Source organism: Monodelphis domestica, chromosome 2 (assembly GCF_027887165.1).
Source record: "Monodelphis domestica isolate mMonDom1 chromosome 2, mMonDom1.pri, whole genome shotgun sequence".
Taxonomy (NCBI): domain Eukaryota; kingdom Metazoa; phylum Chordata; class Mammalia; order Didelphimorphia; family Didelphidae; genus Monodelphis; species Monodelphis domestica.
The window spans coordinates 521,365,254-521,436,190 of record NC_077228.1 but is presented as its reverse complement, the minus strand read 5'-3'; the positions used below and the strand labels follow the sequence as shown (position 1 = coordinate 521,436,190).

The window sequence follows — 70,937 nt, the reverse complement described above, 5'->3', positions numbered from 1 at the left end:
TACAGGTTTGCTCAACACTCTTTCCACCTTTCTCTCTCCTCCCTATCTTTACCTGAGGCCTGGCCTTTGGCCAGGTGTCTCTCTTTCTTTTCCAATGCTAATACCTCTCTATTAGTCTCTATTCATTCTCCCAGCTTAACTATATCATCCCCTGACCAGTGCAGTGTTAAATTGGGATCTCTGGATGGAATATAGCCTTTCAGTGGCGTCCATTGATCGGAGCATGGCTGCAGCTCCAAAATATTAATAATAACTGATTACTGACTCATTATTGACATCTCAAAGGTTGGCTCTGTCACGCCCTTTGTGGGATCCAAAACTTCGATCCCTTTTCTATTTTCCTACCATAAGGCTTCCCGCTGGCCGGGAGGCTTTAAATAGCTTGGAATTCTTCCTCTGGAAAATGACTTTTTGATCATTTAGCCATTGAAGAATTATCCTTATAAATTTGAATCAGTTCCCTTTATATCTTAGAAATTAGACTTCTGGGCTATCTAGGTGGCTCAGTGGATAGATAGATAGCCAGGCCTAGAGACCAGGGGTCCTGGTTTCAAGTCCAGCCTCAGGCACTTCCTAGTTGTGTGACCCTGGGCAAATCACTTAATCCTAATTGCCTAACCCATCTCACTCTTCTCTATATATATATGGAATAAAGAAAGAGAATATATGAAAGATAATTTTTCCTGGGAACTATAAGAAATTATCTTTCATGTATTATTATTCATTCCTATATACTAGGAAGAATTACTGTGTATTCCTGTGTCTGGGATCCAGGTCAGAGATACCGAGATACCATCTGATCTGCTACTTTTTTTTTTTCTTAAAATTTTTTATTTAATTAATAGTCTGCTACTTTTTGCATTTTCTTTGTCCTTGGGAATCCTAAGGACTGTCTTCTTTTTTAACATAATTTGGTTAATAAATGAAGGAACAAGCATTTTGTTTGGGGAAGGGCTGAGGGTCTGATGGATCACCTCTTACTTAGTATCACCAATGATCTCCAGATGAATTTTGTTATTTTGTTTTAGCCCCATAAGGTAATTCTTTACTGGGTTGATTGCTATGGCACTAAATGAGTAAACTTATTTAGCTAACACTGTCATTTTCATTAGATTGGCTTGGCCTACCGAAGAAAAAAAATTTTTCTCCAGTTATTTAAATCTGCCTTTATTTGTGTAAAGATTGGATTATAATAGTGTTCATATGGTTCCTCTGTGTGTGACCCGGCAGATAAACTCCCAATGATTTGTTTATATCTGTAAGTATTCAAAATGAGATTTCTTTTTTCTATCCTTTTCTGCTAGATTTCTTTTGTAATATACAAAGATAATGACCATCTATGTGGTTTATTTTCTATCCTGCAACATTATTGACATTATTGTTTCAATTTGTTTTTCAACTGACTCTCTAGGATTCTTTAAATAAACCATCCTATTATCTGCAAAAAGTGATACTTTGTTCCTTCTTAGGCTAGGTCTATTTCAATTTCTTTTACTTGTTTTATTGTGATAGTTCATCTTTCTAGCAATAAGTTGAATAGGAATAGCAATAATTAACATTTTTATTATGTTATACTTATTTATATACATTTATTATATATTTATATTTATTTGTAATTATATATTTTTTATTCTTTTTACTCTTAATTTTATTAGAAAGGCTTCCTTTTTATATCCACAACAGAGAGTCTATATCATGGTTTTAGATAGATTATTGTTGATACCACATGATCCCAAATGCTTTTTGTCCATGGGATTTTCTTGGCAAAGATATTGGAGTGCTTTGCCATTTCTTTATCCAATGTGTTCCTGTTTTCCAGATGTGAAACTGAAGCAAATAACAGTCAAATGATTTGGACAGGGTCAGAAAGCTAGTAAGTGTCTGACACCAAATTTAAACTCAAATCTTCCTGACTCCAAGTCTGGTGCTCATTCCACTGCACCAACTAGCTGCTCTTTTGGATATATATTGCTTATCACATTAGGAAAAGTCCATTTATTACTATTCTTTCTGGTATGTTTCAACAGAAAAAGATATTATATCTTATCAAAAGCTTTCTCTGCCCTTTTTGATATGATATGTTTTTGTTGGGGGAGTTTTAAGTGGGTTATTAATATGGTCAATTATGTTTATAATTTCCCTGAATGTTTCTAACTCTGAATTCCTGGTAAATATGACCTCATCAGAGCATATAATCTTAGTGATATATTTCTATATTCTCATTTAGATGCTATCCCATCTGATGCATATATTAAATATTTATATTAATTCATTGTCTATAGTACTTTTCAACAAAATGTAATTTCCCTGTTTATCTCTTTTAGTTAGGTCTCTTTGTGTTTTTACTTTGTCTAAGATCATGATTGTCACCACTATCTTTTTAAAATTTTAACTGAAATATAATATATACTATTTCAGGTCCTTATTATTGCTCTATGTGTATCTTTTTCAAATATATTTCTTAAAGCAACATATTATTAGATTCTGATTTTGAATCTGTTCTGCTATGCTCTTTTGTTTTATGGGTGAGTTCATACCCTTCACATTCAGAGTTGTGATTGTATGTATTTCTCCTTGTCCTATTATCTTATACTGTTCTTCTCTTTGTTTCTCATTCCATTAGACTTTGTTTTTGACTAATCCTTCCCTTGCTTTTCCTGGTTTAGGTAACAGTACTATATTTGTTTCATAAAAGGAGTCTGGTAAAACTGCTTCTCGCCCTGTTATTTCAAATAATTTGTCTAATATTTGAATTAGTTGATTCTCAAATGTTTGGTAGTATTCACTTGTAAATCCATCTGGTCCTGGTGCTTCTTCCATCAAATATTCATTCATGGTTTGTTCACTTTCTTTTTCTAAAGTAGGCTTATTTAGTTATTTTATTTCTTGCATTGATAGTCTAAGCAGTTTGGGGTTTTTTTGGTGAGTATTCTTTTTTTTTTCTTTTTAAATTTTTTTTCATATAATTGAACAAAATAACTTCTAATAATTGCTTTCATTGCATCTTAGTTGGTGGTATATGAACCCTTTTCCTCTTTATTGATAACAATTTGGTTTTCTTCTCTCTTTTTAAATTAAATTAACTAATGGTTTATCAACTTTGTTTTTTTTTTTTCAAAAAACCATTTCCTAGACTTATTTATTAATTCAATGGTTTTCTTAGTTTTGTTGATCTCACCTTTAGCTTTCAGGATTTTTAATATGGGGTTTAGTTGGGGGCTTTTAATTTGTTCTTTTTCTAGTTTTTTTAAAAATTGCATTCCCGATCCAGCCATAGCACTGCTGGGTCTGTACCCCAAAGAGATAATGGACAAAAAGACTTGTACAAAAATATTCATAGCTGCGCTCTTTGTGGTGGCCAAAAACTGGAAAACGAGGGGATGCCCATCAATTGGGGAATGGCTGAGCAAAATGTGGTATATGTTGGTGATGGAATACTATTGTGCTAAAAGGAATAATAAAGTGGAGGAGTTCCATGGAGACTGGAACAACCTCCAGGAAGTGATGCAGAGCGAGAGGAGCAGAACCAGGAGAACATCGTACACAGAGACTAATACACTGTGGTATAATCGAACGTAATGGACGTCTCCATTAATGGCGGTGTAATGTCCCTGAACAATTTGCAGGGATCCAGGAGAAAAAAACACTATTCATAAGCAAAGGATAAACTATGGGAGTGGAAACACCGAGGAAAAGCAACTGCCTGAATACAGCGGTTGAGGGGACATGACAGAGGAGAGACTCTAAATGAACACTCTAATGCAAATATTATCAACAAAGCAATGGGTTCAAATCAAGAAAACATGTAATGCCCAGTGGATTTACGCGTCGGCTATGGAGGGGGGAGGAAAAGAAAATGATCTATATCTTTAACGAATAATGCTTGGAAATGATCAAATAAAATATATTAAAAAATAAAAAAATTGCATTCCCATTTCAATGGTCTTTTCTTTCTCTATTTTATCTAAGTATTTAGAAATACAAATTTTCATCAAATTACTGCTTTTGCTTTATTCATAGGTTTTACTCAGTTATCTCATATTATCATTTCTTTGGTGAATTATTGTTTCAATAATTTATTATTTTACCCACTCATTCTTTAAGACTGTTACTTAGTCTCCAATTCGTTTTTACTTTTTGTTTCCATAGTCCATTATTACATGAAATTTTTATTGCACTATGGTATGAGAAGGTTGCCTTTAATATTTCTGCTTTTCTACATTTAGCTATAATTTTGTTGTTGTTGTTGTTGTTCTGATACATGGTCAGTTTTTATGAAAGTGCCATGGAGAAGAAAGTACACTCTTCTGTTCCTTTCAGTTCTCTCCAGATATCTATCATGTCTAATCTATCTATGATTCCATTCATCTGCTTGACTTCTTTCTTATTCATTTTTTAAATTAAATTTATATAATTTCAAGAGGGAAAGATTAAAGTACTCTCCTATTGTATTGCTATCTATTTCCATCTGTAACTCATTTAATTTTTCTCTTAAAAATCTATATGCTTAACATTTGTTGAATATATATTTTAAATTGATAGTAGTAGTCTCTCGGTAACCGAGGATGACTATTGTCTTTGTGTGTTTTTGTGCACAAAGACATTTGTGCATGAAGATTTAAGTGGAAAAGTCGATGCACAGAGGCAGTCCCACTCTCTTGGCATTCAAAGCCTGGGTCCAGTGGCACGAAAAGTCGTTACATCTGGAGACTTCTTCAGCTGCATTGGATGGCCGTGTTGTCTTTTGTGCTCCAACATGCCCTAAGCACTCCACAGTGCTTTGCTGCGTCGCCATCTCAGCCGTTGAATCTTCTTATTGGTTTCTTCCATCTGTTCAGCCGAAGCAGTCTTCACATGCTGGGTGAGCAAAGCCCTAGTTCACCAGGGGTCCACGATGACCCGATGGCTACCCTCACAAGGTTTAGCCACCCTGTCGAAGCCATTGCCCAGGGTGTGGCCACTGCCGCATGCTAGCAGCTACTGGGAGCCACAAGTGAGAGCTGGGTGTCAGGTGAGGGTTAGAGGCTGGAGAGCTGCCCTAAGAGGGCACAACAAGCCCTCCATACCAAAGATATTACCCCTCCCTGAGCACCCCATACACCCCATTTAAATTTTAAATTGATAATGCTTTATTATCTATGATAATTTTTAACATAATATAGTTTTTCTATTTATCTCTTTTGATTATATTTATTTTACCTTTAACTTTCTCAAAGATCATGATTGCTACCCTTGCTTTCTTTGTATCAGCTGGGCCATAATATATTCTGCTCCAGTCTTTTAATTAATTAATTTAGAATATTTTCCATGGTTACATGATTCATATTCTTTCCCTCCCCTCCTTCTACCCCACCTCTCATAGCCAACAAACAATTCAACTGGGTTTTACATGTATTGCTGATCAGGACCTATTTCTATATTATTAATATTAGTAATAGAGTGATTGTTTAGAGTCTATATCCCTAATCATAGCCCCATCAAACCATGTGATCAAGCAGTTGTTTTTCTTCTGTGTTTCTACTGCCACAGTTCTTTCTCTGGATGTGGATAGAATCCCTTCTCATAAGTCCCTCAGAATTGTCCTGGATCATTGCACTGCTGCTGGTAGAAAAGTCTATTATATTCAATTGTGTCATAATGTATCCGTCTCTGTGTACAATGTTCTCCTGGTTCTGCTCCTTTTGCTCTGCATCAATTCCTGGAGGTCTCTCTAGTTCACATGGAATCCCTTCAATTCATTTATTCCTTTAAGCACAATAGTATTCCATAACCAACAGACACCACAATTTGTTTAGCCACTCCCCAATTGAAGGGCATCCCCTCATTTTCCAATTTTTTTGCCACTACAAAGAGAGCAGCTATAAATATTTTTGTACAAGTCTTTTTCCTTATTATTTCTTTGGGGTACAAACCCAGCAGTGGTATGGCTGGATCAAAGGGCAGGCAGTCTTTTAAATCCCTTTAGCTCCATAGCATTTAAATTATATATATTTTTCTTGTTTGTAGTATTTTTTTTTCCTTAACCTAGGAGCTGCAGAACTTGGCAATGATGTTCCTGTGCATTTTCATCTTTGGGTCTCTTTAAGATGGTGATTGACAGATTCTTTCAATTTCTATTTTATCCTCTGATTCTAGAATTTCTGAGCAGTTTTCCTTGATGATTTCTTGGAGTGTGGTATCTAAACTCTCTTGTTCGTAACTTTCCAGGAGTCTAACTATTCTTATATTGTCTCTCCTTGATCTATTTTCCAAGTCAGTTCAAGGTCAGTCTTTTATTATTTCATTCTTTGATTTTTGTTTCATTATTTTTTGTTGTCTTCACTAGCTTCCCTTTGTCCAATTCTAGTTCTTAATAGATTATTTTCTTCCAGGAGTTTCTGGATCTCATTTCCCATTTAGGTGATCTTTCTTTTATAATTTTCTTAATTATCTTGCATTGTTCTTTTTTTTCCTAGTTTTTCCTTACCCTCTATCATTTATTTTTTGATGTCTTTTTTTAAGGCTCTTCCAAAAGCTCTTTTTGAGCTTGTGGTCATTTATTGTATTTCTTTTGCTGTTTTCAAAGTAAGTATTTTTACTTCATTGCCCTCTGAGTTTGAACCCACACTTTCTTTGTCTCCTTGGTAACTATTGACAGTTGGGTTCTTTCTCTCCGATCCATTAGCACCCATACTCACCATTACATGCTCTTTCCTCATTCTTCCTCGTCCAATGCAACACCCTGGTATAGAGCAAGCATCCTGTCCATGTTCCTTTGGCCTCCAAAGTCCCTTGCCTGTTAGTAGTGAGACTTGAGGTCTTGCCTTTAGATTCTGGCTCCTGTGGACTCTGTAGTATTCACTCCCTCAAGCTCTGGGCCACTGGAGATCTCCCAAGCTGAGGCTGTCACCAAGAAAGTTATTCTCTGGACTGTCCACCTGAAGATACCAGTGGTATCCTCCAGGATATAAGCTTAGAAAACCAGGTAAGGTTGCCAATCTTGCCCTCAGGAGCTGTTTTGTTTATTCTGTCTTATCAGTTGTTCTTTCTTGCCCCTAGAAGCTCTGGTGGTAGGATGGAGGCCAGGGAAGTCAGAAGCCTTTCTCCCTAGTTGTCCCTAGCTGTTCAACTTCACTCCTGACTCCTGACAATTTTCTCTGCTTTTAGCATTAAATTCTATGGTGTTCTTTTTGGTTGTTATGTGGAGAGTATTAGAAGGGCAAGGAAGCAGCATGCCCTACTCCACCATCATCCCACAATGCATATTTCTCATTTTGTTTTTTGTTGTTGTTTTTTTTTAATCCTTACCTTCCGTCTTAGAATACTAGAATCAATGTGTATTGGTTCTAAGACAGAAAAGCAGTAAGAGCTATGCAATGGGGGCTAAATGACTTGCCCAGGTTCACATGGCCAAGAAGTGTCTGAGGTCAAATTTGAACCCAGGACCTCCCATCTCTAGGCCTGGCTCTCAAACCACTGAGCCACTTAGCTGCCCCCTGGAAACTCATTTTAAAGTTCAAATGGCATGTGCCAGGTGCTGATGCTCCAAAGAGGCAAGTGAAGAATGTGGTGTATGTTTTTTTTCACCTAGAAAGGTAATTAAAAAGTCAATCAAAAGTGACCATGGGACTTTTATCTTATGCCTTTCTTTCTGGCATCTCTATTGGAGCCACCCTTGCAAATCTGGCCATAAGGTGCTGCCTATGTTCTAAATGGCATGGCCTGATCTTCAAGGACAATCTGAACATGTGCTGCCAGTGCTTCCAACAATATGCAAAAGACATCGGCTTCATCAAGTTGGACTAAATTATCTTTATGAATCTTGCTTCAATGATTTCCATGACCGTCAGCAGTGATCATTTTACTGGACTCTGGACAACTATTTGAACCATCGAAAGATTGATCAGGTTCATACGATGCTAATTTGTACATATAATTTAACAAGATCACCCTCAGTGTTGATTTTTAAAAAGTGGCCAGGGGGACTGAGGGAATATAGGAAAGTCTTTGGAAATGTAGAATAAAAGTCGAGTTTGTAAAGCCTTGAAGAGAAAAAGGAAGTAAGTTTATGAAACCTTGAAGAGGGGAGGAATGCTGATTTTCCAAAGGCCTAAGAGGGTTTCTTACTTAGCCTATCATCCAATAGAGAGGCAGGCCACTAAGAAAATAAAGCAAGAAAACTGAGAGGGACCACGAAGAAGGTATAGTGTGGCCTATCTGACTCACCATTATATGTGCTGATCAGTGAGACCAAAACACTAATTAGGTTTATACATCATAGTCATGCGATCACATTTTTATCAATCAAAGCAGGCAGATGATATCTTCTAAAAACATAACACTACCACCCCAATGTTTTAGAGATTCAAGAGTCTTCTTTTTTACTGGACTAGATCTAGTTCCCTCAGTCCAGCTAAAAGCCAAGTGAGGCCAAATTCCTCTGGCGTAGTCTTCTGGCAAGTCTTCAATCCCTGCCAACCAATCAACACTGTTCCTGATCCATCCAGACTTGTGCTAGTCTCAATTTCTGGGAATATAAGAGCCAGCCCTACTTAAGAACAGGCTAATGACTAGGAGCTCAGGTGGGTGTTTATAATTTTCACTGAAGTCATTTACCACATAATTTGATTGACAATTCCCTAGAAAGTTACTGATTAAGTTGTTTATGGGTATTTCCTCATTGATTGTCTTGTCGGAAGCTCTGCATATGTTTATCAGTTGCTTTTAAGAAAAGTGTATGTTGTTTACTACATCAAATATCACACAGTTGTTTACGCTATTGCTGAAAAACATCACTCCATCTAAAGGTCTAAAACAAACTAGAACCCGTTATGCTAAATTGACAAACTGTATTATCTAATAATAGAATTTATTCTCACTATTTTATCAGTTGAGGACTTTCTTTAGCCATGTGTGTGTACCTCACTACCATATTACAGCATGACATTCCCCATTGCAGTTTTGATATATCATGGGTTGGCATAAGAAATTAAATGGGAATTTGGGGGGAGTTCTGCAGAAGCCACAGACAACACAGGAAGGCCAGCGGATGACATAGAAAAAAAGTTTAGAAATGCACAGATGCATACTTACCCCAAAATTTAAAATAAGGCACTGGAAAAAATAAAAGAAGATAAAAGAATAAAATATAAATAATATTAATTAATTAATTAAAATATAAAAGAAAAAGGTAAAAAGAAAAGATAAAAGAAAAAATTCGGACTTCTTCTCCAGTATTTTCCATCTTAATAACAACTCTAAGACAAAAAGTCAAGGATTCGGCAATAGGGGTTCATTGATTCGTCCATGGCCTCACACAGCTAGAAGTAACTGAGGCCAAACTTGAACCCAGGGCCTCTTGACTCCAGGACTGGGGCTCTATCTACTGTGTCATCTACCTGCCCCATTTGGATTTCAATATAATTGGTTTCCTCTGTGATCCAATATATTTTGTTTATGATGCAAATAAGGGGTCAGTACACTTCACCAGACACCGTCCAAGCGGCCCAGGACACAAGAAAGGTTCAGAACCCCTGGTTGAGGATAAAATACAAAGTCAAACTCTTGTTTGACCCTTTCAAAATCTGTCTCAAGACTATCTTTCCCAGTTCTTTATAATGTCTTACTTGCATACTTTGCATTCTAGCCAAATGGGTCCACTCTGTCCTTTTTACAATATTCCATGTTCTATATCTGTTGCCTTGCCCCGTGTTTGCAATTTTGCCCTCCCCCTATTATTAATAGTAATAATAATTAATCAAAATATTAACATTAACTCACTAATATTAATAATTAGTACTTATGTAGTGCTTTAAGGTTGCAAAGTACTTTAACATGTTAACTCAGCAACCCTTTGAGATAAGTATTCGTATTATTCCCATATTACAGATGAGGAAACCAAAGCAAAGAGAGGTAAAGTGACTTGTTTAGGGACATATATAGCTTCTATCTGAATGTGTCTGAGGCAGGATTTGAACTCAAGTTCTGGACTCCAAATCCCAACCTCTATCCACCACACTCCTAGTTCACTTTTGGGCTGAATTCAAGTGTCCCATGCTAGAAGAGGCCTTTTCTGATTTCCCCAATTTTGGGTGCTCCAAATCACTTCATATTTCTTGTGTCTATAATATACACTCTTTGCAATGTCAATAGTGTTAGCCCTTATTTTAATGTAAGCCTGGAAGGAACCAACATGGCAGGCACTAAATATATACTTATTTGATTAAATTCAATGGAATTAAAGTGGCCATTGTAAGAGAGAATCTCATTCATACTGAGCCTCCTCTGCACTTTAAGAGTTTTAGACATTTGCCTGGGACCCTTAGAGGTCAAATGACTTCTCTAGGGTCACCCAGATAGGATAGATCAGAAATACCCAGGTTTTCCTCATTCAGTGAGGCTGCTCTTTCTGCTTCCTCTCTTGTTCTGTTGAACACCTTTACTAATTCATTAGATTAAGGGTGTAAGTAGCATGCTTTGGGAGCTAGCAGAAGACTGAGAGGGAGCTGTCCAAAAGCAGAGAGGTCTGCCTTAGGAGGTATGGGCTTTCCCTCCCTGGAGGTCTTGAAGTCAAGGTTGCCCCATCACTTTTTGTGACACGTACAGGCTATTTATTCCTCCTGCCAGATGTGGGCTGGACGACGTGGCCTCCGAAGTCCCTTCTCTAAGTCTAAGATTCTCTGACCAAAGATCTTTCCAACACACCCCATGCCACACAGGACTGTCCTCACATGGTGATCATGATGTGGTCATGACCATTGTCATCGCCTACACAAGCACCAGCATCATCAGCAGCCTCATCAGCATCAGCATCATCAGCACCATCAGCTCTGGCATCATCAGCAGCACCATCACCAACAGCCTTTATTAAGCACCTGATTATGCAGAAGCTAGTGCTAAGCTACAGAGGGAACTTTATAGGTCAGACCCTTCGCCCTTCCGGAGCTCACATTCCCAGTTAGACAACATCGAGACAGATACATACAGCCAGGACATACAAACAGTAGAATAAAATCCTTAAGCCAATACAAGAATGGGCAGTAAGGTATTTCCATCATACATAAACCATGGGTAAGTGTATTTTATTGCGTTTTAGGTGTGGGGGCCAGAGCAGAGACATAACTGGAATGGAGGTCAATGAGAGAAGCTGGGGTGAGGGAGAGGGTGGGAGGACTCCAAGCCCAGTTGGACTGGGAAGTGAATAAACCATTGATTCATCCGAGAAGGTTTCATGGAAGAGGCCATAGAACTTCAGAATCTGTATCTTTCAGGATTCATTTTCTGTTCCCTATTTTTGGCTCTTCCTAGGATCTGCCTCCTACATGAAGCCTTCCTTGATCTTCCCAGCACTCACTCTTTCCTCAAATTATCCTCTTTACTTTTCATTTTTCTGTTTGTGCTACACACCCCCAGTTGAATGGAAGAGCAGGAACTATTTTGTATAAAAAGTATGAGCAAAAGGTGCTTATGGTAAATTTAGAGTTAATCTGGATTGAATTCAATGGGTTGGTGTAGTAGGTGAGGAGAAAGGCCAGACTGGCTCATGGCTCTGGTTTGTGCAGGTCCTGAAACGGCATCAGCTGGTCTGGAACAAGTCCAGGGCAAGAGATGATGAGTGTTCTGTGTTTGTATATAGTTTGTGTAGACTTGTATATGTACTTACCCTCTTTCTGGAGAGAATGAAGGCTCTTTGAAGACAGAAACTATTTCACTTAGGGTTTGGTATCACTAGTGCCAGGGTGGTAGAGTGGATAGAACACTGAGCCTAAAGTCAGAAGGATCTGAATTCAAATCCAACCTCAGACATTTGGCAGCTAGGTGACCATGGGCAAATCATTTTACCCTAAAATGCCTCAGTTTTTCCTCCTCTGTGAAATGAGCTAATAGGATATGATACCTAATTAGACTCCTAATAAAAACTTGTTTATTGATTATTGATTCCTTCCAGGACACACAAAGGAAATGGAGTCTACCAACAAGGACTGAATCTTCTCTGAAGTTTATAACCTTTTGGAGGGCACTAAGTGATTAAATAATGGACCCCCATTCTCTCTCTGTCTCTTTCTCTGTCTCTCTCTGTCTCTCTCTGTCTCTGTTTCTGTCTCTCATACACACACATACACACAGAGCCAATATGTGTCAGAGGCCAGACTTGAACCCAGCCAGGTCTTTTTGCTTTAGAGGCCAGAGTTCTCTCTCATGCCAAGCTGCCCCACCTCTGGTGATTACTATTTTTATAAATCACTTAGATGAAGGAATAGGTGACCTGTTTCCCCAATTAGCAGATGATGCAAATTTGGGAGGAGGTGTCCAAAAGTGGAAGGGGCTCCCTTAGGAGGCAATGGATCTCCTTCAGTAAAGGTCTGAAGGCAAAAGCTGGGTGACCACCTCCAGGGAAGGTTGTGTTGATTCTGAGTAGGAGAAAGAATCCATTCAAGGTGCTTCTGTATTTTCATTGTTATGATGGTGGTGGTTGTTATTGAAATAAAAAAAAAATTCTGCCAAAATATATCTGTTCAGTTCTGTTATCTATAAAATCAGCACTGACCTGGAAGTCTGGAGACTTGGACTCCAGCCTCACCTCCCCTGTTAACCCCTGGGCAAATGAATTCATTTCTCTAGGTCTGAATTTTCTTTAGTGTAAGACAGGGATTGACTTGCCCTATCCATATGCAAGGGTTGTTGTGTTCTCCAAGGTCCTTTCTAGCTACTAAATTCTAGAAGGATCAAATGTGATCCATTATCAATGATCAGTCATTCATTCTAGCAGTAAGAGGGTACAGTTATGATTTTTTGATTCCTTATCTTCTGTCCTCGAATTGATACTAAATATTACTCCCAAGGCAGAAGAATGGTAAGGGCTGAGCAATGGGAGTTAAGTGAACTTGCCCAGAGTCACACAGCTAGGAAGTGTCCAGATCTAGATCTGAACCCAGGACCTCCCACCTCCAGACCTGCCTTTCTATCCATTGAACTCCCTAGCTGCCCTGGGCATAGTTACTATTTACCATTTTATGCTATATTACAAGTCTTCTATTAGGAGGGATTTAGAAATCCAGCCTGGCCCCAAGTGGACCTTGCCATTATGCATGAAATAATACAGAAGCACCCTATTGTCTGCAAAGCTAATACATAAATAACCCAAATTTAGGAAACAGATCAAGCTGTCAGGATGGTTATTTGCATTCCTCCAGGATTCTTCACTTCAAGGTTCCTTCAAAGAATGCACTGATTTCCAGCTCCTCTGCTAGCTGGCCCACACATCTCTTGCCAGGCACATGGTTACTGGGTGAACAATGCACCTTCTGCATTGTTAGTTCAATAATAAAACGATGATGGTGCCTGTTCCCCATTCACAAAACGCCCTGACTCCATCGCTTTGCTTTCCCCTTCCAATTAGCATGAAGCCAGGCTGGGTTTGTGGGTTGCCATTTTTGGCTTGCGGGCTCTCCTTTGCCCCGTTCTAATTGAGGCTTTTGCCTTGATGATGAGTGTGTCAGCCCCAACACCCCAAGAGCCCTTTATGATGAGGGAGAAGGATAACCCTGGTTACTGAGCAGGAACTCTCTAAGAAGTTCAGCCTCATGGCCAGGGCCTTTGCTAGGGTGAGGCCTCCATGCCTTCCTCTTGAGCCCGCAAAGTAACAGGTTGCATATCTGGGGGCTGGCCAGCAGCCACTGCTGCTGTGACTAGCTGCAACACTTTGTCCCTTTTTGTCATACTCCTAACCAAGTGTCTCTGGGGTGTGAGAGCCCTTCTGGGGGCCTCTGACATGAATAGCAAGAAGTGAATCCCCAAAGGTTCCAGCTGAGAGTCTAGATCTGGGGTCCTTGCTGCTTTTTGTGTGTCTCAGACCCATTTGGCAGCCTAGTGAAGCCTAGTGAACCCCCTTCGTAGAATAATGTTTTTAAATGCATGAAATAACATATATAGGATTTCAAAGGAAGGACATAGTGGTCCAACTTGGGAAAATGGTAAAATGGAGCAGCTGACAATCCATTCCAATCAGTGGGGGGGGGAGGGGAGAAGGAGAGATTGAAAGAGAGAGAATACAAATTTGTAGTTTTAGATCTAGAAGAGACCTCAAAGATGATTAAACCTTCATTTTACAGATCTAAAGAATTCCACCTCCGCCCCCCTTTTTTTGACTGAGTGGAATGCACCCAGCCAAAGAAATTTAAATTTGAAGTTTTCCAATCCAACCTCCTTATTTTGCAGAGGAAGAGGAGGAACCTGAGGACCAGAGAGGGTAAGTGACTTGTCTGAGGTCACACAGCAAACAAGGCGTCCTCCAAAGCTGTCTCTTGAGATGCTCATGAATGTCAACCCCTAAGGATAAAAGGAGAATCAAGGGAGGAATATTCAAGGGAAATCGATTCTCCAAATATGTGAGTACCTACTATGTGCCCAGTCTTATGTTAGGTGCCATGAAAGATGTCAAAGACATCTTTCAAGACTTACAGGAAGGAGCTAGGTAATAGGACCACAGAAGAGACAGACAGCAACTCCACAATCTGGACTGGGGGAAGGAACACTATTGCCTGGGATGGTCAAGGAAGGCTTCTGGGAGTCTCCAAGAGAGGGTAAAAAGGTTCTTAGGACCTGGATTTAAAACCCATCTCTAACACTACCCCAACATCCTTGGGCATTTCCATTTCACCTCCCTGGGACTCCCTTTCCTCATCTGTGTAAAATAAGAGAGTTGAGGTAAAGATGGCTTCAGAGTTCCCTTTTGATCCTAAATCTCTAATTCTTGTGTCAAAAATACTAAGGTTCTGAAGAAGATAGTGAAGCTGGTGAAGAAAACTAAGGACAGAAAAGGGATCCTAGATTCAGAGGAAGAGAACCTTAGACAACTTCAGACTCTTACTTTAAAACTTTTTCAATTATTTGTATTGATATCTTGTTTTTTTAATCATCTTTATTTGTCTTTTCCTTCTGCAACTCACTAAGCTATCCCTTGCATTTTAAATTTTGTTTTAATTTGTTAAGTATTTCTCAATAATATTTAAATATTTTAATCATTTTTTTAACCCTTACCTTCCCTCTTAGAATGAATACTTTGTATTGGTTCCAAGGCAGACCAGTAAGGGCTAGGCAGTGGGGGTTCAAGTGACTTGCCCAAGATTATGAAGCTGGGCAGTATCTTAGGTTGTATTTGAACCCAGGACCTGCTGTCTCTAGGCTTGGCTCTCAATTCACTCACTGAACCACCTAGCTGCCCCCCCCTTTAATTAATTAATTACTTTTTTAAAAACCCTTACCTTTCATCTTGGAACCAATAGTTACAAAGCAGAAGAGTGGTAAGGGTAGGCAATGGGGGTTAAGAGACTTGCCTAGGGTCACACAGCTGGGAAGTGTCTGAGGTCAGATTTGAACCTAGGACCTCTCGACTCTAGACCTGGCTCTCAATCCACTGAGTTACCCAGCTGCTCCCAATTAATTTTAAAATAGTTGAGTTCTGAATTCTCTCTCCCTCCCATCCTTTGAGAAGGCAAGCAATATGATACTGATTATACATATGAATTCATTAGACATGTTGCAAAAGAAACACACACAAACAAGAAAAATAAAGGAAGTGAAAGAATTCTACTTCAATCAATATTCAGAGTTTATCAGTTCTCTGATGGTTCTATTTTTTTTTTTTTGAGGGGGGAAGCTATCTTTCTTAACAAAGGATAAAAATTTAAAAAAGTAGATTCAGATCTGTTCTCAAACACTTTCTAGATGTGTGACTCTGGGCAAGTCACCTAACCTCCATTGCCTAGCTCTTACCACTCTTCTGCCTGGCAACCTATATATAGTATTCATTCTAAGACAGAAGGTAAGGGTTTAAATAGTAATAAATAATAATAATTAAGTATCTTGTGGGCAGCTAAATGGCTCAATGGACAGAGAGCCAGGGAGGTCCTGGGTTTCAAATGCAACTCAGATACTTCCTAGCTGTGTGACCTTGGGCAAGACATTTAATCCCCTTAGCCTAGTCCTTACAGGTTTTCTGCCGGTAAGAGAGTTTTTTGTTTGTTTGTTTTTAAATAAAATTAAATGCCTTGGGAACTATACACGGTGTTAATTCCAAGATGGAAGGTACGGTTTAAAAAATATATATAAATGCGCTTGAAACCAATACAGAGAATGGATTCCAAGACAGAAGGTAAGAGTTTTCAAAAGGAAAAAGAAAATAAATTTTAAAAAAATTTAAAGAGGGTGAAAATCATTCAGGAAAAAATTCCAACACCCCTAAGGCCCTTAGGACGCTTGGGAACATTGTGACCTCAGGTAAATATTTCAGCCTCTGGTCTTTATTCAGTTTGCTCCGGGATATAAGGAGAGGTTGGGCTGGGTGGTCTTGCTCAAGTCCCTTCCAGCAGGATCCGGAGTGAGTCGGGTTGGGAAAGCAGAGAATAAGGATTTCGGTGATGAGGGACTTTGTCGGAATCACGGAGCCTTCTCTAAAATGGGTGTATTTCTTTTAGCCAAGACGTATTGCCTTTCTCAATAATGTGCATTGACTTAACCTCGCTTTCCAGGCCCAGTACCTCTTCCCTGACCAACACGTGTCGGCCCATGTATAGAGTGCCAGCGGGCTTGAGTTCAAATTTTACCCTTGAGTCTAGTGCCAGGGCGACCCTAGACAAGCCATCCCGGCTTTGGGAGCCCCGCATTTGTTTCCTCATCTGTAAAGTGGGGTGCGAGGGAAAGGGTGTGGGCTGGATGACCTCTGGGGGTCCCTGCACTGTACACAGTATAGGTCAACTTAAAACTCTAGCTCCGTGGGATTCGTGGCCGTGAGGTAACGCGAGAGGGGTTATGGACAGGGTCTTTGGGTAAATGGAAAGGGGGTACAAACAACAGATTTCGGTAAAGATGCTCCGCACACCGCGACAGTCCAGGGGAGTTCCCCAGCCCTCTCCTTTTCCAGAAAGGGAAGCCGAGGCCCCGAAAACGGGATTCGAACCCGATCCTTGACTCCTGCCCGGTTCTCCGGGTGAGTGACAGCCGCGGCCGCGAGGCGGGCGGCGGGCGGCGGGCGACGGGCGGCGCGCGACGTACTAGGCCCCTGGGCGGGCGGGGGCGCTGTCTGAGGGAGGCTGGCCAGCACACAATGGGCCAGGGCGGGGGGCGCGCAGAAGGAGAAGGGAGGGGGAGGAGGGAGGAGAGCCTAGGGAGGAGGGAGGGGGGAGTCGGCCCGAACCCAACCCAGCCCAGCCGAGCCCAGCCCAGCCGAGCCGCAGGGCGGCGGGCGCGGCGTGGCGGCACGGCGCGGCCTGCGTGCGTGCGTGCGTACGTGCGTGCGCCCGTGCGGCTGCTGCCGCTGCCGCCGCGGCGGCGGCTGCGTACGTGCGTACGTGCGTGCGTGCGGACGGTTTGCGATCAGGCAGCGCGGCGGGCAGCCCCGGCCGCGGGGCGGGGCGGGGGGGGGAGTTATATTGCGGGGTCCTTCCTCGCTCGCCCTGGTTCCTCTCGGAGCGGAGACGGCAAATGGCGGACTTCGACACCTACGACGATCGGGCCTACAGCAGCTTCGGCGGCGGCAGAGGGTGAGGCGGCGGTGGCGCTAGAGGAGAAGGAAGAGACCCCAAGTCCGCTAGGCTTCAGGAAGCAGGCTGGGCCCGGGGGTCGGGAACCGAGAGCCGAAGGCTGAGGGCGGGCCCCGCCGAGGCGGGGAGGTTTCCCGCCCCGCGGCGTGTGCGGAGGGAGGACTGGCCTGGCGGGCGGGCGCACCGAGAGAGGACGGGGAGGCCGCGACCTGGCCCGCCCCACCCGGCGGTTAGGCCGCAGCCCGGCCCCCGGGGGCTGCAGCGCGGTGGCGGTGGCAGGCCAGGCCGCGGGGCCTGCAGCCCGGCCAGGCCTCCGCCTCCTCCTCCTCCATCCGGCTGCCCCCCCCTCCCTTTATCCAGCCCAGGCGCCCCCTTTCCTTCGTTCCTCGATCCTCCTAGGTTTTCTTTTCTTCCCTTCTTCTCCTTACCCCGATGCAGTCTCCGAGGTTGGACCCCGGAGCATCCTGGAGGGGGGCCCTGAGCGCGCACCTCCCCACCCCCACCCCCCCATCCTCCTCCGCTGCTCCTGGGGCCTGAACGGGCCCAAGCCTGCCCCACTGGAGCCTAATGGCGAGGGCCACAGGGAGCAGTTAGCTCCCGTTCTTGGAGGTCTTGAAATAGCTTTGGTCCCTGGTCAATAAAAATGTCACTTTTTTTTTTTAACTGGAGGAAGCCGCGTTGGCTTTTGTTGTTGTTACTTCATAACTGTTTTCGCACGTTAGGGAACATTGTTATTTCTTCGGAAGAACCTGCAGGGTTTGCAGAGTTTCTGCTTTTTTGTTTGTTTTCCTGTTTTTTTCAGAGAACCAGTTACTTCGCCAGGGCAATACTACAGTAGCTAGTAAGGTATCTAATCTTGTTCGTGGTTTGATCTTCTGGTGGTGGGTTACATTAGCGCCAACCCTCCCTACCCCCACCCCAAAAGTATCTTCATTGAATGAAAAATTGTCAATGTTAAAGCCTGAACTGCTCAAAACGGAAGGCTTCTTTTGCATGTACATTAGCGATACTAATTAGCCAAAAAGTATTCTTGGGATAATATAGCTTAAGGTCTTGAGTGGTGATTGGGGGAGTGGGGGGCCTGTGGAAGAAAGATTTCACTTTGAATAACACATTAATTGCCTTGAATTTGGCGGGGTTTTTCCCTGGTAGCAACTTTCTGTATACATCATTCAATTTGAATTATGGTGATAGCATGAAGTTGGCTTGGTTTTTCCTTATTTCGAGCATGTGTTGTTGAATTTACAATAAAGTGTGTTTAAATAGCATGTTTTACACATGTACATAGCATATGTTTAAGTTTGAGTTACTGGGCCATCAATATTATTTAATTTGAGTAATGTTTTAGTATACTAAGTTTGAGTTATTGGCCATTAAAAAGGACTCTGTAGGAAGCATCCTAAAGTGGAAAGATCACAGGCTTGGAAGGAAGATATGGTCTCTAACTTCATTTGTAAAAGAAGGGGGAGTGATCTAGGTGGGCTCTATGACTGGGATTCTGTAGAAGGACTCTTAGTTTTGCAGAGCATTTTCCCTTTTCTGTCCAAGAATAATATAATTCTTGAGCATTTCTGGTGACTTTGTAATTTGAAAAGGAGTAGTTAAATTAATTTGCAACATTGTGGAGTTACTATAAGCAAAAAAGTTCCTTAAAGTTACTACCTTAAGTCAAATGTGTTAATTATTTCCATTTTAGATATCAGGTGGGCAGTTTCAAACTGATGTTTTGTTTTGTTTTTTAGATGGAGGTTAAAAAAAATTCAGGGTTGGGGTAGGGTAGCATATTTCTTCCAACTTAATTGAGTCCAGAATGCATCTTTTTATTTTATTCTCATCTCTTATTACATTTGTCCCCATGGAGGCACAAATTGATTTCTTAGTTAAAGAATTGAATGAGACTATGGGTTTCTTAAAATTTCTGTAGCCCAGGGCTTGAAGGTAGAGTCGAAAGAATAGATGTGAGAGAGGACTAAAGACAAAGTATGCAATAAACTCATAAAGTATATAATGAAGAAATAATTTTCATATTACCCCAAGAGAATAGTGGTCTCTAGATTTATTAAAATTGCAGTACAGTAGCATTATAGTAACTGTTGATGAGGGAGTGCGTATTAAGTCTCAGGCATTGTGGTAGGTATGTTAAAGGACTTAGTTAATTTGGAAAGTATTATGTACCTACTATGTGCAGGATCCTGCTGGGTGCTGAGATACAAAGATGAAACCGACTGTTCCCTAGCCTCAATACAGCTAGACTAAAACTCTTAAATGGACGTGCTGCTAGATTAAAAGTGATGTTGATTGCAAAGGAGAAAAGCCTATATAGAGTTTCCATCATCCAGAACTAGAGATCTTATGGGGGGGCTTATTCTTTTTAAGCTTGGTGGTTTGTCAAAACCTCCTTCCCCCTTTCTCCTAATTTTTTTTACAGGGAGATGGGAGGGAAGGGAGCAACTGAGTATGGACTGTTTCAAAGACATCCTGTCACCCAAATTCTCCCCCCTCCTGCCCCTTCCATCTACTCCTGGCAGATCTTACTGGACCTGTTGCCAATCTGTTGGTTTTTTTTTTTTTAATTACAGTATCCCTTTTAGGAGAAGCATTAAGAAATTTGAAAAGTGCTAAAAAGTGACCAGCAGCCAGAAAGAAAAAAGTGAGGATCCTCCCCCACACCCCCAAGAAATTGATAACCCAAGCCTAAATAAATCTGACATGCAGAATTTTGAGTGACTATTTTGTGACTTAGATAAATAATTTTATTTCCATTTGTTTTTTACCCTGGGGTTGGGTTGGAGGGAATTAGTAAGGAATGCAACATTTATATAACTGGACCATTAGGACTAGAGCCCCAACTATGCTTAATGTGACCTTTGAAAATAGGAGTGAAATTGGGGAGTATACAGTCATGAGAATTAAGGTTCCTGGAATAATGAATGCTAGAAATTGCCTAATAAAATTACAACTTCAGTGATCATTTTCAAGCTTACTGCATTTAGATCCTAACTTTGGATTTGATTGTTAAACACAGGATAAGTGGAGTTTTAAGCTTATGGTTCAACTCCATAGAAATAATTACAAAGGTTTTAATGTTAAATAGATCAACCTTTAGGAATGATTGGCATCTGTAATTGTAAGTAAAAAAGGCTAAACCATGATCTGCCATATGTACTTAGGTAGGTGTGGTATGTTCAAGTTTTTTTCCTTCCCTTTTAACAAATCAATAGCTTGAGTGTGATGCATTATTGTAGCCATAGGACCTTGCTATTAAAAAAAAAAACTTGCTAATTGGTTTCTTTGTGTGATTCTAGGAATAGATACTGGTTCTCTTGGGCCCTTCACACACTGCCACAAACACCTTCCTCTCCCATCTCTCCACAAGTGTCACCAAGTGTTTGTTGCTGTGACTAAAGCTTTGGGTGGGTGAATGGGGACCTTTTTTCTTTTTTTTAATAGTGTGAAATAATGGTTCTATATGTGACTTGGTAATAAAGTATCATCATTACAAGGAATACTAAATATGTTTGAAAATAATCCTTAGTGTCAAGATTTATACTTAGAATATGTAAGCTTAAGATTCAAAAAAAGTTGTTTTGGTATTTCCATCTCACCTGAGATTTTCTAAATCACAAATCTCATCTAATTCTTCAGAGCTTGTCATTGGGTAGAACTGACTTGAGTAGACATAGACTAGGGGAAAATAAAATAGAGGCTAAAAAAAGGACCTTTCAAGAAGGATCATTTCAGGTTAGAATGAAACTTGAGAACAAAGCCAGTTATCAGTTATTACATTTACTAAGTTTATTAAGCCCTTTATGTGCCAGGCAGGTGCTGTGCTAAATGCTGAGGATATAAAGACAAGCAAACCAATCTCTATCCTCAAAGAGATTATTTTCTAATTGGGGGTGGGATGGGGATAGCATCTAAATAATTAGATGCAAACAAAAGTACATAAGAAATAGGTCCTTTGAGAGGGGAAGGCTGGGAGGAGTGGGGATAGATAAAGGCCTCCTGCAGAAGATGATGTTTGAGTTATATCTTGAAAACCCGGGATTGTAGCTGTGAGATGGGGAAGCAGCCTAAGCCTGGAGGATAGTCCAAAAAAAAGACCTGGAGTCAGGAGATAAGACATCATTTTTGAGGAAATAGCAAGGAGACCAGTATGACTAAAAGGGGCCAGGTAATGAAGGATTTTATATGCCAGAGAACTTTGTATATGATTCTAGTGGTAGCAGTAGGGGGCCATTGGGAGAGTACCTTAGGACTTGATGGGGCCTGGAAAGTGCTGCCTATTTATTTCCTCTATCTGTTTGCACATCTAGGAATTTTACCATTGTTTTATCTCAGATTGAAATTATAAAGTAATATTTGTACTATAGTTAAATTCATAGACCTTAGTGTTGGAAAGGATTTAAGGGATCTAATCCAACCCCTAGAAGAACTGGAAAATTAGACTTAAATCCTTAATGGCCAGTCACATGTATAAATTGTAGAAAACAAACAAGCCAGGAAATCTCAGTTGGTGGCTAATAGTATACTTTCATGCTTAGTTCAGTTTAGCAAGTACCTTAATATTGCTTCCCAAGAAAATTCCTTTTTCCTTGTACAATTACAATGGAGGGGCCATGTATTGTATAAATAATTCATGCTATCAAGTAGAAATTCATAATCTGAGTCTCAAAGTATTCAATTTCACTTTAAGGAAAATTTGCTTGTAATACCTGGGGTTTTTGTATAACTAATCTTTTGCTCATTTTGCTTTTTCTGCTTTCTGTGCAGTTGATAAATTGGAATCATTTTACATTAACTGGAAAGTCTCAACGTCTGAGGAATCTTTTTAATGGGAAAACTCCCTTTAACTTAACAATTTTCTATCATTTACCAGAGTCTCTTACCATACTTTTTGGGCTTTTCCACAATTTATTCTTTTTAATTATCTTATTCTCAGTGAGATGTATTTTTCTTTGTTATTACTATCAGTTTGCTCTGAAAACATTTATTAAACTCCTACGGTGTGCAATATACTGTTACAGGGTCCAGAGCTAATACCAAGATAAAAGAATAGTGCCTGCTTTCTAGGGGACAGCATTGTATGCAGTATACATAACAAAGAGATTCTTATATGATAAGTCCTAGTTTAGATACTTTCTGGGGAGCCAGGAACCTCCCATAATTACATTTATACAGAATCTTGCATAATGTCAAACAGACAGACAATAGCTAATCAGGCTTTTTAGATGAAAGCAACCATAATGGGACTCTACCTCTCAGTTCTTGACCCCTTTGGCATTGGCTGGAGAAACCCTATGTATCCAGCCATTTTAAAAACATCAAATACGTAGGACAAAGGAAGCCAGTTGTATGAAATATAACTTGCCAGAGTTTTTGTAAAATAAAGTTATAAGGTTTCGTTTGATGGCATCAAAATATTTAGGGTAGGGGGACCAAGTTCAGGATCCCAACCTTGCTAGTTTATCAGCCAGTGAATAAAAGATTTGTTTTCTAGAACTATCTTACATCGTTGAAGAAAGTCGCTCACTGGGGTTGTTCGTTTGCATCATGTATTTCCTCATGGAAGTCAATATTTTGTTCCATTTGATAGACACTCCAGAGATGGCACAGTTTCGAAAACTTAATATGAAATTTCTCTTGAGTATTAATAAATTGTATGTTGTTTTTAAAATCCCTCTTCCTCCTCACTGATCTCCAATCTATGAAAACCTGATTCTTAAACCTCTATGCCCAAATCAAAAGCTCCTATTGAGCTTTCCATTTAAGACCCTCCACACTTTTGGCCTGTTAGACTGTCCTCCTAACCTTATTTCCCATTCCACCCACTAGGCCCCTAGCAAGCTTGGTCCTTTGCTTAAGCAGTTCCTTCCACCAAAAAATCATCTCCTTCCTTTTCCCCTAACAAAGGTAACAAAAACATCTCTGGTTACAACTTCCTATATTAGACTCTTCTTATATTTGACTCCTTTTGCTCTCTGTTTCTGTTGCTACTCATCAAAGTATCTTCTTTTGTCATCTTTTTTTGTTGTTGTTATGTTTTGTCTTGTCAAGGAAGCCAAGTTCTTTGTGAGAGGAGGCTGCTCCTAGCACAGGGCTCTGTACCTTGGTAGGCCTTAAATGTATTTTTGAATCATGAAGGATGATTTGTTTATAGAAGATAATGTTTTTGGTGTGGCTCCTTGGGTCTCTGAAAACTGGGAGGTGATCCCTTAAAGATATAATTTATTATTGATTCTGTTTCTTACTGGTCATAGATTCCTAGATCTAGACTTGAAAAGCACCTTAGGGCATTTGGTCAGGATTCCCTATTTTACAGATAGGGTCATTTTAATAAAAGCATCAAACATGTAAGGCTTTTGCATGGGTTGGGGGGGAAGGGAAGGGGATGGTCCAGTAACGCCCCATACATACTCTGACCCTAAAGCGTCTAGTTAGACTGTCTAAATTTGGGTTTGAGCTGGGCAGACTTGTCATTAAACTCATTCACTGTCTGATTTATTTCACTATAAGCACCAGTCATGACCTTCATTAGCAAAGTAGCCGGGAGTGTTATATAGTAATACTTGTAAAAAGTTTATTGTTGTTGTTAAATATTCTTATTAAAAGCCTCTATTTGTAAAATGGTTTTATAGCTATATTTAAATATCCTTAAGGAAAATGAGGTATGGAGAGGGCATTTTTCAGAGGTTATTTGAAACAGTGTAAATGAAATGCCTTTCTTTGTCTCTGTCTCTCCACAAACCCCCATGCTGACAAGTGTGTGGGTTGTGCCCCCAGTGGAATAGTAGTTTCTTGAGGGTAGAGATTGCTTCTTTAGATACATATATTCATAAAACCTAACATGGTACCTGGCACGTAGTAGGCACTTTAATGTTTATTGATTAAGGTTGGAGAAAATACTGCCTTCATTTAGTTTTGCTTCTGATGTGTATTATAGGGGCAGCTAGATGGCACAGTGGATAGAATGCTGGACTCAGGCAACAAAGTCTGAGATCAAATCCAGCCTCAGCCACTTATTAGCTATGTAATTAATCCTGGGCAAGTCACTTAATCTTGTTTGCCTCATACCCCCTCCCCTCATCTAAAAGAAACATATATCCTAATAATCTTGTACATTTAAGCTCTCATTTCCTACTTTGCTTAAGGTAAGTTTTACCGGACTTGTTTGTTGTTGTAGATGTGATTGAGATGAGATCACTTAAAAGCATTACTGAATTAATTCTATGAATTCTAAAATATGTAGATAGACTATGATGGTATATTTCTAGGTGAGTTTTTAGTCATATGCTAATGTGTAGAGGTTATGCCCAGCCAAAATATAAATATGTGCTTCAGTCAAACCCTGATCTTGGAAGCAGGAGGGTCTGGCCTTATGTATATACCTGTGCTCCTCTTCATCACTTTGATCAGCTGAGTCACTGCTTCAGCTTCTTTTGTAAAGTAAAGTTGGTCTCCAATACTGACCTCATGGCAATTATGAGATCTAAATGAAATACATATATCTGCATTAACTTAGATGATTATTTGTACTATTGAACTCTTTTCGGTGGGTGTTTTACAGTAGATAAAGTGAGTTTAACTTCACTTACTGACTCCTAAATACTAATCAACTTTTTAAAAAATAGATTAATTTTTGTTTATTGTGTCAACATAGATTTCCCTATCTCCCCACTCCTCTCCAAGAGTCATCTCATATAACAAATAATTACTATGATGTATAAATAGATTTAACCCATTTAAGAAATATTTTTAAAAGGAAGAGAGGGACAGCATATCTAATCAATACATCAAAAAAAAGTGTGAAAATACATGTGTGCAGTATTCCATTCTATGGCCACATTACTCCTCTGTAAAGGAGTTGGGTGGGAGTATCTTCTTATTTCTCTTGGGGGGGGGCTATACTTGTTTTTGTAAGTTTGCAATAATTGTTTTCTTCGCCCTGCTTACGTCATTCTGCATCAGATATCAAATATATTTATCATATACATTTCTTATGGCAATAACACCCCCTTCTGTATAAAGCATTGATTTAAAAAAGAAAATTCCACATAAACCAAAATATTTATAGCAGCAGGTTTTGTGGAAGTGGAACAGATGGTCCATCAATGGGGAAATGGCTAAACAAATTGTGGTACTGGAATAAAGTGGGTCATAAAGGCTCTGGACCCTAGTTACTATTTGCATGATTCCAAATTGATTTCCAGAATGGTCACACTGAATCATAGTTCAACCAACAGTGTGTTATTGTGCCAATCTTACCCACAACTCCTCCCTCACTGGCTTCCCATCTTGTCATCTTTGCCAATTTGCAAGGTGTGGGATAAAATGGGAGGGCTCTTTTGATTTGCATATCTCTTATTAATGATTCAGAAGATTCTTATATATGATTGTGAACAGTTTACAACTCTTTTGAGAACTGTTGGTTCATATCCTTTGACCACCTATTTATTGGGGGTTGGGGGTCTCCAGATATGCTTCAAGTACAGTACCGAAAACTTATTCAGTAATGCTTTTAAGTGATCTCATCTCAATCACATCTACATTTTTTGAAAATAATAATGCTTTATTCCTTCTACAAAAGGTATGTTTTCTTGTATCGAATATTTCGTTAGGGCTGAGTAAAGAGCAAAATGACAGTGCTTCATGATGGGAAAGATGCCAATTCTTCCCCAAGGACAGTGCTGGCATGAAATAGCCTGAATTGGAAGGGATTTAAAGCCAACTAGTCCAACTTTCATCTGAAGCATCCATCTCCTCTGCAGTATTCTTAATGAAGATGAGGAAGGTAGGAAGAGATCTGTAGGGCTCACCAGATCCGAACTGTGCTTTTATTTATTTATATCTAATGAACTAGTGACAACTTCATTGTGCTGTCGTGAGGGTACAGTGAGCTAACATATGCAAAGCACTGTGCAAACCCAAGGGACCATAAAAAATGCTAACTCAGCATCATTGTTATTAATTATCATCCCTTAACATCCAGTAAGGCATACTTTTCTTGTTGAAGGATGTGACTGACTCTTTAACAAGTTTAACTCTTTATGACAAGTTGAGGGAAAGGTAGGGAGAACTGGGTTCAAATATGACCCCAGAAACTTAACTAGCTCTATCATTCTAGGCAGGTCATCTAGCCTCTCTGGGCCCTAGTGCCTTCAACTGTGAAACAAATAATAAAAATACCGACCTCCTAAGATTGTTGAGAGGATCAAATGAAATAATATTTAGAAAGAGTCTAGCATAGTAGCACATAATTGGTGCTTGATAAATGCTTCTCTTCCCCTATTTGTAATAAATTGAGATAGCAAGTTGACATGTCTAGCAATTAAATCCAGTCCTTTGGCATTTTCATTTCTAACTATCCCCACTCAGCCTTCCCTTATAACAAGTACTGAGAAAGATTCAGGGGAGCGTTTCAGCAAAACTGACCTATATATCAACCATGTCTAATGATAAATACAATACTCAACCCACATTCCCTCCTCTCCACCCCCACCCCCATACCTGCAAGTAGCTAGATGGTTTTCTCTATCTAGTACTGCCCAGTTTTCTTTTTTCTTTCAAATTGTAACCATTGCTTACATAAGGGTCTTCCACTCCTGAATTCTTTTTTTTTCTCTTTTAAATCTTTACCTTTTGTCTTAGTATCAATTCTGAGACAGAAGAGCTACAAAGGCAAGACAGTTGGGATTAAATGACTTGTACAGGGTGACACCTAGGAAATATCTGGAGTCAAATTTGAACCCAGGTCCTCCTGACTTGAGGCCTAGCACTTTATTCCACTATTGCTACCAAGTTGCCCTATCTCCTGAATTCTTAAAATTCATTCTTGTAGCATAATAATATTCCAGTCTTTTTATTTACTACAATTAGCCATTCCCCAGTTGATGTTTCTTTCTCATTCTTTGCTACCACAAATAGGCTGTACAAATATTTTGACAGATATAGAACCTTTCAAAACTTAGAGTATACCTAGCAGTGGTATGACTATTTTAGCCACTTTTTAAAAGTATAATTCCAAATTACTCTCAAATGGTAGGCCAAATCACAGGCCTATGGAAGTGTCTTCATTTGACTTTCTACAAAGTAAGATATTTTCCTCTTTTGCCATCTTTGCCAGTTTTCTGAATGTGAGGAGAAATCTAAGGTATTTTTGATTTTAATTAACTTTTTTCATGCAACAAGCATTTATTTTCTCTCATCTTTTTTTGTCTGTCCCCCCAAAAAGGAAGGAAAGCATATCTCCATATTGTCTGTGTCCAAAAATGCATGTCATTTTTCAGATTCATCATCTCCCCTGTACCCTGGAGGGTTGCATCACTTTATCAGTTCTCTTCATGATTGATCATTGCTTTGGTCCAAGTGTTATTGTTTGTGGTATAAATTGATATGGCCATAAATTACATAAACTGATAAATACATTAATATTCTACTGATTCAACTTGCTTCATTCTTATAATTTCACAGAAATCTTTCCCAGGTATTTCTCTTATTTGATTTAGATCAATTTTTCATATGATTATTTGTGATTCATTTGAGAGTTTTTTCTTCATATTCTTTGATCATTTATCTAACTGATGGTCTTATATTTATTATTTCCCTATTTGCCTTGGATATAATATCCTTACCAGAGAAATGTGAAGCAAAGTTTTCCTGTCTGATAGCTCATACCTCACTTGCATTGATTTTATGTGTGGAAATACTTTTCAGTTTTATGGAATAAAGTGACCTAGTTTATTTTTCATGATTACTTCTATCCTTTGATCAAGAATCCCTCATCTCTTAACCCTCTTTCCCAAGCCATAGTTCTAAAAGGTTCCAGATCTCTTCTAATATCCATTTTGAGCTTATTGTAGTATATGGTATAAGATTGGTTTAAAGCCTTAATTTCTTTTCTTTCAATTTTCCCCATGCATCCTATATTCTTGGGTTTAATGAACAGTGGGTTCTGGAGATGGCATTTTTTCTTTTCTTTTCTTTTCTTTTTTTTTTTTTAATAAATGGCAAATAGTTTTGATGATTATTCCAGTGGAGCTGTGATCTCATTGATTTGGTTGGCTATTTCCCTCCTAGGATGAACTTTTGTCACTATCTTCTTATAAGTCATAATGGAGTCTACTCACCACACACACACACATACATACATGCATACATACGCACATATGCACATATGCACATACATACATAAGGTAGGAAGGCCTACCTTATTTTGTCCTGATATCACAAGGTTAACAGTAGAATGATTGGTCCATCTTCTTGATATACCTCACCATCTTCTGTTCCTATCAGACTTTTCCCTAATAACATATTTTTTCTTTTTATATTTTAAAGTTACTCAGTCATTATATGTTAAAGCCTGCTCATATCTATTATGTGCCTCTCCATTTCCCTCTGTTCATTTTCATTTTTCAGAGCAAAGAGATGGTAGCCAAAGACAACACTACCTTGTAAAATTTTATAGAGAAGGATGATGTAGGATTATCAGTATTGTCACCTCATAAACTATAGAGATGCATTGGAGCTTAAGACCAGTCTAAAGAGAACCAACAAAGAAAAGTCATCTTTAGGGCGCTTAAGGACAAAAATGGAAATAGGACAGCAAACAAGACTACGAAGATTCTTATAACAGATTGGCCACCATCAGTGATGGTAGAGCCACCACACTTGGACTGTAATGAACAAACAGCTGGATTAGATTGTTATGGGAGATCTGTGCCAGGAGTAACACACGGTTGTTGAAGGACCCATCTTAGAAGTGTCAGAAGGAAAGACTCTTGGGTGGGGCAGGGCCAACTAAGAGAAGCTCAGCACCCCACCAGCCCACATGCCCAATTTCTCAACTCCACAGAGATGAGAGACTTGTCTCCTCACAGAGGGAAAGCATCCTTGATGAGGTTATTGGGGAAACAGGTAGGCTTTAATAAGCAGTATTCTACAGTGGTCTTTGCACTTGAATGAAAAATGTAGACAGTCCTTTAAATCATTTTCCTTGAGATCCTAGACCTCTTCCTTGATGAACTATATTATTTTGTTCTATTAAGTGCTACCTGGATGGTTTGATTTGACTTCTAAATCTGTAAATTAGCTTCTTACATTGAGCATAGTCCAGCATTCTTTTACTCTCAAGTTGTAAGATTAGCAAGTGAAAAGGAAGCATGGATTCTTCTGCCTTTGTAGTAACAAGAGGCTGCCATTTATAGGATATGCATTTATGGAATTAGTGCTAATCTGCATCATGGAATGCCTCCATACCTTTCTTTGGAACTTGACCTAAATGTGCAACCTGCTGACAGGAGGCTCACTTATTTCCCTTACTGATTCTGTCTTCTGCCTTTGAGCCTTTTCATCCTGAAAACTCCTCTTTGACTTTCTGCCAATGATCACTGTTGTCATGTAGAGCCCAGACGGTCCATGGGCACTTCTCTCTCAGCTCCACTCTCATCTCTCCTGACTTCTCTACTTTCTCCCTCTTCCACCAATCCCCCCTTCCCTTTTTATGTGTTCTCTTCCCCCAATTAGAATGTAAGCTCCTTAAGGAAAAGGATGGTTTCTTTTTGCTTGTCTTTTCCCCAGCACTGAGCACAATACTTGGTACGTAGTATTTACTAAATGCTTTATCCTTTTTTTCTTTCTTGACTAGACTTAGATCCTTGTCAGACAGAAATGTATGCATGGGCGTGCTCACACACACAGACACAGTGATATGGTGAGCTGCTTTATACTAATATAATAGCAAACTTTTTTGGAAACTGACATGAAAGATGAAGGGATCAGTGCCATTCCTAAACATTAGTATTGAGGATGCCTTGTGGACTATTAGGAAAGTTTGTGGATTTAGAGAAGATTTCAGCAGGCTGGTAAAATCTATTTACAATTTTGTAAGGGGCTACTTAAAAAAAAAAAAAGATTTATTTCACTACTTTGAAATCTTCATGTTGAATTTGGTTTTTTTCCCTTAGGAACTGTTCTGTTTGTGACCTGTTGTGCAGTAACGTTAATTCTGAATGTCCTAGCCTCTGCCCATGAACATGTTGAAACTCTGTATAGCTATGTGAAGAGAAATGGGCAGGTTTTTTTCTTCCAATGTGTGCTGACTTTTTAATACCATCCTTTCCCCCCTAGATCTCTCCTTTTACCTTGCTATTGAGTATATTTGTTCAGAAGCATTTTCACTGGTGGTTTCTTGTACTAATTTGTCTTGAAAAAGCCACCAATATTTTCTTGATTTAGATTATATCATAAATATTTTATAATTAAAAGCCTCTGAGATGTGATTCAGAGAATATTAAAAATTGTTTTTCTTTTAATTGACAGAAGTGAAGCCAATGCATCCTTTCGAAGAGCCCTGGAAATGTTGGAATGACCATGGTGCTGTTAAATGTTAAAACTTACTGGAAGGGGTTTAATGAAACTTTACTTGCTTTTGAAAGTAAACTTAAAAGTTTATACATACAAACAAAATAACTTTCCTGAGAAACCTGGAGTTGAAATGATATGTGGAGAATAGGCATTTATATTTAAGATTATCGACATAAATAATGATATGTACCAAGTTTGCAGGAACACCTGCCTTAAATTTTGACTAAGGTAGATTATCTTATAATTGAGTTTTGTACAAATTAGTAGGAAATTAAGTAAGCTAATTTTAGATAAGATGAAGTGTCTCTTAGCAGAAAACTTGTTTATGGGTGTCCCATATAAGTAAATTCAAGTTTTATAAAGCAGAAAATAAGTTGAGAAAACTCAAGAGTTAGGCTATTTCATGGTCCCCATAGAGATATCTCTTTTTCTGTGGGCCTTTGGACTTCCATTTTTTAAAACCAAACCATATTTTCCAATACTTTTGTCCCCTTTTCATTCAACTCAGCAAGGATCAAAGAATGTTTACTTTGTGGAGAATGTTGCCAAAATACTATTCTTCATTTTCTGCAAGGGATGGTGGCTGTGAAATGTAACTGTACTATAACATAGTTGTATTTGGACACAGTATGAAACCAACACTTAAGACTCCTTTGCCTCTGATTTTTGGTATATAATTCTTAGACCTACTATGCATAGCTGGATTAAGAATTATCTTTATAACACCCTCTAAGTAAAGATGTCTGTTTCATAGAGCAGCTGACCCGATTTGAAAGGAAGGGTTTTCCCAACTCAGCAGCCAAATCTAGAAACTGCTTTTCCCAATGAACATCTGTTTCTCCCTATGGTAAAGAGATTCTGGCCATCGAGAACATGTAGAGTTACAAGCTTGTTTGTAATATAAATGATATAGAAGGATAATGGAAGATATACCAGGATAAGTAGTGCAGGAATCAAACTGAAGAACTTGATGTTAGAATAAATGAAAATAAGTCATGGAACCAGCAGTGCCCATTTCTAATGTACTGTGTGACAGCGTAAAGGTAACGACCCTTATATAAGGTTGGGGTCAGGAGCATTCCTGGACCTAGCCAAATCTAAAAGTGCTTAGGGCTTGAATTTCAAAGTACCTCAAAGGTGAAGATTCAAAAGAAAGATGATGAACATTATTTTGTGAGATTCTCTATGCCTTCTCATATCTAAAACAATCCACTCATCAAAGAGAGCTGTATGGAAAATAAGAGACAGGGCAGTCGGGCTTTCTCTATATCAAACTGCACATTTACATTTACACAACTAACAGTTAAAGTGAACATAACATCTCACAGTGTCAATATGTTGGTTTTTAAGAACATTTGACAGGGCTGGACAATAACAATTATTCCTAAAGGTTAGCTTTCATGTATGCTGACATGACTGGAGTTATTATTGGTCCTTGGCATGCCATGAGCTATAAAGCCTAGAAATGGACAAGAAAGGTATACTTCCCATAGGCTTACATTAATGTCCTATAAGAAGGGTGCCTTGCATAGATTTCTTATTGATTAAAGAAATAATAAATATTAAGCACCTGCTTTGTGCCAGGCACTTTGTTAGATGGGAAGAATACCCAAATACTCTTATTTACAGATGAGAATTAATTACATTGAGCTCTGGCATGAGAACCTTCATCTTGAAATTTGGAGTGATTCTAAACAGATTGGAACCAAGATTATTGAAAAGAAATTGGAGCCCAAGCCTGTTAATGAGATTAGCCTGTGACTGACAGTAACTTTTCAATTATTCTCTCCATGGATGTGTGTGTTGGACAGGCAGTGCACATGGACAGGGAAGGAAGGCACAGAAGCCAAGGGAGAAAAGACTGGATGGTGCTGGCATGTACTTAAAACTGCTTGTTTCTGTATAAGCCCATCTCTTAATACTCATTTTTTTCCATTGACTCTGAGATTGCAAACTGTAGAACCCTGTGATCTCAAAAAAGTCAAAATTGCAGGTAGCATCCAAAAAATAATAAAAAGATGAGGCTTGGAAGAGAGAAATGGTCTAAAGCATGCAGATTTCACACAAGCAACTACCCAAGACATCAGGGGCACATACAAACAGGAAAGGAAGTGAGTGGGCCAGTAATGTGCAGATAATTGGATCCAACCATCAAAATGAGGAGGTAGTCACCAAGACCATCAGGATCTTGTCATGTGACAGGCACTACAATCTGGACCCTTTCTTTTTCTTGGTACAGAGACGTTGAGGACTTGAGTTGAAGCCACAGAACCAGAAGTTGGACCTGGTTCCTTCAAATCTAGGATGCTTTTCTTTTCACTAGATCATGTAAAGAAGACCTTTTATTTAGTTCTTTATTCAGCCAGTGTCTCCAGTAGCCCCCAAGTCTACTTTGGACTGATTCACAGGATCTTCTGTCACTCATAGTAATTAAACACTCCCACCCCCATGGTTACATGATTCATGTTTTCTCCCTTCCCTCATCTCTTTCCCCCTCCTGGAATTGGCAAGCAGTTCCACTGGGTTATACATATAAATATCACTTGAACCCATTTCTTATGTTATTTTTTTTTAGCAATCCTTTAAAACCAAAACCCTAAGACATGCCTAAATAAACAAGTGATTAATCACATGTTTTCTTCTGGATTTCTGTTCCCACAGTTCTTTCTCTGGATGGATATGGATAGCGTTCTTTCTCATAAGTCCCTCAGAAATGTCCTGGAACATTGCAGTGCTTTTAGTAGCAAAGTCAGTCAATCACATTTGATTGTCCCACAGTGTTGGCAATTTTTGTATATAATTTTCTCCTGGTTCTGCTTATTTCACTGTACATCAGTTCATATTGGTCTTTCCAGTTCTTAATTAGAACCTTTTGATGAAAACATAGACGAGTGTTAGTTTCCCTTTCATAAATACTGTCATTCATGCTTCTGGGAGCTTGTCTTTCAAGTGAGTTGTCCTTAATAGAAATAAATAAAATAGCAACACAAAAACAACACCAAGATAGATTTCCTTAGCACTGCCTAACTGCCTTTCCAGACATTGCTTGAAATGTGAACCATTCTTTTTGAAAGGAAAAAAAAGGCAGGTTATTCCTTCTGTATGTGAAAACATTTAAAAATGTGTGTCTCTTGCATGTGTGGTAGAAAGATGTGAACAAGAGTTATTAACAGGATGAGATGTGATATGTTTGTGAGTGATATTAATTGTGAAAGTAATACATTTCATGGGATGAAGGATTCACTTAAGAACAGATGCTTATGTAGTTTTGTTAATGTGTGCTTGCCTTGACATATCTCAAGTCTGCTATAAATGCTTTTTTAAAAAATCATTTTAGCTTATAAGTTGAAGAAAACCTTTATACTTAAATCAGATGCCTTTTTGCAAGCAGGGTAATAAGCTCCTTAGTTGTATGGATAGAATTTGATAACTGTATTATCATGGTCTATAGAAATAAATGAATGTAGTTGAATGAATTTGGTAGTAAAATCTGGAAACCCTGGCTTTGAGTCCTACCCCTGTTCACCTTAGTGCCTCAAGCAACCGTTTAAGGCCTGTAAGAGAGAAAACAATTTCTAATCTGCTTGGAAATTTTCTTCAGTGGAAGTTCCTAAACCAATGTAATCCCAGATCAGGACTGAGAGGTAGAATGAATAAAGGTCTGACTTGATACCATGTTCAAATCATGGCTTAGATATTTAATAGTCATGGCATGACTTACCAGCATTTCTTTGCCTCAGTTTCCTCATGAGTAAAATGGGATAGATAACATCTCCTTCCAGAGGTTGTGAAGACCATATCTACATTTTTAAGCACATTAGGAACCATAAAATTACATAAAAATAACAGTTTTTGTCTTACTAATTATATTAATATGTATTATCTGATGTCTTTGTGATTCTAATTAGTCCATGCGGTAGATAATGGAAAATCTTGTGGGTTGCCCTTGATTGAGGCTTAAGTGGCTATTATGCCAGTGGAATAAAAGCTTTAGGTTTAGTTTTAGGCCATTCTGCTTTGTTACACCTACACCTACTCAATGCAGAGCCCAGTGTGGTATTTAGAAAGCAGCCCTGGCCAAGTACAGAATCACAGGTTTAATATTGAACTCAAATGACCAACCCTTTAGAGTTCCTTTTACTGAACTGTTCTGAGTTTCTTGGCTGTTGAGGTAATGGGAGGGAAGGTGGTGAAGGAGGCCTGGGAGAGCAACTAACTGGTCAGCAGATAGAAGCAGTATATGGCCCTTTTTTGTGTTGTTTTGTTTTTAAATTTTGAGTTTGTGTTTCTCAGGCATCCTAAATAGGTACCCACTAGGGAGTAGCAGAAGACTTTTGGTGTTCTTCATTCTAGACTATTTACAGTCTTTTAAAAGTTTTTTATTCTATTTTCATGGATACCATTCTTATATCATTATTTCTAAATATATCCCTTCTCTGGTTATCAAAACACCTTTGTAACAACCTTGAGAAGTAGTCAGTCTTCCCTTTAAATTGGGGTGGTTGAGTGTGTGGCCATTCTTATGGGGAAGCTTTTGCTGCTTCATTCTTTGCCATTTTTCCTGGTTCTTCCCCCCTGGAGGTAAACTGAGCTAGATTAGTGCCCTCTAAGCACTCTGATGGGATTAGATTCTAGTGAGCCTGCCCTTGGCCAGACAAAGACCCCAGTACTTTTTTTTTTTTTTCAGCTGCATATAGAAACAATTTTTAACAATTGTTTAGTAACATTTTAGGATTCAGATTTTTCTCCTTTCCCCTAGAGTGGTATATAGTCTGATATAGGTTATATAGTACTTTTTTGTTAGTTTTGTTTTTAACCCTCACCTTGACACAATAAACTTTTAACAATACTGTGTATTGGTTCTAAGGCCGAAGAGTGGTAAGGGCTAGGCAATGGGAGTCAAGTGACTTGCCCAGGGTCACACAACTAGGAAGTGTTTGAGGCCAGATTTCAACCCAGGACCTCCCATCTCTGGGCCTGGATCTCAATCCCCTGAGCCACCCAACTGCCCCACTGTGTATTTTTTCAAACAGCAAGATCCTTTTTTAAAAAATATTAATATTTGTATTAGAGAAGGACAGTTAGATTGTTCCTTCCATCTCTGAGCTTGTGAGCAGAGCTGAGCAGCAGCCCTTGTACTAACCTGCAGCCTTTCACCTTGAATTAGTCTTTAACTAGTCTATGCCAGGGTTATTTAGATTGACAAAAGAATACTGGCTTATTAGGTAGGAATTTGACTGAATTGTGTATGTAGTTTTGTTATGGCATATTTAATACACACAGTTTCAGTTGTTGAGGTGTAGTCAGATTAACAGAGAATGAGTTTCAAAATGATGCCAAGTTGGAATAGTAGGTAGAGTAGACTTGGGAAGACTTGAGCTGATCTCACCTCAGACACTTAGTTTTATTACCCTGGCCAAGTCACTTCAATTTGGGGGAGGGAGCTCAGGTTCCTTATCTTTAAAATGAGGAGGAGGGGTCTGTATCTAAGGTCCCTTCTGATTGTGAATCTCTTTAGCATGGCTAAGTGGAAGGCACAATTTCTGACCCTGTTCTATAGGCAAGAGTAGGCATGGTTCTTAGCTTATCTTTGCTTTCTCAGGTCCCGCGGTAGTGCTGGTGGCCATGGTTCCCGGAGTCAGAAGGAGCTGCCAACAGAGCCCCCTTACACGGCCTACGTAGGAAACCTGCCTTTTAATACTGTTCAGGGAGACATAGACGCGATCTTCAAGGATCTCAGCGTAAGGAGCGTACGACTAGTCAGAGATAAAGAAACGGACAAATTTAAAGGTGAGTTCTGAAACCAGGTTGTGCCACATTTTCCCAGATATTTTGAAGGAGCACAAATTAAGGTGACATCTTTGTTAAGTTATTCAGAAATCATATTTAGTTCTGTAAGAGTTCTGCCAGAGTTCTGTAAGCCTGAAAGTATGTTTTGTTTTTTGTGACTTAGATATGTGTGATTTGAGGACCTAGCTTGATTGTAGCTATTTAAGTATTTGTTAAAAAAAAATTATAGCCATGGTGTTTGGGCCCATCTAAATATTGGCTCAGGTTTGACTTATGTAGCAATCTTAAATCAACACTTTAGAGAGTGAAACTTTGCAGGTAAATGATGTAGGTACAATCCTGCCTTCAAGGTCGTCCAGTTAGGTTCATCTGAAGTCCAGTACAACTTCAGGATCTGGGACTGGGTTCCCCCTTTCCAGGCATGACATCCAACCCTACAGTTTTGGGGTACTGAGGACAAAGAAAGGGGCATTTTCTCCCTAACTTTGCAGTGGATTATCTGTAGGGGTTGGTTTGAGGGAAACAAGACTAAAAAGGTATTAGGTAACTAGTGTCTTAATATCTATATAACCACTAGTGGCCCCGTGTTGGAGAACTTAACAGGTTATTCCTGAATGCTGCATAGCCACGAAAATAGACCTGGAAAAGTGATAAGGAATCAGAGAGCATTTTAGGCAGGTTGCCTTGATGGAGCATTATCCAAAATGCAACCAGTACCTGTGCCAAGACCTTTATAGCAGCATTGCAAACAACTGGAAGCAGTAGCACAACTGAGATGGCAGTACATTGATGTCAGGGAATAGTGTAATGAATAAAGGGGATCTGAAGAGTGGAGAGAAATCGATCTGGAAAGATGCTTAGGAAATGAACAGATAAACAGAAGATCTTGGTGAGCACTTGAGGGAGTCCTTGAAAAATGAAGGCATTTTATCCATTGAAATTAATATATTGAAATAATTTTCAAAGCACCTTATACACAGGACCCTCCATCTGCCCTCTGTGCCTGGAATATTTTCTCTCTCTTCTCTCCCTCTCCCCCCCTCCCCCTCTTCCCCCCCCCTCCCCCTCTCCCTCTGTACTTTCTCCTCTTAGATTTTCTGATTTCCTTTAAGACTCAACTTAGATACCACCTTCTGCAGGAGGCCTTTTCCTGGTTTCCTCATCCTAAATACTTGTTGGCTTGTATTGATGCTTGTTACCAATATATATTTATAGTTTTAAAAGTTATTGTATTCAGAACAGTTTGTATAGCTTGTGTGTGTGTGTGTGTGTGTGTGTGTGTGTGTGTGTGTGTGTGTGTGTGTATGTGTGAATATATATATATTCTACAAAGTATCATGTTGTAGCATAGAGCCCCAAAGGAAAGGACAGCCCATCCCCAAAGCAGTCATCTTTGTTATTCCGTGCTCCAACCTGTTTGAAAACAGGCCATCCCATTAGGAGGGGTGGTCCTGATTGTTAGAGAGCCGTGCCTATTTATGTTGAACCAAAATCTGACTCTGTGACTTCTGTTTTCTGAAGCAGAACTGCTCTAATCCCTTTTCTAGATGACTTTTGATAGAGGGTGCTACCCTCCCCCTTTAGCCCACAGGCCCAGGTTTTCCTCTCCTCCTTTGTCTTTTTTGAAAGCAGCCCAAAACTTCACAAATTCAGTTGGATCCCCTGTCCTGGAGCTGTCCTTATCTCTTCTCCTTTTCATTGTTCCTCCTTTTTCACATCTCATTTTTCAACAACTTTTAACCCCACCAGTAATGTCCTCCCCACAGCTGCTAAATTAGTATTCCTAAAGCACTGTACTTGCTCTAGAAGCCTAAATGATTCCCTATTGTCTGTAGGATAAAATATTCCTCTAGTATTTAAAACCTTTCATCTGGCTTCCATCTATTGGGTACTTTATTTCACATTCTCCATTCCTGCCAAACAGAGTGTGATTGCTTTTGCTTCTATGACATTAGCTGTTTTGCCTCCATCTCTTCCCCTTGCTTAGAAAGGTCTCTAGTCTCTTACAATATCGAAACTAGCTTGAAAGGCCACTGTACTTCCCTGAGATTACTTTGTACTTCCTTGGACAGTCCCTGTTTTCCTAATCTGTACACATGCCTCTCCACCAGCAGAATGTAAACTCTTTGAGGACAAGTTTTATTTCCTTTTTTAAATAGGTATATTCAGAATTGGCCTGACACCTGGTACATGGCCCACACTAGCCATGAACCATGTGCTTATTGAATTGAGTCTCCCTTTGGTAGTCCAGCCTCCACTGAGTTCCCCTTCCAATGCCTCATTCCCAGACAGAGCGGCCCATTCTTCACCAGAATCACCAGCAAATGGTTATCTCACCTTGACTTGAAGACCTCTAGGAAGAGGGAGACCATTCTACTTTAGGGCAACTCTAATTGTTTGGAAGTTTTTCATCAGGCTTTTATGTATTTCTCTTCAACTTGTACCCATAGCTTCTCCCTTTGCCCTTACTGAGTTGACCACGCAGAACTAGTTTTATTCCTCCTGTATGCCACAGTCCTCGGAGCCTCGAAGATAACTTTTGGACCTTCCTCTGAATCCTGGGTAATAGGATCCCTTCACACCATGCTTGCTAGATGGATAGATTCACACCCACACACATACATAATAGGAAGGAATGATAAAATAGACAGATTTTTTTTTGTCTTTTTGGTCATAATCTCACAACCTACTACGCTATAGAGCATTTGCTTGCCATCTGTTGAAATGGACTGTTGAAAGTAGATAAGCCTCATAACAATAGCAGCTGCTTCTTACAGTGCATTTTAGGGTTTATAAGTATTGTGTCTGGTGTCTCATTTTACAGTAAAGAGTAGCTTAAATGTTTTCTGATGGTCATACCACTCGTCTGTTGGAGGCAGAATTCAAACCTAGTAGAGCAGCCTTTAAACCACAATTCGGCCATTTTCCTACTATTAGACACATAGGTCATTTCCAGTTCTCTGCAATTACAAGCAATGCTGTCACTGTTCATTTGGGAGGTAATATTTTCTGAAAGTTTTAACTAGAACCTAGAAGAAGATCGAATTGGCAATAATTAGTCAGATACAAAATAAGCTATGTTGAACTTTCTCATAAGGTAGGTGGGAGTGGTGACAGGGTGCTCTCTGCAAATTCTCTATGATAAATTCTTTATTTTCCTAGCTTAATAGACAGGGGCTATACCAGTTTTTATTCAGTTTTGCCACTCAAGACTTGAGTCTCCGTGTAAAGAGCAAACAGGCAAATGCATTATAACCCTAAAATAAGCCGATTCTGTTCTTATCTTAAAGCTGGAATATAATAGTGCCAAAACTGTCAATGTGAGGAAATGTAGATTTTTAATTAAGATTTTTCTTTGAGTTCTGGATCTTTTTCTTCTGGCCTCTCCCTCACCCACTGAGAAGGCAAGCCATGTGGTATCAGTTATATATGTGAAATGATCACACAAAACTTTGCATATTAGCCATGGAAAAGTTTTGGGGGGCATCAAGCTGCTTGTAGAGGATTGGAATTTTTAAGTCATTATAAGATGAAAAGAGGTTCAGCTTTCCTCCCAGCCTTAACCTATGAATATTGGTAAAATCTGGGAATTTCTCTTGCAGGATTTTGCTATGTAGAATTTGATGAGGTGGATTCCCTTAAGGAAGCTTTGACCTATGATGGTGCGGTAAGTATATTTTCATGTTAATTCCTGTCAGGTTTGTTTTCTAGTCCTTTTTCTTCTTGAGTTTATTTACACTGTTTTTCCTCATAACTAGCTGTTGGGTGATCGATCGCTTCGAGTGGACATTGCTGAAGGTAGAAAACAAGATAAAGGTGGCTTTGGATTCAGGAAAGGTGGACCAGATGACAGAGGTGATTATTTCATACACAGAGCCCAGAGTATTTGTAGTCTGTGGAGGCATTTTAATGCTGATTCATGAGCTTTCATAACATAAAAGTATGGATTGAGGTCTTCTTGCTCAATGAATAAATATTAAGAACTAAACTCCATGCCAGGAAATGCTAAGCTTTGGAGATAAAAGTACCCCCCCCCCCCCCCCCAAAAAAAAAAAAAAAAAACCTTGCCCTCGAGAGCTTACAGTCTAATGAAAGAAGACAGTACTGGGGAGAGAAGTTTCCAAGTAGGGTGCGAGCTTTAAGTGAGGGAAGAGAAGATATCTTAGCTAGGTTCTCTGCTTAAATAGAGGTTTGGAATTCATGATTCTACTCAGAGGGGTGGAGGCTGAGGGTGGGATTTGGCAGAATGGTATGGTTAAATGGGATGGGGAGAAGTCAACTCAGCCTGACCCCTAGGTAGTGTGCAGCAGATTGAGAGCTGTGAAAAATGAGCATGGACAAGTCTTCCTTCTTAGCTGACCAGTCTCTACAGTTGAAGGGAGTCCTGCCAACCCAGAAAGGCTTGAGCCTGACATCATAGACTTTGTGGTCTGAGAACTAGGCTAGCCAAGCCTGGAGCATCTCCTTCATCCCCTCCTGTTTTTAGAAAGGAGTTTGTCATTTTTTGTTTTTTATACCAATCACCTTTGTTTCCAGATGTGTGTCTCCCCTTGTGACAGAAAAGGGCAGCTCAGCAAAACTAATGGCCACACAAATGAAGTCTGCCAATGTTAATGCAGAGATCTCCAACCCCCAAACCTCCTCAAGTCTCCCAAGAAAGGGAGGAAGGAAAGACATTTTGACTGTTTCCTGGAAATAGGAAGTGAATGGCCAAGCCTGGTCCTTGGAGTTATAAGTTGGCATTCAGTTTTAGGGCTTTTGTACATTTGTTCCTATTTTAAAAGTTTTACTACTCTTAAATAACTTCTTCCTCTCATTTAGGGCAAAAAACCTAGAGGTAGCCCTTCTCTCCAATTGTCTCTTTGTCTCTCCTCAGGAATGGGTGGCTCTCGAGAATCCAGAGGCGGATGGGATTCCCGGGATGACTTTAATTCTGGTATTGGCTTTAAATCCTTACACTTAAGCTATTGCCATTATATCAGTGGCTCATTACTCAGTGTCCTGTGAGAAGCTTGTCAATCCATAATGGTCACCTGTCCTTGATTCCTTGAGATAAGGGGGTGGGGGAGATGACTAGCAGGCTCCATCATGGTGAAGGAGGTCCGGACGCCCCATGCCCACACACAGCCTTTTTCAGAACTCATCTGGAGCAAGTACTTGTAGTTCTCAGGAGGCAGTTAACAAAATTGTTGGTTTTCAAATAAATCAAGTTATATCTGCTCCTCCTGAAAGTAAAGGGCTGAATAATTTCAAGGATTAAAACCAAATCAACCTCCATTTCCTGCTAGTCTCTGAAACATACAACAGGGCTGAGCTTCTCCAAATTTGACTGCTTAAGGATAGTAGAGAATGGCAGAAATGCCATAGTGATAGAGACCTCTTGCTCAGATAAACCTCCCTTCTAAGACCTCTAAGGTGAGGTTTTTAAAAAATGTAATGTATCGGGGCCAGCTGGGTGGCTCAGTGGATTGAGAGCTAGGCCTAGAGACAGGAGGTCCTGGGTTCAAATCTGGCCTCAGCCACTTCCTATCTGTGTGACCCTGGGCAAGTCACTTAACCCCCATTGCCTAGTCCATATCATTCTTCTGCCTTGGAACCAATACACAGTATTGACTCCAAGACAGAAGGTAAGGGTTTAAAAAAAAATTTTTTTTTTTAAATGTCATGTATTCCCAAATAAGCAAAATAGCCCACATTTGGCCTGTCTGGAATTAAGAACAGCAGGAGCATCACCTCCCCATCACACCTCCCAGTTACTTTTTTGGATGGTTGTGTTTCAGACTATTGTCTGAATTTCTATCCCTTCAGATCCATCGCAGATCTTCAAGTAATCTGCTTTCTAACCATTCCTTCCTCCTCTAACTTGTGATCCTTTTTTTTTTTAACCCAAGATTTTGCATTTATTTCATCTTATTATTTTTAATTTTGTCCTCTCACCCATAATTTCTTAGTAGATGGTCTGTTAACTAGGTCTTTTAGCTTTGTTTCTACTGAACATTTACTATACCTTTATTAACGTCATTGAGGTCCAAATTCAGATTTCCTTCAGCATTTCACTGGATGATTTCCAAGTTCCAGATCCACTTGACTGTTCCAGTTATCTAACCTACACTGTTCTTGTTCCCCAAAGAGTAACATGTTTTGGGGAAATGTTTTGCTAAAAACCGAAATCTCCTGCACGTCTCTGATTATCTAGTGTAGTAGCTGTCCAACAACAGCATTAATAATAATGGCATGAATGAACAGCCCTTGGTGAAGCCCTGCTTGCTTTTTTATGTTCACTGATGCTCTTTCTAGAGTTGTTCACTAATGTTCCCTGCACATAATCCATCATAGGATTAGGCTAGAAATTAAAGAAAAGCTCACCAGCCTCTTAGAGTTTTCATAATCTTGTCAAAGAAGAGATGTCTCTGGAGGTCACTCTTGCTCCTGTAAAGGGTACACAGTGACTGACTTCAGGGTGCCATTTGGTTCTTCCTGTTCACCAAGGCCACAGCGAGTGGGGTAGGGTTTTGTTCTTGGTCTAGAAGAGCTCAAGGGGAAGGTGATAAAGTGTTCCCCTGAGGATGCTTTGTGACAAGGAGAAAGCTTTTCATACCATGTTTCCTAAATAATTTTGCTAAAAATTGAAGACATGTTGATTTGGGGGGCGAGGTGTTTTTAATGACATTTGATCTGTGTATATTGATGGTGGTTTTGTGACAAGAAATTTCAAGGAGCATTATGTGTCTCTTAGCACATTATCTTCCACATAGGAAGCACTTGATATTTGACTGATAGAAAGAACTTGATTTCTACTGAAACCTCACAGCCACAATGTTGTTCAGGGAAAAAAAAAGTGACGGTTGTAATGTAGCATCATCTCTAAATGAGTTCCATGGCTTTCAATAGCTAGGCTTTTTGTGAGAAAAGCATGAGGTGCCCTACTCAATCTACATAACAAAAAAACCTAGAAATGCAATGTTTTGCCCAGCAATTTTGCCATTTGTCCACACATTCCTGATCAAAGGAAAGGGGTTTGTTTTCTGGATCCATAAGCCTATGCAATACTCTTCGACTTCAGAATGGCTTCTAAAGTTTTACCCCAAGCACAGAGGGAATGTCACTTGAGGCTTTGTGGTAAAGTTTTAATTTTTCAGTTGACTTTTCTCAAGTCCGTTTTCTAGTTACCCTTTCTTTTTGAGGTTTAGTAAACCCTGTCTGGGACCTCTCCTAGTTCCATTTCCCACTGTTGCTTCTCTTGAGCTGTAGGCTATGGGAGGGCAGGCAGGGACAGCAGGGAGCTTCATATAACCCAGCCCTTTGCACACAAATGTGTGATGAGACAGGCAGAGTAGAGTCAGTAATTGGAAGAAACTTTTTATTTACTTTTGAAAATTTTATTAAAATTTATTTTATTTATATTTATATACCTTCTGCTTTGGAATCAGTATTAATTATTAGTTTCAAGGCAGAAGAGCAGTAAGGTTAGGCAGTTGGAGTTAAGTGACTTGTCCAGAAACAGACAACACAGCTGGGAAGTATCAAATTTGAACCCAGGACCTTCTGGTTTGGTTCTGTATCCACAGAGCTACCTAGGTGCCCTCACATTGGTTATTTGATTGCAGCAGCTTAAGTAAAGAAGTGTAAAGTTTTTACTTCTGGAGAAACAACAGAGCTGGAGTTCCCTTGATCTCTTACCAGGTTGCCTTTGGTACTCCTATTCTTTGAGCTCTGGATGGGTCATGTGGATGGACCTAGTAGATAAAGAACGCTTGGACCTGGTCATTAAGATGTGTTTGGAGGTTTTACAAGATAATAGAAATAAAAGTGCTCCTTTGTGGTTTTCTAAGGCAACGTACAGCCTGTGGAAATCCTCTTATGTTTGCGTTTGGGCCCACAACAGGTCACCAGGACTGCTGACTTTGTGGGTGAAAGCCAGTTAGTTCCCTTTATTTGAGACTTCTCTAGACCCACCCCCAATCTCTGAATACAATTTAGAGACACAGATGAACACATACAGACTTAGTAGAGATGCTCTTAGAATGCTCTGCTGAATCTAAGCAGCCATTCCTCTCCCTCCCTTCTCCAGGCTTCAAGGATGACTTCTTAGGAGGCAGGGGTGGAGGCAGTCGCCCTGGTGACCGGCGAACGGGTGGTCCCCCAATGGGGAGTCGCTTTAGAGATGGGCCTCCCCTTCGGGGCTCTTCAATGGATTTCAGAGAACCAACAGAAGGTATGATGCTTGTGTGCCGATGGCAAACCCTGCATTGTTCGAATCTTCCTAACACGTATAGCTCTTAAGACAAGGGTCACCCCCTAGTCACATGGAAGAGTTTGCTCAGTAGTGGGACCAGCAGGGCCACCTCGGGACCCGTAGATTTGACCGTAGGTGACATGACCTTGCACCAGGCTGGTGTGCAGTCACCTTCCTGGCCAGGGGTCATGCTTTATAAATGCTGTTTTCTTTATTTTTCCAGAGGAAAGAGCACAGAGGCCCCGACTTCAGCTTAAACCTCGAACAGTTGCTACCCCCCTCAATCAAGTAGCCAATCCCAACTCGGCTATCTTCGGCGGAGCCAGGCCCCGAGAGGAAGTGGTTCACAAAGAGCAGGAATGAGCTCAAGGTCGGGAGGGAATGGGGGGAGAGTTATTGAGTGAGACAGCAGCAGAGTTCATTGCTCTGGACGTCAGCCCTGCAGTTACCATTCCTGCCACCTGACAGTTTGTCCTCCTCCTCTCTTGAAACTGAAAACACAGAGCTTGTGAATGCATGTCAGCTGTTAACAAGTGGTTTTTAGTACGTTCTTGGCTTTGCTGTATCTAGTGCCTGTTTTGTGCTGTTTTCCCCCACCGCCTTGGTCCTCCCTCCCTGTTCTCCTCTTCATCTTTGCAGCACGGGGTCTCTTGCAGATGAATGAAAGCTGCCGTCATCAGTGAGGGTGGGAGTTCTGGGGATGAGGTGTGCTGCTCCATTTCCCTCCTTAGCTTTTTCTGTTTTACTTTAGAAACACTGGTTAGACTTTGTTAAAACTCCAATATCGTTTCCTTTGGATTTCCCTCACTTCTCTTCTGACCTGCATGTTTCGTTCTGGGTTGCTGTGGCTCCAAAGAGGAAATAGGAAAGAATTCCCCAACAGGTTGGACCACCTGTTCCCCGACCTACATGGAGAATTGGCCGCCTTCTCTAAGGCTAGGGATCAAACACTGGCGTAGTCCTTCCAACCAGTTCACAGGTAGTTTTCTTTACCTTGCACCCCCACCCCCAATTCCTCTCCCTAAACAAATATGCTAAAGCAGAATAGGCTCCAATTTTAAAGTATAGCTTATCTATATAGAAAATGTATAGTGTTGTGAAATTTATGGTGGAGAATGGTTATTCACTTAGAGAAGCAATTGGCTTCACTCCCACAGGTCTGTGGATCATAGCTCTGCCCAAACCCAAATCCCAACTAGTGTACTTCTTTTATCAGGCAGATCCGAGGGCTGTGTTCATTTAACTCTTACTGCAAACTGCAATCTTGTCTTTATCTCACCTGGGATGCAGCACAGCGGTGCATATCTGTGCCTATTCAAACCTAAAAAATGCTCGATGAGTCTTTGCTTTTTAAAAAATTACCCACTTTTTTTAGTTTGACATGTTTGGTAAGTAACTTTTAAATGCAGGTTTATGCAGATAACGTTGACTTTGTGTTGTGTTGGAAGGAATGTAGAACTTACTCTCCTTGGCCACATAGTTTGCATCCAGCCCCAGTATTTCTTTGTCCTCAAGTGTAAATGAATAGTCCATAGTGAGATGCTGTGCTTCCCATCACCATTGTTAAAATGAGTCACCAGAGCTGACCCTAGGATCTGGCGATGTTGGGTCTCATTCATATTCGTCAAGAACCTGGAAGCATTTCATGGGTAGCTCTAAAGTTGAAGCCCCGTGCCTCTTCGAGCCTGAAGGCTCCTCAGGGGAGAGTTTACTTTTCACTGGCAAAATCTTCAGGAAAGTCAAAGATAAAGCTCTAAGGTTGGGGACTGAGACCATTTGGGGGCTAACCAGTATCTAGAAAGAAGCCAGAATTGTCAGGGTTTCTTGGAAACCTTGGCCTCTTAGGTCAGTTATGCTTGGATAGCAGCAGTGTTGTTGACTCCCGATTCCTGGCTTCAGTTACTATTATCTTTGTTCCAGAGTTACAGCAATTTACAGGACCCCTTCCTCCTCTCTCCTGCTTCTTCCTTCCTTTCCTCCCTCCTTCCTTCCACCTGTCATACTCTCTGCTCCTAAGATAAGAAACCATTTGTGTAACACCAACACGTAATTTAAGAAAGACATGCATTGTGTGGTTGTAATCCAAACGGATGCTTTCAGATGACCTACTTACATCTTCAATGTGGAAAAGATTAAGAACAGCAGCAGCAACAAATCTCAACTTCTGGTTAATCCAGATGCATTTTAAATGTGAGAATGGAATTCCAAACACTTAACCCATTCTGCTTCATGACAGAAAGTAAATTTATGGATATGGTATTTTGTGAATGATCTTTTAAATAAAAGAAAACCTTAAGTAATCTTTTAATGCTGGTCTTTATTTATGAGTCTCCCTCAGTTTGTCAACTGCTCACCATGACTTGTTGCTAAAACTTCTATGAGCTTCTTTATTGGAAAGAGAAGACCCAGTTTAAATGATTTGTAGTGTTTGCTGTGATTTTGACTTAACATTGGAAAATGGCAAAAATCCTTAATGAGAAATGAATTAAAACTCTAGCAACTAAATCGGAGCTGACATCTCATTTCAGCTTTTTGTCCACCCTCTCTGTTCCTTGTTTTTCTAAAGTTGGAAAAGAAGTTGTTTCTACCAGACAGAAACATAACCCTCAGATGTAGTCTGGCAATAGCTCTGAGCTGGGAAATGGGGGTGGAGGGGGAGCAGGGAAGAGATGACAAGAACCCTTTTCTAAATCTGGGGAATTCTCATAATTTCATGATCTGGGCAAAGTAGAACATAGCAGTGATTGGTCCAGGTTTTTTGCAACCTGTTGGACTTCCTGGAGGAGACGATCCTATTGTGGTTCCCCCCCTTTATTTGTTAAACCAGGACAGAGTAAAGAATATTCGGCCTAATTCAAATGCCAGGTACAGGAAACTTTTGAGAAACCTTCTAGTTGGGGAACCTAGTGGAAAGCAGGTAGAATTGTATGGTGCACTAAGAAAGTGCTGCTTATACAAAGATGCTTAGGATATTCAAAATTGATAGCCTGCCTGAGGATCAGAGCAAGGGACCTGGGACATCACCTGATTCTTGCAAGGCACAAGATTCATTTGGCTCACTTCTACAGGGGTTTGTTTCTAAACAGCTTGACAAATTCTCCCACCCTCATTATTCTATTGCCCATTTCTTTGCTTTCCAGGGAAAGTTAAAGGCTTTCTTTTCCCCTTTGAATGATTGGGTCCTAGAAAAAAAAAGAAAATGGCAGTGAAACTTTGTTTTTTAACGGTTTTTGGTTTTGAAGAAGGGAAAAGACCCTTTAAACTTGGTTGTCTGCTCAGCCTTAATTAAAGCTAAAACTTAGTTTCCCCTAATGATAAGGTGTTTCAGCTTTTTAACAGAAGTCCAAGGCTCATGATTAATGCTGACCTAGTGAGATCTGCTTTCCTTGGTATAGATTCTGTTTTCTAACAGTAAGATCCTAGGCTGAGTCGGGAAACAAATTCTGGGGTCATCTGATCTTAATCTCCCCTGGTTTAATTGACAGGATAAAAATGAGGCCCGTGATCACCCTGGTATAGGCAATTTTGAGTTTGTTTAAAGCAGCCTTATCACTATCACTACTTGGTAAGGAAGTAGCCCCTAGATTTTTTGACAAGGTTGGTTCCAGGAATTGGCATGTTAATACTAGAAAATAGCCATCATCGAGATGCAAAGTCAGCAAGTCAGGAGCCAGTGTCTGATAACCCAAAACCCTTGTGTGTGGTTACTGTGTTAAGTGGGAGACTTTTAGAAAAAGGTAAAGAACTCTGATGAAGAATTACGTGTCAACTGTAGAACATTAAGAGACTGGAAGGACTACTTGGTCTCCTAAGTCACTTAGGCTGAGGCCTTCCTGTCATCCAAAGTCTTCCTATTCTTCCAGGATTTCTTATTGAGCCTCAGACTCTTCTCCATAGAGAGAAATCAGCTTCTATAGCTTGTGTTTCTCACGGGGGGTTACAGGGAATTCATGCAAAAAGTTTTCAATAAAGTAGGTAATTCTGACTTGGGGAAACTCCTTGTGTATAAACTAGAGTACAATGGTTTCTCCTCGGAGCTTTGCATTGAGAATAAGTGGCACCTGAACCAGTCTTGGGGTAAAGGTGCCTGTTCTTAGGATTTTATCTGCTGCCCCCTCCCCGATGTTTCTAAAGACAGCAAAGATTAAATTGTAGTTGCCACTTCATTCTGATTTGCCCCTCTTGAACGGAATTTTAAGCCCTGCTGAGCAATGGGATGTTGGTTGGAGTTCTTTGAACAAGTCTTAGACACTCTATGCTGGCACTGTCTGCTTGGCTGAAGACCCCATCATCTCCCAGAGGCTTCCCTAGTGTTCTTCAGGCATTTACTTTTTGGTTGTATTATTCTGGAGCAATAACAGACTTGAACTCTAGCAGGAAGTTCCTTTAAGCTCTTTCCTGGCCCATGGCTAAAGAGTCCACCTAGAAGCGAGTTTTATCTTCCAAAAGCAACCTGCTCCTGTGGAAGGTGAGCTGTAGGGAGCCCCGATGAGGGAGGCGAAAGGAAGGAGTGTCTGATGCATATGCCTGGAGAGGAAGGAACAACTCTGGAACCACAGCTAGTCTGTGCTAAGTAGCAATAGGAATTCCGGTTGCTTGTTTAGTGTGTACCCTTTTCAAACGCCAGTTGTGGGGCAGCTGGGTAGCTCAGTGCATACAGATACATAGAGTCTGCTGGAGGGTCCTGGGTTTAAGTGTGGCTGTGTGACCCTGGGCAAGTCACAACCCCATTGCCTAGCCCTTACCGCTCCTTTGCCTTAGAATCGATACTTTGTTTTGATTCTTAAGACAGAAGATAAAGATTTTTATTTAAGCATTTTTAAAAAGTTGGACACTTCCATCTTACCAATTGGACCTCCTGGGGTGAAGAAGGAACTACTTAAATTGTAAGCCGTAATGGCAACGAAGGGGAACCCTAGACTTCTGGCCACAAATGACACTGATTGATTTTTCTTTTTTTTTTTTTAACTCTGCGAGCTGCTAAATTTAAGTGTGGTGGGCCTGAATCTTGTCCACTGTGCAGGATTCTTGAGGGCCCCTCTACGATTTGATATTTGCACATCCCTCCGAATTTTGATGACATGATTGGGATCTGCATAGCCATGATGATGATCATCTCTGGCGCTTTTGGGCCCGGGACTACACCCTGTCTTTTTTTGCCCCGTCTCCCCATCTCCCTATTGGGAAAGTTGCCCCGGGACCAAAAATGACGTGTGCATTCCTTATGTTTGTAGTTAAGGGCCGTGCTAGACACAGACAGCCAGGTCCTAAGATATGAAACCTTGGAGGGTGTCACGGACTTGGTTAATACCTGACCAGAGAATTCTTCTCTCCATATGTTTGACCCGATGCATAGAACTTCTCCAGGTGCTGAAAGGGTGGTACGTGGGTGGATGGGCAAGGCCGTCAGTGCTACCTCCCTTCCACAGTCGGAGTGGTTAGCAATTTTCTTTTCGGATGGAGACTGACCAGTTTAAGGAAATCATAGACTCAGAGCTAGATGGACCCTAGAGACGTGGCTAGCCGACCTAGACCAACGGCCTCACTTGACAGAAAAGGAACCGGCCCATGAGTAACGAAGGGATTCCTCCCAAGATCACAGGGAGGAGAGTTGGGACCAAACCCCAAGTCGTCTGATTGCAAAGTCCAGCCCCTTGCTGCCACATCCCCTTCGCCCCTTAGAATCCATGAGGCTATAGGGTGGTCGTTACAGGACAATTGAGTTCAGGCCAAACTGCAGACCAAGTTGTGTTTCTGTCTGGTACCAGAGTGGGCATTCTTTGTTCTCATGAGGAGTTTGGGTTACTTTCTCACTATGTGAGGTTGGCAGGCTTTTTTCTGTGTCTTCCTAGCTTCTTAGAGCCTTCCTTTTGTGGTTATTGGAAATTAATTGAACCAAAATAAGTAGTACGTACCTCATTCTATAACCTACTGCTAGAATTTCTCTTCTGTAACCAACCTGTATAATTTGTATCACTGTATTAAAAACAATAAAGTATAGAATTCCAACAGTGGAGGGCTCTTGGGTATTTAATTGGGGGGATGGAGAGACTTGGTTCCTAGACTAACTTGCTTCTACCTCTGTTTAACTTCTTCGAAGGTAAGTTAAGAAAAATAAATTCCCAGCAGCCCCTCTGTTTATGTGACTGCAGGCCAAAAAGGGCCACTTGTTGTTCTTCAGATAAAGCTTAGTTCTTTGAAGCACCGAGAAGTTTATTTTGATGTTTTGATCTTGCCTTCATTCTACAACAATTCTCCTAATTTTTCTGCCCACTTAGAAAATAGAGAAAATGGCAATAACTTTCATTGGTGTCTCAGGGTTCTGTGACATGATCGGGGTCTGCATAGCTAAGACAATAACAGTCTGGCACTTTTGAAGCCTGTGACGGTTTGTCCCTACACTAGTGCCTTCCCTTTGAGATTGCCGTCCATCTACTCTGTATAACTCTTGTATGTACATAGTTCTTTACATGCCCTCCCCCTCCCCATTAGAATGTGAGCCTCCTTGTGGGCAAGGACAGCGTTTTTGCCTTTCTTTGTATGCCCAGCCCTTAGCCCAGTGCCTGGTTTCATAGTAGGCGCTTAATAAAGGCTTGTTGACTGTCTGATTTGATGTGCCTTGACGTCTTGTGTCAGGTTTTTGTAGTTTTTCTGTCTCCTACCTATTAGCTGCCAATCCAACCCTTTCATAAAGTGTTAAGGAATCCTCAACCTCTTCTTTGAGATCATAACTTGAGCTGGAAGGATTCGGAGCTCATTTAGTCCAGCCTTATAAATGAAAACCAAGACCCAGGGAGCCGTGTGTGTCTAGGCCTGTGTCACACACAGGCCTTCTGACTCCAGAATAGAAGCATTCATTGACTTCCATTGAAAGAGCACTTTGCATTTTTCCAATGAGGTCTCATTGGGTCCTCCCATTCGCCTAAGAGGTAGGATGCTACTAGGGGCTCCCTTCCTTTTATAAATGAAGCAAGGCTTTTGAGTTTTGAATTCGGGCCCTCCAAGCCAGCAGTCTGAGGCTCTGCCCAGGACCTTCCTCATGAGCATTTTTTAAACCTTTATGGATGTACGGCGACATACCAGAAGACTGAAGTTCCTAGATGTCTCTCCTCTAGATAAACTTTGGGTCAGAGAGTCTAGAGATCATCAATCTCTCAATGGGGAATAATGTCAGAAACAGCCACTAAAGGCAGCCCCCGGCCCAAGGATATGACTTAGATCTGACCTTAGCCATTTTCGAATCACAAGACCCACATCAGAATAAATTTAAATGAGGATGGAGTCAGCCCCATGGGTAGTAGTCTGGCTTTGAGGTCTTTTTTATGGATAGTGGGATCCTGGCTTAATGAACCTGCCATCTTGGTTTTGTTTGCCATTTGTCAGCATTGGCAGTAAGTAGTAAGGGCTGGGCAATGAGAGTTAAGTGACTTGCCCAGGGTCCTGGAAGTGTCTGAGGAGAGATTTGAACCCAGGTCCTCCTGTCAGCCTGGCTACTTTGTTGCCCTACATCCACCATCTTTATTAAGTGTTAAGGGATGCAATGAAATAACCCCTAATTCATTTTTCTCCAAACCTTTACCTTCCATTTTAAAATCAATGCTATGTATTGGTTCTGAGGAAATGATCAATAAGGGCTAGGCAATGGGGGGGGTAAAATGACTTGCCCAGGGTCACAGCTAGGAAGTGTCTGAGACTGGACTTCAACCCTGTACTTCCCCTTTCTAAGCCTGACTGTTGATCCTGTGAGCCAAGGCTGCCCCCAACCCGAGTACATTTTAATGGGGCAGACAAGTACGGGTGTAAATAGACATGGACAGGAGTTTGACCCTGGAATAGGAAACTCCCTTAAACTATACCATCGCCTTCGGCCTATCTTGGGCGCCAGTAAAGTCGTCTGGTGACAGTTTCCTCAGAATTGGTTTCCTCTAATCCTAGGACAAGATGTTGGGGTTTGAGGGAAGAGTCAAGGATGGGGAAGTAAAGGGAGCTTGGTAGAAGGAGGGAAGGTCAGATGAGGACTGCATTGGGCAGGAAGAGGAAGCTTGGGAGGGTAGAAAGGGCAGGCCTGGAGGACTTCAGAAGCATCCAGGCTCTGCCTCTCCCTAGCTGGGTGACCTTGGTCAAGTGCCTTTCTCTCCCAGGGCCTCAGTTTTTCCTCTGTAAAATGAAGCATTGGGACGAAAGATTTCTCGCCAAGAACTCCCAAGTCCTCCCAAGGCTCAGCACAAGGACCCCTTCTGTAAGAGCCTTTTCTTTATTCTCTCAATTCCTGCCTCTTCCCCAACTCTGCAGAACTCATTTCCTATTTCTTTTGGGTCATCTCATCTGTATCCCGTGTTTCCTCTTGGCAGAGTATAAGCTCCCTGAGGACAGAGGTTGTTCCATTTCCCCCTTTCTATCCTCATCACCGGCTGACACTGCCTCATGGGGCTGATTTCACCCATAAGGGGAACTCCTGTAGGGAAACCCCCTGTGCATGCAGATCAGCCGTTTCATAGTCTCAGAGCTAGCTAAGGCCTTGGCCAGGAGCACAGGATAGCCGATAGACTGTATCCCTGCCTCAGTGGTTCCACAAAGCCTTCCTGAGTCAGTGAGAATGGGGAAGCCGGCACCAAGCAAGCAATCAAAGGCGTTTGACCTAAATTTGAAGACGTACTTGATTCCTTTGGAAGGAGTGAAAGCTATTAGGTGCAGGAAAATGGTGGCATGTTGGAGAAAGCGTGCTGGGAAGGACCCAAGAAGCTCCTTCGTGTTTGGAGGGCATAGCTTGGGAGAGGAGCTTCTTCCCCATCCCTTTGCCCAGAGTGTCTGCAGAGGGGATGTCCTGGTCCAGCGGGGAAGGAAAGACTAGACAGTCTGAGGAGAGACCTCGAGCATTCTCCAAGGAATCTGAGAAGTGCTGCCATCCCCTGTGGAGGGTGCCATTCAAAAGGCTTCCTTCTTTCCACCAAACGTGCTCAGGACTCCCACCCCCTGTCCCCTGGCCTCAGATTTGGAGGGGATGTTTTGTACCAAAGGCTCTTGCCATGTACCCTGTGAATACCCCCCACACACCTTTTTAACCCTGACCTGCCACCTTAGAATCAATGCTGGTTCCAGGGCAAAAGAGTGGGGAGGGTTAGGCAGTTGGGTGAAGTGACTGGCCCAGGGTCACACAGATAGGAAATGTCTGAGGCCAAATTTGAACCCAGGACCTCCCATCTCTTGGCCTGGCTCTCCATCCACTGAGCCACCCAGCTGCCCTCTTTCTAAAGCGGTCTGGTTAAGGAATTGGCAGCCACTAGGGAGAAGAAGCACACTGGTCAGCACTCACAAACGAGGGAGTACCACAGAGAGCACCCCGAACTCCCAGGGCCACCCTTAGAGCCCTGGAGGGAGAGGACCAAATTCTTGATTGGGTTGATGGTTGTGATCAATGGCTTTTCCCCTCTTCCTCAAAGAGAAAGAAAGAATCCAGGGAGAAATCGAGGGGGTGGAAAAGCAAAAGAGCAGTAAAAAGCTGCGGCAGGGATGGAATGGAATGGAAGCCATTCCAGTAGAGCAAAAGTCCCAAAATGGAGGCTCCAGCCTTCTGCCTGGCCTTACCAGTGGCTTCAGAGCCACTGACCGTACAGTTGGGCTGACCAGACAATGAGCGAGTAGACCCTAACACCCTCCCCAGCCGAGGTCCTCGGGAAACGAGGGCTCCCAAAGGAGTAAAAGCGGACTCCTGCTTGTTTTTTCTGGTTTTGAGTTCTCGTCTTGTGCCACGAGGTGGCAGCAGTGGGAAGGTGCCCTTGGAGATGTCTGCAGAGGATGAGTTGGGCCCTGGGGTGTTTTAGCCTAGACTCAAATGGTGAATGGACAGAGCTGGTATTTGAGCCCAGGGAGGAAGGAAGGGAGGGAGGAAGGGAAGGAAGGAAGGGAAGGAAGGAAGGAAGGAAGGAAGGAAGGAAGGAAGGAAGGAAGGAAGGAAGGAAGGAAGGAAGGAAGGAAGGAAGGAAGGAAGGAAGGAAGGAAGGAAGGAAGGAAGGAAGGAAGGAAGGAAGGAAGGAAGGAAGGAAGGAAGGAAAGGAGGGAGGAAGGAAAGGAGGAAGTGAGTGAGGGAGGACAGATTGTCAAGAAACAAAAAAATACAGATGTGAGCATAATACTACCACATGGGGACACAATACAATTACTACTAATTAAAATTAATATATACTTTTTGTTATTGTTGTTGAGTCGCTTTAGTTGTTTCTGATTCTTCCTGACCCTATTGAGGGTTTTCTTGGGAGAGATACCAGAGTGGTTTGCCATTTCCTTTTCCAGATCATTTGACAAATGAGGAAGCTGAGGCAAACGGGGTAAAGTGACTTGCCCAGGATTGCCCAGCTAGGCAGTGTCTGGGGCCACATTTGGACTCAGGTCTTCCTGACTCCAGGCCCAGTGCTCTAACCACTGCTCTATCTAGCTGCCCCGTTTTTACTTTAAGACCCATCGATACGGTTTCTGCTTCCTGTGGGGATTCTCTTTCCTGCTCTTTAGAAGTGTTTCAGGCTCTTGGCTGGCCTTTGCTAGATTCACACTATTAAAGATCGGGGCTGTGGGAAAGGCCCTTCTCTTCCCCCAGCTCTGGGGCATGGCGTGTTTCCCCAGAAGTGACGGCAGCCACTGGAGAAGCCTCTTGGCAGCCCACTTTCTTGGGCCTTCTCGGAGCTGCCCTGGGAACGCCCCCCCCCCCCCCCAAGTGATGCTGGGCTAAACGAGCGTCGGAGCTTTTCTGCATTTGTTCCTGGGAACTTTGGCAGGCCCCGGAGGGGTTGGTGCCCACCATCGCTGGGTGATGAAGGTGCCCAGCGGCCCTGCCAGCGATCCACGGCAGAAAGACTTCCCAGAGATGTGCCAAGGCTGGAGGGGAGCCGGGGCAGGAGAGGGAGAAGCCCAGAACCCTTTTGCAGGATGAAATCTGGGCTGGCGATCCCAGAACTTCTCAGACCAAGGCCTCCGGGGCCACCATGAACCAAAAAATAAGGAGAATGAAAGTTCCTTTAAAGATGGGTAAACGGAGACCCTGCGAGATTTTTGGGATGTTCAAAGCCACGCAGGGAGTCTCTAGGAGGTAGAATTTGAACCCAAGCCTTCTGATTCCAGGACCAGCCTTTTCCTCCTCTATGACACCGCTGGGAGTTCCTCGAGGGCAAGGACTCTCATTTTAATTTCTGTATCTCAGTCTCCATGGATGGTGCCTTCCAGGGAAGAGTCTTGGCCCCTCCTTGGTCGTCCTGCCTTGAGTCTCCCCCTGTGACCCAGCCTCCGACCTGCTGACCCGCTGATTCACTACACTCCAGCGGCTCCCTCTTACCTCGGGGCTTTGGGATAACCCGGCGCCCTCTCCCCTCTCCAGTCTTCTTCTGCCTTACTCCTTCCACATCCCCAGCCATCCAGTGACTGTGGCTTCCTCCAGGACCCTCCATCTCCCACCTCTGAGCGTTTGAACTGGCCTCTCCCACGCTCCTCTCTGCCTCCAGACTTACCAGGCTTCCCTACGCTCATGGGGCCGTCCATCTAGAGCTAGAAAGGACTTCAATGGCCATCTAGTCCAAACCCCTCATTTTACAGATGGGGAAACTGAGAGACCAAAGAGGTTCAGGTTCTTGCCCAAGGTCACACAAGGCAAATTCCACATCAGGGGTGGAACTTGAACCCAGAACTTCTGACCTGAGAACCCTATCTCTTAACACTGTACAACCCTGCCTCCTATTTGGATATTGTTGGCTAGATGAAGGCTATGGCTTTCCTGTTGACTGACTGTGTGGCTTTGGCTGCAGGGCGGCCCGTCCCTGTGATAGGACAGGAAGGGCTTGGATAAGATGACCCTGAGGTCCGGCCAGCTCTGAGCGGGGGGCCCCAGGCCGTCAAGGCTCCGGCTGTCTCCCTGGAAGGGGAGGGAGCGGCTGGCACGCTCTCAGGCTGGCTGGTCTTGCCCCGCTGCCCCAGGCTCGTCCTCCCAACAAGTCACCCAGGGATCCCCCTCCCTGCCTGCTCGGCTGAACGAGCAGGTGTTCTCAGCCTCTCGGGTCTCTCCCACTTCCTCGTCATCGTCTTAGGCTCACAGATTGAGAGCTGGAGGGAAAGAACCTGGAAATGACCTCATCGGCCCCCCTCATTTTCCAGAAGAAGAAAGCGAGGGTCAGGGAGGAGAGCGAACAAAGGGACCGGATTTGAACTCAGACCCGTTCCATCCCATTGGAGAATCAGCATGGATTAAACATCAACTATGTAGCAAACACCACGAAGTCACCCCTAAAGAACTAAAGGCAAAAGGAATGAGTCCCCGCCCTTAAAGCACCCACTGTGCTGGAGGGAACGGCATGTGCCCGTATACAAGAGAAGCCAACTTTTCTTTTTCTGCCTTCTCCCCTCCTGCCTACAAGTGCTGCGAGGGGGTGCCAGAGGGTAGGGAGTGCTGGACCCAAGTCCAGATCTGGCCTCAGACCCTGGCTGAGTGACCCTAGACAAGTCCCTGAACCTGTATACCTCAGTTTCCTTGTGTGTAAAATGGACGTGATAAGCCTCTCCCTTCCAGGGTTGGTGACGGATCAAGGAAGACCACTAGCACTCCCAGCACTGGCTCCTTCCGGGGGTCGAGGGGGGAAGACCCCACCGGGAGCTCTCCTCTGACCTGGGAGCCCAGGAGGGGCCGTGGAAGGGAGACAAGCCACAGAGGGCCTCCCAGCGCTTCCTGGCTAAACCAGATGGGTCTCTGGGAGTGTCTAGACGGTTCTCGTCCTCCCTTCGGGCTGCCTCTTTTCTGGTCGTCTCTGACTCTCCCCCGTTTTCCTGGCTCCTCCTCTCTCCTCTAGCCGTCCCTGTTCTGTTCACACCTTTCCTGCCTTCTCTAGGGCTCTCCCCCTCCCCCTTTTGGGCCTGGCTGGTCCTGGGAGGCTCTCGGTCTCCTCTCTCCATCCTGCCCCAGCTGGCCCGTCCAGTGCAGGGGCGGATGTGTGCGGGGAGTGATTCAGAAGGTGACAGGAAGCCAGCCGCCCGCCTGCCATCCTTTGCTGCTAAGAGCAGAGCGAGCAGGGGCCGGAGCGAGATGGGCGTCCCGGAGTGAAGGCGGCGGCCAGCCTCCTAGGTAGGTGCTCAGCCGGGGAGAGCCGGGAGCCCGGGGAGGCCGGGGGGCTTCCCAGGGCAAAGCCCGGCTCTCCGCGTTCCTCCCAGGGCAGGCAGGAGATGGGCGGCACGCCGGGGCTGCCGGGGCCCTGCAGACCCTGCCTGCCACGACTGCTCTTCCCAGAAGCCTCCTGGACACAAGAGCCAAGCCAGCTCCTCCGGGGGAGTGGACGAGGGTGGAAGAGCCTGCCTGGGGCAGGCTTTGTTCCCTCCTAGAGCAGCCTTGCTGCTCCGGCCAAGGAAGGGAATGGCAGCGCCGGGAGGTCAGGTCGGGCTCGCTCTGGGTCACCTCGGCCCCCCGGCCTCAGCTTTCTCATCTGCGGTAGGTGCAGGGTTGTACCCAGGCGTCTCCAGGCCCGGCTCTGCCTCTATCAAGCCGTCCGAGACAAGCAGCAGAGGCTGCCCTCGAGGGGCTTCCCGTCTGCCAGCAGAGAGAACAGGCGCCTGGCTCCTCTCCAATTGGGGGGCTCAGAAAGGAGCCCAGGACCCTGCTCAGGGTGAGGACTCTGCCCAGGGTGGGCTGGCGGCGGCTCACACAGCTGGCAAGAGGCAGCAAAGGCTACAAATGGGGGATCACTTGGTATTTGGTTGCTTGTCTAGACTTCAGAAAGCGATGCAGAAAAGGGAAGGAGGCCGGTGAATCTTTGAGGTGGGTTGTGGGGGCATGTTTTTCCCTGAGAGCTGGTTGTTAAACATTTCCCAGTGCGCTGCCAGGACAGAGTTGCACATGGACTCCCTTGCCCTTACGGCCCCCCAGGGCACTCTCCTGTGGGTGGTAGCCCAGAGATGCAGGGGCACGGGCTCCCCGGGCAAAGAGCCAGAGCCTGCGGGGGCCCAGCTTTGGAGTTTTCAGACAGTGGCCCGCTGTGGCCGCTGGCATGTCACCAGTGGGGCTTCGGGGTCCGAAAGTCTCTAAAGAAGAACCTCCGGAGAAGGACCCAAAATAGAACTGGGCTCCGTCAGGCACTCCCCGGGGAGTTTCAGAGGCCAAGTCTAACCAGAACTGAGTGTGGCATAAATCCTGATTGGGTCAGAGTTGCGTAACAGGACACGGTCCAGGTCAGCGGGGGCCAGAGGCTCCTCCGCCTCCCTTGGTCTGAGCTAACGGGGGGATATTTGGGGGCTTCAATTCCTCGGTCCTGTGAAAGGCCAGGCCGTAACCCTCGAGAGACTTTCCTGGGGGAATTAGTTAAGCCGCCCTATGGATGGAAGAGATTGAAGTCGTTGCTCCCTCATCAATGGGGGCAGAAACCTCCCAAGGGGAAGAGTTCCAGGGCTTCCCCCCAAGAACTGCCTGGCCCCATTTCTGGCCTGCATTGGTTTACTAGAGGAAAAGCAGTCAGCAATTGTGTCTTGTGTTTTCTAGGGCCCGATAGTTAATGAAGTCTTCCCCCTGCCACAGCCCTGGGAAGGAAGTGGCACGAGTTCAATGACCCTCATTAGATAAGCTCCCACGGTCACCCAGCTATTGATGGTCACCCCAGCTTCTTCTAAGGCACCCATCTTCTCAGGGAACCACAGGGCTCTCTGGAGACTCCGGTGAAGGACGGTGTGGCACAGGGGGAAAAGTGCTGACCCTGGAGGCAGAGACCATGGATGGAAATTCTGCTCCTGCCTCTGGACCTGGCTCTTGATTGACTGCCACCCAGCTGTCCCCCTTTCTAGTCTTCTTAAACTTTCTTCCCCAACAAGGCTCTTGGATCCCATGGTATTGGCCTTGTAGCAAGGCCCTCCCCCTCTTGGTGCCGAGCATCTTCTCTGGCCGTCCTCCTGCCTAGAAGGCTCTCCTTACTTTCTGGCTTCCTTCAGGTCCCAATTTCTCCAGGACGCCTTCCCCAACCCCTTTTCCTTCTTGTCCCCTCCCTCTGCTCGTCAGTTCCCATTTATCTCGTAGATGGCCTACTTGACTGTATGTATCTGTCTATTTCTCATCTTCCCCCTCAGACTATAAGCTCCTCAAGGGCAGGGACAGTCTCTTCCCCTCTTGTTTCTTCCCTCTGCTCGTCAGTTCCCATTTATCTCATAGATGGCCTACTTGACTGTATGTATCTGTCTATTTCTTGTCCTCCCCCTCAGACTATAAGCTCCTCAAGGGCAGGGACAGTCTCTTCCCCTCTTGTCCCTTCTCTCTGCTCATCAGTTCCCATTTATCTCGTAGATGGCCTACTTGACTGTATGTTTCTGTCTATTTCTTGTCTTCCCCCTCAGACTATAAGCTCCTCAAGGGCAGGGACAGTCTCTTCCCCTCTTGTCTTCCCATCTCTCCACACGGCGCCCAACACATAGCAGGCACCTACTAAGGCCACATGGCTTCCAAAGATAGTGTCCTGGCTTTCTGGGAGGGTCCAATAAGCCCAGTTTCTACTCTAAGGGAGGGGTGTGCACTGCTTTTCAGGAACTCCCCGATAAAAACCAATGGGGAGCCAGTAAGGGCCTCGGCCTCCTCAACTTCCCAGATCCAGTTTATGTGTCCACTGTCAACAGCTACCACTCGTTGGGTTGTGCTTGGATGGAGGGCGGCTGCCTGGTTGCGTGCCGTCGCTCTGGTGATCGATGCCCAGATTTGTTTCCGAGGGGTCACCTCCACCCGTGTAGAGTTCTCCACGTTGGGGGGGTGATGGATCCCTGCTCACGAGCATGTTTCTAAATGTCCCAAATACTGCAGGTGACAACAGAAGTCAGTTAGACGGAAAATGGAATTATCCAAGTATTGGGGGGAGAAAAGTCTGTGGACCCAGGCTAAGAAGCTCTGGACCAGAGGGTCCATGGGACCATGTGAGGGGAGGCTGTGTAAACCCCCTCAGGGGAGGAATCTCTATTTTAAGATCTTTCTATGGCACCCGTCAAGGATGACTGGCTTCACATTAAGGTCCTGCCTTTAAAATAAACAAATTCAGAGGAAGTACAAATATAGTAGAAAAAATACTGGGTTCTGGTCTTGACTAATATTAATGGGAGGATCTTGGGCAAATTCCTTGGCTTATCTGGTCCTCAGTTTCCCTTTCTGTAAAATGAAGCATTTGGACTAGATCAGAATCTTTTCTGGCTCCGACACAAGTCTTTGAAGCCCTCGGTCTTGGATGATCCATGTGGCTACAGAAGGCCAGGCCGGGCAGGTGGTCCTTCCCCCAGCTGTGGGCTGTGCCTTGCCTTGCCTCCAGCCCATTGCACCCTGAGTCTCTGGTTCTCTATTAATTTAGCTCATACAAAAACTGCCCACTTCCCTTTCTGCTATTTTAGCTTCCCAGGGGAAGTAGAAAAAGGGGGCCCGCCTTCCCTCTTTGCCTGGTACCTTCCCCCCAACCCCCATCTTCCCTCTGCTGGGCATCCTTCAGAGCCTAGGGGATTCCAGATCCTTCTTCCTCGTGATTCAGACGAGAAATCCTCCCTCCATCCCAGTCTTGGCCCCTTTCTCTACAACCCCAAGAACAGAGACCACTCCCCACCCTTCTTCATCTTTGCTTTGGATACTTCCTGTTTTCCATTTGACTCCTCCTCTAGAGAACTTGTAAATCCCCAAATTCACTGTGGAGGATACTTCAAACAGAGGCCTCATAAGAGCAGGGCCACAGCCAGGTCCTGGGTTCAAATCTGGCATCAGATACTTCCTAGCTGGGTGACCCTGGGCAAGTCACTTGACCCCCATTGCCTAGCCCTTACCACTCTTCTGCCTTAGAACCAATACACAGTGTTGACTCCAAGATGGAAGGGGAAAGTTTAAAAAAGAAAAGAAAAAAAAGAAAAGAAAAAGAACCAATTTATAGTATTGATTCTAAGATAGAAGATGATGGACTTAAAATGATAATAATAATTTTTATAATAAAATATAATATATAAGAATATAACACATAAATAATACTATAATATGTGCCATAACTAATTAATATAACAAACAGAAATAATGAGATCTCACAAGGGAAGAAATATGTTTTTTCTGATATTTTGAAGGCCAGATGGGGCAAGGGGGAAGGGAAGAGGGTGGAGGCAATAAGAACCAGATTTCCTCTGTGGTCTTTGGGGCCTTTGGGGTCCAAATCAGAGACTTCTAGTCTAAAGGTGGAAGGTAGCTCAGAGGCCATCTAGTCCAATACCCTTATTCCATAGATAAGGTGACTTACCAAAAGTCATACAGAATAAGCGGCAGAAATGGAATCCTTCAGTCAGTCAACAAACATTTAGCAAGCACTTGCTATGGGCCAGGCACTGGGGGTCCAAAGAAAGACAAAAACATAGTCTCTGCTCTCAGGAAGCTCACGTCCTTCTGGGGAAAAAGCACATCAAGAACCAGGTCCAGATGAGGAGGCAGAAGGCATTCGTATTGGGAGGGAGATGAGAAAGGCCTTCTATAGGAGGGGAGATTTGAACTGAGAACTGAAGGAAACTGGGGAAATGAAGAGGCAGAAATGCAGGTAGGGCATTCCAGGGAGGGAGAAAGGCCAATGCAAAGGCATGGAGATGGGATTAGTATTGCAGATGCTATTAGAGGAACCTGGAGACCAATTTAACTAGAACGTTGATATGCAAAAACTAGAAATATAGAAAGGAACAAAGAATTATAAAGAGCTTCATTTAAAAAAAATGTTTCTTTTAAACCCTTCCCTTCTGTTTTAGAATCAATACTGTATATTGGTTCCAAGGCAGAAGAGTGGTAAGGGCTAGTCAATGGGGGTCAAGTGACTTGCCCAGGGTCACACAGCGAGGAAGTGTCTGAGTACACATTTGACCCCGAGACCTCCAGTCTCCAGATCTGACTATCTATCCATTGAGCCATCTAGTTGCCCCTACAAAGGATCTGGAAGTAGTAGGGAGTCACAGGAAGTCATTGAGCAAGAGGTTGGCGTGGTCACACCAAAATTTTCTTCATGCTACCATCTTGGATCTGGCTGTCCTCACACTGGCATGATCACACCAACATTTGAGGAAAACCATCATGGCAGCCAAATGGAAGGAAGATGGTCTGGACTAGGGAGAGACTTGAGATGGGACGTTTGTCGCAATAGTCCAGGCGAGAGGTGATACAGGCCCAGACTAGGGTTGCGGCCATGAGTCAAGAGAACAGGACAAACAAGAGAGCTGTTAGGATGGTAGAAACAACAAATTGGCGACAAATTGGATATCTTGGGTATGGGAAAGTGAGGCATCAAGGATAACACCAGAGTTGAGAGTTTGGATGACTGGGAGGATGGGGAGACCCTACAAAGACAAAATATTGGAAGGAAAAGTGGATGGGGAGAGGAATGTGGCAATAATGAGTGCACTGGGGAAGCTGGCATTCCGGAATAATCCCCCAGACAGTCCTGCAAGGCTCCTTATTCCCTATGGCAACAACCTCCCAAACATACCTCCATTTGAGTTAGGAAAGGGAGATGCTAAGCTACCAGACCCCAATAAATATGCCAACCCTGATCCACAGGGCATGGGAACTGCCACTCTACAGTGGAGCTGTTTGTTCCTCCATACTCTCAGCTCCAAAGAGGCTACTCTACCAGCCCCTGGGCCTATCCATCAGTTCTGAGGCTACCTGGATAGTCCCCACCAGCTATTCAGCCATTCTACCACCATTCTTCTGTGGACAAGTTGAATTCGAGATGCCTACATGACATCCTGCTTGAGCAATCCAAAAAGCAAATGACTAGTCAAGAATCTAGGACCAGACACACAAATCTGGGGACCATAGATGAAGAAATAATACCCGAACAAGAGAGATGTAAGATTTACAGGGGAGATAATCATCGATCACCAAGTGGGAGAATGGGGGGGGGGGAAGAGAAGATGGACCAGGGCAGAGCCTTGGGGGACAGTCATACCTCATAGGAGTATTATGGGATAAAGAAGAGCCAACAGAGTAGACTGAGAAAGAGTAGGTGGACAGGTACGGGTACAACCAAACTAGTTGTGTGACCCTGGGCAAGTCACTTACCCCCATTGCTTAGTCCTTACCAATATTCTGCCTTGGAACCAATACACTAGATATACAACACAATACGATGTATTGTTTACATATATTGATTTAGCAGTGAAGAGGTCGCTGGCCCCTTTGGAGAGGTCCTTTCCAGTTGAATGACATGGTTAGAAGCCAGAATCTACAAGGGAAGAAGAAGAAAGATCCTAGCCAAAAGGAAAAGGCCTGAATTATTCGGGTTGTTATGTATACTGTCAGCACGGCTGTATTCTCTAGCAGTTACTCCCAGGAAAGAACATCAGCTCTTGTTAGGAAATTCTAAGAAGGAAACATAGGCTTGTGCACATCACAGGAAAGGCCAGAGAAACCCCAAAGCCACCCACTTTAAGGGACTCTACAATTCGCATCTGGAAGGGGAAGAGCAGAGAGAACTGGCTTTTGTCAACTCCCATGGGGCAATGGGGCAATGGGGTTCCATTTGTTCATTGGCCACTTGGATTCTTTCTTCCAAAAAAGATGTCATTTGAGTCTTAGCCAACCTGGGTCTGTGTAAAGCTGTCACAATGAAGATGGAAGCTAGACACAAAGAAGGAAAAGAGTTCAGGAAGGACTTAGGCTGCTTTCTCTGGACATTCTAGAAATGCAATAAATTTTGTGAACAAATATTCATTATAATACAATTAATTATAGCAGCAGCTAGCATTTATATAACCTTTAAAGTACTTTCTATAGAGGCAGCTAGAGGGCTCAGTGGACAGAGAACCAGGCCTGGTTCTGGATTCAAATCCAGCCTCAGATACTTCCTAGCTGAGTGAACCTAGACAAGTCATTTAACCACCCTGTTTGCCTAGCCCTTACTGCTCTTCTGTCTTCAAATTGACTCTAACACGGAAGATAAGGGTTTTTATTTAATGAAAATAAAATGCTTTATGCATCTTATCCCATCTGATCCTTACTACAACCTTGTGAAGGAGGTATTATTTATACCCCCATTTAGCAGACAAAAAAAAAACCCTAAGGCTAAGTGAGGTAAATAATTCATAAGGGTTTCAAGGGCTGTGACCGGTCAGGAAATGTAGGCAGCCAAGGTGGTCTAATGTTTCCATTAGTTCAGTTGTGTGCGGACAGCCAAATCCAAGATGGTAGCATGAAGAAATAGCATGGTGAATGGGAAGTTCTCTAAGGACAGGGCAGCCTGAGCATGTTTGTCAGCTGAGGGGATGGAGCCAGTCAACAGAGAGGCAAAGAGAATCGATCATCAGAAAACCACCATTTCAAGCCATTCTGAGGTTCTACTTCATGCCTGTCAGATTGGCAACTATGACAAAAAAAGGCAAGATGACAATTGCTGGAGAGGCTGTGGGGAAACAGGAACCACTTACAGGCACACTGTGGATGCCGTCGTTCGCCCAGCTTCCAATCTACCTCTTGGCACTCCATTGTCCATGTAGGGGAGACATCCACGTCTCCATTCCTTCCAGGACAGAAAGACTCGACCAAATGCTTTGCTAAAACTTCAGTGACTTTACCTGTAGCATCTTCCATGACCTTTAAGTCTGCTTACCTTATCCAGAAAGGAAGCGAGCCTCATCTGGCCCGAATAACTAGTGCGTGCTCCTTGAATTGCATTGAACCAAATGACCCACTGGGGAAGAAGACAGGCTCTTTTCATTGCTTCCTTTTCCAGGCTTTTGTGAACCAATGCTGCTGTAATGGGTGCTAGATTCAAGGATGGCCAACCAGACTTTGTGGAAAGAGCTGGGAAGAGAGAGAAGGGGGTGCAGCTAAATGGCTCAGGAGGTCCTGGGTTCAAATAAGCCCTCAGACACTTCCTAGCTGTGTGACCCTGGGCAAGTCACTTAACCCCCATTGCCTAGCCTGATTGATACCAAGACAAAAGATATGGGTTAAAAAAAAAAAGACAAGATAGGGATAATGGACTAAGAGAAAAGAGAACAGAAATAGGAAACATCTCAGAATTCTGCCACCGCCATCCCATTACTCTAATACTAGGCTTGCTTTAGCTTTCCTAATTGATAGGGTTAGGGGGAGAGGTATTTTCTGCAAAGCAGCACAAGACAGTTGTATAATAGGAGACCCGAGTTCAAGTCTTCATTGTACTATTAACTTGTTGTGTGACTTTGCACAAGACAGTTATCCTTTCTGGAATCTAGTTTCTTCCTCTGAAAAGGGAAGGTAGAGGAGGAGAGTGAGGGGACAAGGGAGGGAGGGGGGGGAGAAAGAGAGAGAATAGAAGGGAAGGGAAGGGAAGGGAAGGGAAGGGAAGGGAAGGGAAGGGAAGGGAAGGGAAGGGAAGGGAAGGGAAGGGAAGGGAAGGGAAGGGAAGGGAAGGGAAGGGAAGGGAAGGGAAGGGAAGGGAAGGGAAGGGAAGGGAAGGGAAGGGAAGGGAAAGGAAGGGAAGGGAAGGGAAGGGAAGGGAAGGGGAGAGGAGGAGAGGAAGCACACACAAGATGATTTGATATGCTATATATGAAACAAATAAGAGAAGCAACAAGGAATAATGTTGATTAATTTATTTGGGATCAAGGGATCTGAGTTCAAATCCTGACTGTTGCTTCTTACCTCTGTAACCTTGGGCAAGTTATTCAACTTCCCATGGGCCTCAGTTTCCTCCTCTGCAAAAGGAAATTATTAGAAGAGATGGTCAATAAACTTCCAACATTAGGTCTACAATCTTATGTCATTATAGTCTCAACATCCTTCCCCTATTCCCCCCACACTGCCTTGCTTTCGGAGTGCTAGAAAAATCTATTTCTTGCCCTATGATATCTATTTATTATTTACCAAAGATGTATTAAGCTCTTTCTGAGGAAGAAACAAAGATGTGTCAGAGGGCAGGCAGTAGAACAAAAATTACTTTTTTGTTTGTTTTAGCCTAAATTTAACTTGGAAAAAATATACAGGCTGAGTGTACTGTTCTTCCATGAGTTACTCAATCCTCCCAAAGGTCACACTACTTGGAAAAGAGTGGTTGTCCCAGAATGCCACCTTCTGATTCACTGGCATCTTCAGAGGGATCCAGGAGAAGTGCAGAAAGCTGGAAGCCTTTGGATGAGCTGTGGGTCTAAGCCAGTGGTGGTTGGTAAAGAAAAGAACAGAATTTTTCTCATCAGAGCCATCCTTATCAGTTAGCAGAGTGGGAAGCCACTTGTAGATTGGAATGGAATGGAACAGAAAAGCACCGATTAGATACTTACACAGGGTGCCTGAGTCCTAAGAATGTCAACAGAAGAGCAAGAAAAGGGGAGAACTTGAGTATCATGGTGCACAGTGCTGTGGGGGGATCCAGAGTGAAATCTTTCTGAGTGAAATTAAAGAAAAAGAAAGAAGAGGAAAAGAAAAGAGAGGAGAAGAGAGGAGAGGAAAAGAAAAGAGAGGAGAGGAGAGGAGAGGAGAGGAGAGGAGAGGAGAGGAGAGGAGAGGAGAGGAGAGGAGAGGAGAGGAGAGGAGAGGAGAGGAGAGGAGAGGAGAGGAGAGGAGAGGAGAGGAGAGGAGAGGAGAGGAGAGGAGAGGGAGAAGGAGAGGGAGAGAGAGAGAGAGAGAGAGAGAGAGAGAGAGAGAGAGAGAGAGAGAGAGAGAGAGAGAGAGAGAGAGAGAGAGAGAGAGAGAGAGAGAAATGGAAGGGAAGGGAAGGGAACCTGAGAGGCTTGAAAAAAATGATGCCTATATTGTAAACTTGAGCAGCCCTCAAGGAGTTCAGTTCATAATGCCCAGGTGAACACCTCAGGGTGTAAAAGGAAGATACAGGCATTTGTCCCTTCTATGTGCCAGACACTGTGCATGCTAAGCACTTCATAAATATTATCTCATTTCATCCTCAAAAACAACCCTGAGAGGTAGATGTTATTATTCCCATTTTATAGTTGAGGAAATTGAGGCAAATAGAAGTCAAATGACCTCCCCAGAATCACACAACTATTAACTGTCTATAAGATATATTTGAACTCAAGTCTTCCTGACTTCATGCTGTATACTGTGTCATCAGCTATCTCTGACTAATACATCTACAACCTTATCCTCATCTATTGGTTCTCTATAACACAGAGCCATAAGATTTAGCTTTGGAAGAGACTTTAGGGACTACCTAATCCAATCACTTTATTTTACAGACAAGTAAACTGAGGTCCCAAAGGGGGGTTACTTGACCAAGGTCACCTAGCCAGTGATGTAGTGGGAAATGCATTCTTTTTGAAGTCAGCCTAAATAACTCTGCCACTTACTGGGTCATCTTCTCTTGCACAATATAAACGCATAGCTATCCTTTCTCTGAATCCTTTGACATCTGTTCAGTCCAAATCTGGAAATCATGCTGGGCTGTTCTTGGCCTTCCTGTCTTCTGTCATGAATAAGTGATGGAGTCATTGCCAATCAATTCTCATTTCTACTTGTTAACTAGGTGGCTCAGAGGATAAAGCACTGGACTTGGAGTCAAGACTGAAGTTCAAATCCAGCCTCAAATACTTACTAGCTGTGTGACCCTGGGCATGCCCCTTTGCCTCTATTGGCCTCCATTTCTTCAACTGTAAAATGGGGTTCATAACAACACCTACCTCCCAAGATTGTTGTAAGGATCAAAAGAGAGATTTATAAAGTTCTTAACAAAGTGCCTGGCACATAGCAGGTGATTAATAAATCTTATTCCCCTCTCTACTTCAGTAACAAACCTTGTTAGTCACAGTAATTTCTAGAGTTGGGTTTCTTTTTCTCATTCCCTCACCTTTGTGAAAAATGAAGTTATTTTTCAAGAGAAATCACAAGTTTATCAATTGCTCTGACAGCCTAGAAAGTTGAAACCATCGCCATGCTCAAAAGAGCTTCTTTCTATACCAGGTTTATGATCTGTTTCCCAAACTCCTCATCTAATATCTCCTTCTGCTCAAGTGGTCTGTAGTTTACCTGCTAAAAAACATGGCACCCACCAGAAAGAAAGAGTGCAGGGTCAGCTCCATGGAAAGTTCCCCAGTCCAGTAGCTCAGGATATTCCCTTGATAACCCTCAACATATAAATAAACTACATTCCCTCAATACCAAACTAGTTATGTAAATTTATAAAGGCTCTGGGGTTCTTCAGCAATAACCACTCCCAGTGTGGGAATATGCTTATTAACTGGATCTCACAGTCCTGGGGAGTACCTGAGATATACAGAATTTAGGTCTTTCTCAGGGTCACCCAGTTATTAGATGTCAGAGGTGAGAAGTGAGCCCATGTCTTCCTGCCTCCTTGCTTAATGTTCTATCCGCTAGGTCAGGAAACCTCTATTTTCAGTCTAGTTACCCTCTCAAAAAAAGCAAGTGTGGTTAGTGTTATATGACTTGTCCTTGATGAAGTAATACTGGCTTTTAATGATCGCTGCTTCCCTTCCCAAATACTCACAAAGCATCCCTTTAAAAAACAAACTAGGGATTTTTTTTTTGAAGTGTCGAGGGAACAATTCACTGGCTTATAGCCTGTAATTTTTGATCTCTTCCCTTCTTTAAAAATTGGGACTTTGACCCTTCTCCAGTCACTTGCCCCTCGCACAGCCACCACATTGGATAGTTGCCATTGTTGTTCTTCTGTTTTCCAGGGTATAGTTTGTCTGGTTCGGGAAAGCTAAATTCAAGGAGGATGGCCAGATGCTTTCTGATGCCCCTTCTCTCTTCCCTTGAGTTTCTACTCCCATTCTTGTCTTCCCATTCTATTCCAACTGAATTCATTGAAACAAATTTTAATTAAGCACCTACTGTATACACGACTCTGAGGAGACAAAGGCACAAACATAACCGTGTCTGTTCTCAACATGCTTATATTCAACTGTCATTCTATGGACCAGCAGCTAAAAGGCTCTTTCCCAGCTTTCACACCTTTCTGGGGTCCTTCGCTGCTCTCTGTTGCCATCTGCTAGTGTGCTGAATTGCAGCTCACTGCAGCCCCCTTCCCACAGGATGAGGTCTGAGGTCCTTTAGTGGTCGTCTCTAGGGGTTACGTCAGCTCCTTTTGTGGTTCACATCTGCAGGTACACCCAGTCCTGCCACAGAAAATCAACAGAAGACCATGAGTATAGATTGTATGTCTTTTCAATTCATTTTTCCTCTGTCTCAGGCTACTTGAATTCACTCTTTAAGTGAGAATAGAAACTCCTTGGAATTCCCTTTTGCTCCCATCATATCAGTTGTGGTCCATACAAATCAGCCTAGGGGCTTTATTTTTATTTTTAAAAAACCCAAACAACCCTCACCTTCTGTTTTAGAATCAATACTAAGTATTAGTTCCAAGGCAGAAGACCAGTAAGGGCTAGATATTTTGGGTTAAGTGACTTGCCCAAGGTCATACAGCTAGAAGTATCTGAGGTCATATTTGAACCCAGGACCTCCTGTCCTCTTTCTGTTCTTTATTTTAAATGAAATGGAAAAACAACAACAACAACAAAACCCTTACCTTCTGTCTTAGAATGGATACTGAGTGTTGGTTCCAAGGCAGAAGAGAGGTAAGGGCCAGATTTTTGGAGTTAAGGGACTTGCCCAAAGTCACACAACTAGAAGGTCAAATTTGAACCCAGGACCTCTCATCTCTAGCTCTGACTCTCTGTTTGCTGAGCCATCTAGCTGCCCCAGATGGTTTTACTTTTTAAAAATATATAGTTTTTAAATCCTTACATTGTGTATTGGCTCCAAGGCAGAAGAGTGGTAAGGGCTAGGCAATGGGGGTCAAGTGACTTGCCCAGGATCACCCAGCTGGGAAGTGTCTGAGGTCAGATTTGAACCCAGGACCTCCAGATCTCTAGGCCTGGCTCTCCATCCACTGAGTTACCCAGCTGCCCCCAGATGGCTTTACTTTAAAAGACTGAAAGGAGGGCCAGGTGGACTTATGAGCTTTGGCCTACTCTGCTGCCAGTAACAAGATTTCTGCACTCCCTCGAGTTCCAGGTTTGGATCTGCCACACATCTTGCTAGATGTGTGGCCTTGAGAAAGTCACTTCTGTGAAAAGATTAA

At 42.6% G+C, this 70,937-nt stretch overlaps 1 protein-coding gene across 2 annotated transcripts; it reads left to right on the top strand.

Annotated features, from left to right (window-relative positions):
* The first annotated feature begins 10,893 nt into the window (after positions 1–10,893).
* On the top strand, positions 10,894–50,918 carry EIF4H (eukaryotic translation initiation factor 4H). 2 transcript variants are annotated; one of them, XM_007486021.3, is made up of 8 exons: positions 10,894–11,049; positions 14,197–14,366; positions 36,484–36,671; positions 40,274–40,338; positions 40,430–40,526; positions 41,548–41,607; positions 44,743–44,886; positions 45,131–50,918. In XM_007486021.3, coding segments are annotated over exons 2-8 (696 nt in total). In that variant the 5' UTR covers positions 10,894–11,049; positions 14,197–14,364; the 3' UTR covers positions 45,271–50,918. The 2 variants fall into 2 exon arrangements, with proteins under 2 accessions (XP_007486083.1, XP_007486082.1); XM_007486020.3 differs by lacking the exons at positions 10,894–11,049; positions 14,197–14,366 and adding an exon at positions 17,234–17,519.
* Positions 50,919–70,937: the final 20,019 nt, after the last annotated feature.

Coding starts and splice junctions, on each gene's coding strand:
- EIF4H (XM_007486020.3), top strand. CDS start 17,461: ATGGCGGACTTCGACACCTACGACGATCGGGCCTACAGCAGCTTCGGC. Junction 17,520..36,483: donor AGCTTCGGCGGCGGCAGAGG/GTGAGGCGGCGG, acceptor TTGCTTTCTCAG/GTCCCGCGGTAGTGCTGGTG. Junction 44,887..45,130: donor TTTCAGAGAACCAACAGAAG/GTATGATGCTTG, acceptor TTATTTTTCCAG/AGGAAAGAGCACAGAGGCCC.